Source organism: Gorilla gorilla, chromosome 1, assembly GCF_029281585.2.
Source record: "Gorilla gorilla gorilla isolate KB3781 chromosome 1, NHGRI_mGorGor1-v2.1_pri, whole genome shotgun sequence".
Lineage (NCBI taxonomy): Eukaryota > Metazoa > Chordata > Mammalia > Primates > Hominidae > Gorilla > Gorilla gorilla.
The window spans coordinates 240742458-240814546 of record NC_073224.2 but is presented as its reverse complement, the minus strand read 5'-3'; the positions used below and the strand labels follow the sequence as shown (position 1 = coordinate 240814546).

Below are 72089 nucleotides of genomic sequence, written 5' to 3'. Positions count from 1 at the left end.
CCTGACCCTAAAACAACCCTAACGCTGCGCCCTGGCCCTGACCCTAAAACAACCCTAACCCTGGGCCCTGGCCCTGACCCTAAAGCAAGCCTAACCCTGGGCCCTGGCCCTGACCCTGACCCTAAAGCAAGCCTAACCCTGGGCCCTGGCCCTGACCCTAAAACAAGGCTAACCCTGGGCACTGACCCTAAAACAACCCTAACCCTGGGCACTAACCCTAAAATAACCATAACCCTGGTCCCTGGCCCTGACCCTAAAACAACCCTAATCCTGGGCCCTGGCCCTGACACTGAAACAACCCTTACCCTGGACCCTGGCCCTAACCCTAAAACACCCCTAAACATGGGCCCTGACCCTGACCCTAAAACAAACCTAATACTGGGCCCTGGCCCTGACCTCAAACAACCCTGACCCTGGGGCCTGGCCCTGACCTTAAAAAAACCCTAACCCTGGGCCCTGGCCCTGACCCTAAAACAAGCCTAACCCTGGGCCCTGGCCCTGACCCTAAAACAAGCCTAAACCTGGACCCTGGCCCTGACCCTAAAACAAGCCTAACCCTGGGCCCTGACTCTGACCCTAAAACAACCCTAATCCTGGGCCCTGGACCTGACCCTAAAACAACCCTAACCATGGGCCCTGGACATGACTCTAAAACAACCCTAACCGTGGGCCCTGGACATGACCCTAAAACTACCCTAACCCTGAGCCCTGGCCCTGACCGTAAAAGAACCCTAACCCTGGGCCCTGGCCCTGACCCTAAAACAACCCTAAACCTGGGCCCTGACCCTGACCCTAAAACAAGCCTAACCCTGGGACCTGGCCCTGACCCTAAAACAAGCCTAACCCTGGGCCCTGGCCCTGACCCTAGAACAAGCCTAAACCTGGGCCCTGGCCCTGACCCTAAAACAAGCCTAACCCTGGGCCCTGGCCCTGACCCTAAAACAACCCTAACCCTGGGCCCTGTCCCTGACCCTAAAACAAGCCTAACCCTGGGCCCTGGCCCTGACCCTAAAACAAGCCTAACCCTGGGCCCTGGCCCTGAACCTAAAACAAGCCTAACCCTGGGCCCTGGCCCTAACCCTAAAACAACCCTAACGCTGGGCCCTGGCCCTGACCCTAAAACACCCCTAAATCTGGGCCCTGGCCCTGACCTAAAACAACCCTGACCCTGGGCCCTGGACCTGACCCTAAAACAACCCGAACCCTGGGCCCTGGCACTAAAAGAAGCCTAACCCTGGGCCCAGGTCCTGACCCTAAAACGACCCTAAACCTGGGCCCTGGCTCTGACCCTAAAACAACCCTAACGCTGCGCCCTGGCCCTGACCCTAAAACAACCCTAACCCTGGGCCCTGGCCCTGACCCTAAAGCAAGCCTAACCCTGGGCCCTGGCCCTGACCCTGACCCTAAAGCAAGCCTAACCCTGGGCCCTGGCCCTGACCCTGACCCTAAAGCAAGCCTAACCCTGGGCCCTGGCCCTGACCCTAAAACAAGCCTAACCCTGGGCCCTGGCCCTGACCCTAAAACAACCCTAACCCTGGGCCCTGTCCTTGACCCTAAAACAAGCCTAATCCTGGGCCTTGACCCTGACCCCAAAAACAAGCCTATCCGTGGGCCCTGGACCTGACCGTAATACAAGCCTAACCCTTGGCCCTGGCCCTGACCCTAAAACAACCCTAAACCTGGGCCCTGGCCCTGACACTAAAACAACCCTAACCCTGGGCCCTGGACCTGACCCTAAAACAAGCCTAACCCTGGGCACTGACCCTAAAACAACCCTAACCCTGGGCACTAACCCTAAAATAACCATAACCCTGGGCCCTGGCCCTGACCCTAAAACAACCCTAACCCTGGGCCCTGGCCCTGACACTGAAACAACCCTTACCCTGGACCCTGGCCCTAACCCTAAAACAACCCTAAACCTGGGCCCTGGCCCTGACCCTAAAACAAGCCTAACCCTGCGCCCTGGCCCTGACCCTAAAACAACCCTATCCCTGGGCCCTGGCCCTGACCCTAAAACAAGCCTAACCTTGGCCCTGGCCCTGACCCTAAAACAAGCCTAACCCTGGGCCCTGGCCCTGACCCTAAAACAAGCCTAACCCTGGGCCCTGGCCCTGACCCTAAAACAAGCCTAACCCTGGGCCCTGGCCCTGACCCTAAAACAAGCCTAACCCTGGGCCCTGGCCCTGACCCTACAACAAGCCTAACCCTGGGCCCTGGCCCTGACCCTAAAACAAGCCTAACCCTGGGCCCTGGCCCTGACCCTAAAACAACCCTAACCCTGGGCCCTGTCCCTGACCCTAAAACAAGCCTAACCCTGGGCCCTGGCCCTGAACCTAAAACAAGCCTAACCCTGGGCCCTGTCCCTGATCCTAAAACAAGCCTAACCGTGGGCCCTGGCCCTGACCCTAAAACACCCCTAAATCTGGGCCCTGGCCGTGACCTAAAACAACCCTGACCCTTGGCCCTGGACCTGACCCTAAAACAATCCGAACCCTGGGCCCTTGCACTAAAAGAAGCCTAACCCTGGGCCCAGGTCCTGAACCTAAAACAACCCTAACTCTGGGCCCTGGCTCTGACCCTAAAACAACCCTAACGCTTCGCCCTGGCCCTGACCCTGAAAGAACCCTAACCCTGGGCCCTGGCCCTGACACTGAAACAACCCTTTCCCTGGACCCTGGCCCTAACCCTAAAACACCCCTAAAGCTGGGCCCTGTCCCTGACCCTAAAACAAACCTAATGCTGGGCCCTGGCCCTGACCTAAAACAACCCTGACACTGGGGCCTGGCCCTGACCCTAAAACAACCCTAATCCTGGGCCCTGGCCCTGACCCTAAAACAACCCTAACCCTGGGCCCTGGCCCTGACCCTAAAACAACCCTAACCCTGGGCCCTGGCCCTGACCTAAAACAACCCTAACCCTGGGCCCTGGCCCTGACCCTAAAGCAACCATAACTCTGGGCCCTGGCACTAAAACAAGCCTAACACTGGGCCCAGGTCCTGACCCTAAAACAACCCTAACCCTGGGCCCTGGCCCTGACCCTAAAACAACCCTAACCCTGGGCCCTGACCCTGACCCTAAAACAACCCTAAACCTGGGCCCTGGACCTGACCCTAAAACAACCCTAACCGTGGGCCCTGGACATGACCCTAAAACAACCCTAACCGTGGGCCCTGGACATGACCCTAAAACAACCCTAACCCTGAGCCCTGGCCCTGACCGTAAAAGAACCCTAACCCTGGGCCCTGGCCCTGACCCTAAAACAAGCCTAACCCTGGGCCCTGTCCCTGACCCTAAAACAACCCTAACCCTCGGCCCTGACCCTGACCCTAAAACAACCCTAATCCTGGGCCCTGGTCCTGACCCTAAAACAACCCTAACCGTGGGCCCTGGACATGACCCTAAAACAACCCTAACCGTGGGCCCTGGACATGACCCTAAAACAACCCTAACCCTGAGCCCTGGCCCTGACCGTAAAAGAACCCTAACCCTGGGCCCTGGCCCTAACCCTGATCATAAAACAACCCTAACCCTGGGCCCTGGCTCTGACCCTGAAACAACCCTAACCCTGGGCCCTGGTACTAAAACAAGACTAACCCTGGGCCCAGGTCCTGACCCTAAAACAACCCTAACCCTGGGCCCAGGTCCTGACCCTAAAACAAGCCTAACCCTGGGCACTGGCCCTAACCCTAAAACAACCCTATCCCTGGGCCCTGGCCCTGACCCTAAAACAAGCCTAACCCTGGGCCCTGGCCCTGACCCTCAAACAACCCTAACCCTGGGCCCTGGCCCTGACCCTAAAAGAACCCTATCCCTGGGCCCTGGCCCTGACCCTAAAACAAGCCTAACCCTGGGACCTGGCCCTGAACCTAAATCAAGCCTAACCCTGGGCCCTGGCCCTGACCCTAAAACAACCCTAACGCTGGGCCCTGGCCCTGACCCTAAAACACCCCTAAACCTGGGCCCTGGCCCTGACCTAAAACAACCCTGACCCTGGGCCCTGGCCCTGAATCTAAAACAACCCGAACCCTGGGCCCTGGCACTAAAAGAAGCCTAACCCTGGGCCCAGGTCCTGACCCTAAAACAACCCTAACCCTGGACCATGGCGCTGACCCTAAAACAAACCTAACGCTGGGCCCTGGCCCTGACCATAAAACAACCCTAAACCTGGGCCCTGGCCCTGACCCTAAAACAATCCTAACCCTGGGCCCTGGCCCTGACCCTAAAACAACCATAGCTCTGGGCCCTGGCCCTGAACCTAAAACAACCCTAACCCTGGGCCCAGGCCCTGACACTAAAACAAACCTAACCCTGGGCACTGGCCCTGACCCTAAAACAAACCTAACCCTGGGCCCTGGCCCTGAACCTAAAACAACCCTAACCCTGGGCCCTGGCCCTGACTCTAAAACAAGCCTAACCCTGGGCCCTGGCCCTGACCCTAAAACAACCCTAACCCTGGGCCCTGGCCCAGACCCTAAAACAAACCTAACCCTAGGCCCTGGCCCTGACCCTAAAATAAAGCCAACCATGGGCACTCACCCTAAAACAACCCTAACCCTGGGCCCTGACCCTAAAACAACCTTAACCCTGGGCACTGACCCTAAAATAACCATAACCCTGGGCCCTGGCCCTGACCCTAAAACAACCCTAACCCTGGGACCTGGCCCTGACACTGAAACAACCCTGACCCTGGACCCTGACCCTGACCCTAAAACAACCCTAACCGTGGACCCTGGACATGACCCTAAAACAACCCGAACCCTGGGCCCTGGCACTAAAAGAAGCCTAACCCTGGTCCCAGGTCCTGACCCTAAAACGACCCTAAACCTGGGCCCTGGCTCTGACCCTAAAACAACCCTAACGCTGCGCCCTGGCCCTGACCCTAAAACAACCCTAACCCTGGGCCCTGGCCCTGACCCTAAAGCAAGCCTAACCCTGGGCCCTGGCCCTGACCCTGACCCTAAAGCAAGCCTAACCCTGGGCCCTGGCCCTGACCCTAAAACAAGCCTAACCCTGGGCCCTGGCCCTGACCCTAAAACAACCCTAACCCTGGGCCCTGTCCTTGACCCTAAAACAAGCCTAATCCTGGGCCCTGGCCCTGACCCTAAAACAAGCCTATCCGTGGGCCCTGGACCTGACCCTAATAGACGCCTAACCCTTGGCCCTGGCCCTGACCCTAAAACAACCCTAAACCTGGGCCCTGGCCCTGACCCTAAAACAACCCTAACCCTGGGCCCTGGCCCTGACCCTAAAACAAGCCTATCCCTGGGCCCTGGACCTCACCCTAAAACAAGCCTAACCCTGGGCACTGACCCTAAAACAACCCTAACCCTGGGCACTAACCCTAAAATTACCATAACCCTGGGCCCTGGCCCTGACCATGAAACAACCCTAACCCTGGGCCCTGGCCCTGACACTGAAACAACCCTTACCCTGGACCCTGGCCCTAACCCTAAAACACCCCTAAACCTGGGCCCTGACCCTGACCCTAAAACAAACCTAATGCTGGGCCCTGGCCCTGACCTAAAACAACCCTGACCCTGGGGCCTGGCCCTGACCTTAAAAAAACCCTAACCCTGGGCCCTGGCCCTGACCCTAAAACAAGCCTAACCCTGGGCCCTGGCCCTGACCCTAAAACAAGCCTAAACCTGGACCCTGGCCCTGACCCTAAAACAAGCCTAACCCTAGGCCCTGTCCCTGACCCTAAAACAACCCTAACCCTGGGCCCTGGCCCTGACCCTAAAACAACCCTAACCCTGGGCCCTGGCCCTGACCTAAAACAACCCTAACCCTGGGCCCTGGCCCTGACCCTAAAGCAACCCTAACTCTGGGCCCTGGCACTAAAACAAGCCTAACACTGGGCCCAGGTCCTGACCCTAAAACAACCCTAACCCTGGGCCCTGGCCCTGACCCTAAAACAACCCTAACCCTGGGCACTGACCCTGACCCTAAAACAACCCTAATCCTGGGCCCTGGACCTGACCCTAAAACAACCCTAACCGTGGGCGCTGGACATGACCCTAAAACAACCCTAACCGTGGGCCCTGGACATGACCCTAAAACAACCCTAACCCTGAGCCCTGGCCCTGACCGTAAAAGAACCCTAACCCTGGGCCCTGGCCCTGACCCTAAAACAACCCTAAACCTGGGCCCTGACCCTGACCCTAAAACAAGCCTAACCCTGGGACCTGGCCCTGACCTAAAACAACCCTAACCCTGGGCCCTGGCCCTGACCTAAAACAACCCTAACCCTGGGCCCTGGCCCTGACCCTAAAACAACCCTAACCCTGGGCCCTGGTACTAAAACAAGCCTAACCCTGGGCCCAGGTCCTGACCCTAAAACAACCCTAAACCTGGGCCCTGGCCCTGACCCTAAAACAAGCCTAACCCTGGGCCCTGGCCCTGACCCTAAAACAAGCCTAAACCTGGACCCTGGCCCTGACCCTAAAACAAGCCTAACCCTAGGCCCTGTCCCTGACCCTAAAACAACCCTAATCCTGGGCCCTGGCCCTGACCCTAAAACAACCCTAACCCTGGGCCCTGGCCCTGACCCTAAAACAACCCTAACCCTGGGCCCTGGCCCTGACCTAAAACAACCCTAACCCTGGGCCCTGGCCCTGACCCTAAAGCAACCCTAACTCTGGGCCCTGGCACTAAAACAAGCCTAACACTGGGCCCAGGTCCTGACCCTAAAACAACCCTAACCCTGGGCCCTGGCCCTGACCCTAAAACAACCCTAACCCTGGGCACTGACCCTGACCCTAAAACAACCCTAATCCTGGGCCCTGGACCTGACCCTAAAACAACCCTAACCGTGGGCGCTGGACATGACCCTAAAACAACCCTAACCGTGGGCCCTGGACATGACCCTAAAACAACCCTAACCCTGAGCCCTGGCCCTGACCGTAAAAGAACCCTAACCCTGGGCCCTGGCCCTGACCCTAAAACAACCCTAAACCTGGGCCCTGACCCTGACCCTAAAACAAGCCTAACCCTGGGACCTGGCCCTGACCTAAAACAACCCTAACCCTGGGCCCTGGCCCTGACCTAAAACAACCCTAACCCTGGGCCCTGGCCCTGACCCTAAAACAACCCTAACCCTGGGCCCTGGTACTAAAACAAGCCTAACCCTGAGCCCAGGTCCTGACCCTAAAACAACCCTAAACCTGGGCCCTGGCCCTGACCCTAAAACAAGCCTAACCCTGCGCCCTGGCCCTGACCCTAAAACAACCCTATCCCTGGGCCCTGGCCCTGACCATAAAACAAGCCTAACCCTGGGCCCTGGCCCTGACCCTAAAACAAGCCTAACCCTGGGCCCTGGCCCTGACCCTAAAACAAGCCTAACCCTGGGCCCTGGCCCTGACCCTAAAACAAGCCTAACCCTGGGCCCTGGCCCTGACCCTAAAACAAGCCTAACCCTGGGCCCTGGCCCTGACCCTAAAACAACCCTAACCCTGGGCCCTGTCCCTGACCCTAAAACAAGCCTAACCCTGGGCCCTGGCCCTGACCCTAAAACAACCCTAACCCTGGGCCCTGGCCCTGACACTGAAACAACCCTTACACTGGACCCTGGCCCTAACCCTAAAACAACCCTAAACCTGGGCCCTGGCCCTGACCCTAAAACAAGCCTAACCCTGCGCCCTGGCCCTGACCCTAAAACAACCCTATCCCTGGGCCCTGGCCCTGACCCTAAAACAAGCCTAACCCTGGGTCCTGGCCCTGACCCTAAAACAACCCTAACGCTGCGCCCTGGCCCTGACCCTAAAACAACCCTAACCCTGGGCCCTGGCCCTGACCCTAAAGCAAGCCTAACCCTGGGCCCTGGCCCTGACCCTGACCCTAAAGCAAGCCTAACCCTGGGCCCTGGCCCTGACCCTAAAACAAGGCTAACCCTGGGCACTGACCCTAAAACAACCCTAACCCTGGGCACTAACCCTAAAATAACCATAACCCTGGTCCCTGGCCCTGACCCTAAAACAACCCTAATCCTGGGCCCTGGCCCTGACACTGAAACAACCCTTACCCTGGACCCTGGCCCTAACCCTAAAACACCCCTAAACATGGGCCCTGACCCTGACCCTAAAACAAACCTAATACTGGGCCCTGGCCCTGACCTCAAACAACCCTGACCCTGGGGCCTGGCCCTGACCTTAAAAAAACCCTAACCCTGGGCCCTGGCCCTGACCCTAAAACAAGCCTAACCCTGGGCCCTGGCCCTGACCCTAAAACAAGCCTAAACCTGGACCCTGGCCCTGACCCTAAAACAAGCCTAACCCTGGGCCCTGACTCTGACCCTAAAACAACCCTAATCCTGGGCCCTGGACCTGACCCTAAAACAACCCTAACCATGGGCCCTGGACATGACCCTAAAACAACCCTAACCGTGGGCCCTGGACATGACCCTAAAACTACCCTAACCCTGAGCCCTGGCCCTGACCGTAAAAGAACCCTAACCCTGGGCCCTGGCCCTGACCCTAAAACAACCCTAAACCTGGGCCCTGACCCTGACCCTAAAACAAGCCTAACCCTGGGACCTGGCCCTGACCCTAAAACAAGCCTAACCCTGGGCCCTGGCCCTGACCCTAGAACAAGCCTAAACCTGGGCCCTGGCCCTGACCCTAAAACAAGCCTAACCCTGGGCCCTGGCCCTGACCCTAAAACAACCCTAACCCTGGGCCCTGTCCCTGACCCTAAAACAAGCCTAACCCTGGGCCCTGGCCCTGACCCTAAAACAAGCCTAACCCTGGGCCCTGGCCCTGAACCTAAAACAAGCCTAACCCTGGGCCCTGGCCCTAACCCTAAAACAACCCTAACGCTGGGCCCTGGCCCTGACCCTAAAACACCCCTAAATCTGGGCCCTGGCCCTGACCTAAAACAACCCTGACCCTGGGCCCTGGACCTGACCCTAAAACAACCCGAACCCTGGGCCCTGGCACTAAAAGAAGCCTAACCCTGGGCCCAGGTCCTGACCCTAAAACGACCCTAAACCTGGGCCCTGGCTCTGACCCTAAAACAACCCTAACGCTGCGCCCTGGCCCTGACCCTAAAACAACCCTAACCCTGGGCCCTGGCCCTGACCCTAAAGCAAGCCTAACCCTGGGCCCTGGCCCTGACCCTGACCCTAAAGCAAGCCTAACCCTGGGCCCTGGCCCTGACCCTGACCCTAAAGCAAGCCTAACCCTGGGCCCTGGCCCTGACCCTAAAACAAGCCTAACCCTGGGCCCTGGCCCTGACCCTAAAACAACCCTAACCCTGGGCCCTGTCCTTGACCCTAAAACAAGCCTAATCCTGGGCCTTGACCCTGACCCCAAAAACAAGCCTATCCGTGGGCCCTGGACCTGACCGTAATACAAGCCTAACCCTTGGCCCTGGCCCTGACCCTAAAACAACCCTAAACCTGGGCCCTGGCCCTGACACTAAAACAACCCTAACCCTGGGCCCTGGACCTGACCCTAAAACAAGCCTAACCCTGGTCACTGACCCTAAAACAACCCTAACCCTGGGCACTAACCCTAAAATAACCATAACCCTGGGCCCTGGCCCTGACCCTAAAACAACCCTAACCCTGGGCCCTGGCCCTGACACTGAAACAACCCTTACCCTGGACCCTGGCCCTAACCCTAAAACAACCCTAAACCTGGGCCCTGGCCCTGACCCTAAAACAAGCCTAACCCTGCGCCCTGGCCCTGACCCTAAAACAACCCTATCCCTGGGCCCTGGCCCTGACCCTAAAACAAGCCTAACCTTGGCCCTGGCCCTGACCCTAAAACAAGCCTAACCCTGGGCCCTGGCCCTGACCCTAAAACAAGCCTAACCCTGGGCCCTGGCCCTGACCCTAAAACAAGCCTAACCCTGGGCCCTGGCCCTGACCCTAAAACAAGCCTAACCCTGGGCCCTGGCCCTGACCCTACAACAAGCCTAACCCTGGGCCCTGGCCCTGACCCTAAAACAAGCCTAACCCTGGGCCCTGGCCCTGACCCTAAAACAACCCTAACCCTGGGCCCTGTCCCTGACCCTAAAACAAGCCTAACCCTGGGCCCTGGCCCTGAACCTAAAACAAGCCTAACCCTGGGCCCTGTCCCTGATCCTAAAACAAGCCTAACCGTGGGCCCTGGCCCTGACCCTAAAACACCCCTAAATCTGGGCCCTGGCCGTGACCTAAAACAACCCTGACCCTTGGCCCTGGACCTGACCCTAAAACAATCCGAACCCTGGGCCCTTGCACTAAAAGAAGCCTAACCCTGGGCCCAGGTCCTGAACCTAAAACAACCCTAACCCTGGGCCCTGGCTCTGACCCTAAAACAACCCTAACGCTTCGCCCTGGCCCTGACCCTGAAAGAACCCTAACCCTGGGCCCTGGCCCTGACACTGAAACAACCCTTTCCCTGGACCCTGGCCCTAACCCTAAAACACCCCTAAAGCTGGGCCCTGTCCCTGACCCTAAAACAAACCTAATGCTGGGCCCTGGCCCTGACCTAAAACAACCCTGACACTGGGGCCTGGCCCTGACCCTAAAAAAAACCCTAACCCTGGGCCCTGGCCCTGACCCTAAAACAACCCTAACGCTGCGCCCTGGCCCTGACCCTAAAACAACCCTAACGCTGGGCCCTGGCCCTGACCCTAAAGCAAGCCTAACCCTGGGCCCTGGCCCTGACCCTGACCCTAAAGCAAGCCTAACCCTGGGCCCTGGCCCTGACCCTAAAACAAGCCTAACCCTGGGCACTGACCCTAAAACAACCCTAACCCTGGGCACTAACCCTAAAATAACCATAACCCTGGGCCCTGGCCCTGACCCTAAAACAACCCTAAACCTGGGCCCTGGCCCTGACACTGAAACAACCCTTACCCTGGACCCTGGCCCTAACCCTAAAACACCCCTAAACCTGGGCCCTGACCCTGACCCTAAAACAAACCTAATGCTGGGCCCTGGCCCTGACCTAAAACAAGCCTAACCCTGGGGCCTGGCCCTGACCTTAAAAAAACCCTAACCCTGGGCCCTGGCCCTGACCCTAAAACAAGCCTAACCCTGGGCCCTGTCCCTGACCCTAAAACAACCCTAATCCTGGGCCCTGGCCCTGAACCTAAAACAACCCTAACCCTGGGCCCTGGCCCTGACCCTAAAACAACCCTAACCCTGGGCCCTGGCCCTGACCAAGAACAACCCTAACCCTGGGCCCTGGCCCTGACCCTAAACAACACTAACTCTGTGCCCTGGCACTAAAACAAGCCTAACACTGGGCCCAGGTCCTGACCCTAAAACTACCCTAACCCTGGGCCCTGGCCCTGACCGTAAAACAACCCTAACCCTGGGCCCTGGCCCTGAACCTAAAACAACCCTAAAACTGGACCCTGACCCTGACCCTGAAACAACCCTAACCCTGGGCCCTGGCCCTCACCGTAAAACATCCCTAACCCTGGGTCCCTGGCCCTGACCCTAAAACAACCCTAACCATGGGTCCTCGCCCTGACCCTAAAACAACCCTAACCCTGGGCACTGGCCCTGAACCTAAAACAACCCTAACCCTGGGCCCTGGCCCTGACCTAAAACAACCCTAACCCTGGGACCTGGCCCTGACCTAAAACAACCCTAACCCTGGGCCCTGGCCCTGACCTAAAACAACCCTAACCCTGGGCCCTGGCCCTGACCCTAAAACAACCCTAACCCTGGGCCCTGGTACTAAAACAAGCCTAACCCTTGGCCCAGGTCCTGACCCTAAAACAACCCTAAACCTGGGACCTGGCCCTGACCCTAAAACATGCCTAACCCTGGGCACTGGCCCTGACCCTAAAACAACCCTATCCCTGGGCCCTGGCCCTGACCCTAAAACAAGCGTAACCCTGGGCCCTGGCCCTGACCTTAAAACAAGCCTAACCCTGGGCCCTGACCCTGACCCTAAAACAACCCTTTCCCTGGGCCCTGGCCCTGACCCTAAAACAACCCTATCCCTGGGCCCTGGCCATGACCTTAAACAACCCTAACCCTGGGCCCTGGCCCTGACCCTAAAACAACCCTAACCCTGGGCCCTGGCCCTGACCGTAAAACATCCCTAACCCTGGACCCTGGCCCTGACCCTAAAACAAGCCTAACCCTGGGCCCTGGCCATGACCCTAAAACAAGCCTAACCCTGGGCCCTGGCTCTGACCCTAAAACAACCCTAACCGTGGGCCCTGGACATGACCCTAAAACAACCCTAACCGTGGGCCCTGGACGTGACCCTAAAACAACCCTAACCCTGAGCCCTGGCCCTGACCGTAAAACAACCCTAACCCTGGGCCCTGGCCCTGACCCTAAAACAAGCATATCCCTGGGCCCTGGACCTGACCCTAAAACAAGCCTAACCCTGGGCACTGACCCTAAGACAACCCTAACCCTGGGCACTAACCCTAAAACAACCCTAACCCTGGGCCCTGGCCCTGACCCTAAAACAAGCCTAACCCTGGGACCTGGCCCTGACCTAAAACAACCCTAACCCTGGGCCCTGGCCCTGACCTAAAACAACCCTAACCCTGGGCCCTGGCCCTGACCCTAAAACAACCCTAACCCTGGGCCCTGGTACTAAAACAAGCCTAACCCTGGGCCCAGGTCCTGACCCTAAAACAACCCTAAACCTGGGCCCTGGCCCTGACCCTAAAACAAGCCTAACCCTGGGCACTGGCCCTGACCCTAAAACAACCCTATCCCTGGGCTATGACCCTAAAACAACCTTAACCCTGGGCACTGACCCTAAAATAACCATAACCCTGGGCCCTGGCCCTGACCCTAAAACAACCCTAACCCTGGGACCTGGCCCTGACACTGAAACAACCCTGACCCTGGACCCTGGCCCTGACCCTAAAACAACCCTAACCGTGGGCCCTGGACATGACCCTAAAACAACCCTAATCCTGGGCCCTGGACCTGACCCTAAAACAACCCTAACCGTGGGCCCTGGACATGACCCTAAAACAACCCTAACCCTGAGCCCTGGCCCTGACCGTAAAACAACCCTAACCCTGGGCCCTGGCCCTGACCCTAAAACAACCCTAAAACTGGACCCTGACCCTGACCCTGAAACAACCCTAACCCTGGGCCCTGGCCCTCACCGTAAAACATCCCTAACCCTGGGTCCCTGGCCCTGACCCTAAAACAACCCTAACCCTGGGCCCTCGCCCTGACCCTAAAACAAGCCTAACCCTGGGCCCTGGCCCTGACCCTAAAACAACCCTATCCCTGGGCCCTGGCCCTGACCCTAAAACAACCCTATCCCTGGGCCCTGGCCATGACCTAAAACAACCCTAACCCTGGGCCCTGGCCCTGACCCTAAAACAACCATAACCCTGGGCCCTGGCCCTGACCGTAAAACATCCCTAACCCTGGGCCCTGGCCCTGACCCTAAAACAAGCCTAACCCTGGGCCCTGGCCCTGACCCTAAAACAAGCCTAACCCTGGGCCCTGGCTCTGACCCTAAAACAACCCTAACCGTGGGCCCTGGCCCTGACCCTAAAACAACCCTAACCCTGGGCCCTGGCCCTGAACCTAAAACAACCCTATCCCTGGGCCATGGCCCTGACCCTAAAACAAGCCTAACCCTGAGACCTGGCCCTGAACCTAAATCAAGCCTAATCCTGGGCCCTGGCCCTGACCCTAAAACAACCCTAACGCTGGGCCCTGGCCCTGACCCTAAAACACCCCTAAACCTGGGCCCTGGCCCTGACCTAAAACAACCCTGACCCTGGGCCCTGGCCCTGACTCTAAAACAACCCGAACCCTGGGCCCTGACCCTAAAACAAGCCTAAACCTGGGCTCTGGCCCTGACCCTAAAACAACCCTAACCCTGGGCCCTGGCCCTGACCCTAAAACAACCCTAACCCTGGGCCCTGGCCCAAATTGTAATGAGGTCTGTTGGGCAAAATTCCATATAAGCATAGTATAAATTAATAAAGCAAATCGTGATAAATTAGTACGATTGACTTTCTGGAGTTTCTGACAATAAAAGTAAGGAAAATGCAGAACACAAAGACAGAGAGTAAAAAGAGAAATTAGGAAAGCATTCTACATGTTTAATAGGAAGACACTGGCCGTGTTCGTGCAGCGGCAGCATGTCGTGACATGACATACCTTGGAGAGAAGTTAACAGATGAGGAAGTTGATAAAAATCATCAGAGAAGCAAAATACTGGTAGCGACACTCAAGGAAACCACAAAATTTCCATAACTTATGTCAGCAAAGTGGGAATATTGTACAGTGTGTGTTGAAGTTCCTATACAACATTGTTTATCTGCCGTTTGTTTGTTTGTAAGGAATGTATATACTAACAGTTCTTCTTGCTGTCAAAAGAATATGTGTGAATAAGTCATTTTAACTTATTCTTCTGTTTTTCTTTTATCTTCCTGCCATCATCCCACAGCCTTACTTTAGAAATTTTTTCTTTAGAAAATTGAACAAGTGCTCCTTGTGGTGGCACATACCTCGAGGATGGGAGGCAGGGGTGGAAGGGTCACTTGAGGCCATTAGTTTCACACCAGCCTGGCCAACAAAGTGAGACCCCATGTCTGCAAAACAATTTAAAAATTAGCCAAGTATCGTCATGTATACCTACAGTCCCAGCTACCTCAACTTACGGAGAAAGTTCAGGGCCTGGAGAGAAGGCTGGGAGGCAGGAGCTGGGTCTAAAGAGGCCATTGTAACGATGGAGCTGTGCCTGTGGAGGCTGTTGTGAGGCAGTAGGCTCATCTGCGGAGACTGCCGTGAGGTAGGGTATGGGCCTCAATAGGCCATTGTGAGTCATGAGCTTGGTCTGTAGAGGCTGACTGGAGAGAGTTCTGGGCCTGGCGAGGCTGCCGGGAGGTAGGAGCTGGGCCAAAAGATTTAAGCACATTTACGTTTATTAGGCACTTCATTTCCATTATTACACTGGAATATATAATAAAATAATTATAGAACTCACCATAATGTAGAATCAGTGGGCGTGTTAAGCTTGTTTTCCTGAAACTGGATGGTCCCACCTGAGCGTGATGGGAGAAAGTGACAGATCAATAGGTATTAGATTCTCATAAGCACAGCGCAACCTAGATCCCTCACATGCACGGTTCACAACAGGGTGCGTTCTCCTATGAGAATCTAATGCTGCTGCTCATCTGAGAAGGTGGAGCTCAGGCGGGAATGTGAGCAAAGGGGAGTGGCTGTAAATACAGACGAAGCTTCCCTCACTCCCTCACTCGACACCACTCACCTGCTGTGTGGCTCCTTACGGCTCCATGGCTCAGGGATTGGGGACCCCTGCTCAAGTGCATCCAAAGCGACCCTTCCCACACCAGTCTTCATAGTAGTCAAGGGCAGCAACCACTTAGCTCCCAAGGCATGTGCCTCAGCTGGCATTACATCACAATCAACAGTAAGTGGTAGCTTGAGTCACTGTGAGGTCACTTCCTGGAAATCACCCTAACCCTGGGCCCTGACCCTAAAACCCTAACCCTGGGCCCTGACCGTAAACACCTAACCCTGGGCCCAGGCCCTGACCCTAAAACCCTAACCCTGGGACATGGCCCTGAGCCTAAAACCCTAACCCTGGGCCCTTGCGCTGAGCCTAATACCCTAACTGTGGGCCCTGGCCCTGACTGTAAAACCCTAACCATGGGACCTGGCCCTAAAAGAACCCTAACCCTGGGACCTGGCCGTGACCCTAAAACAAGCCTAAACCTGGGCCCTAGCCCTGACCCTAAAACAACCCTAACCCTGGGCCCTGGCCCTGACCCTAAAACACTCCTAACCCTGGGCCGTGGACCTGACCCTAAAACAACCCTAACCCTGGGCACTGACCCTAAAACAACACTAACCCTGGGCACTGACCCTAAAATAACCCTAACCCTGGGCCCTGGCCCTGAACCTAAAAAAAGCCTAACCCTGGGCCCTGGCCCTGACCCTAAAACAACCCTAACCCTTGGCCCTGGCCCTGACCCTAAAACAAGCCTAACACTGGGCCCTGGCCCTGACCCTAAAACAAGCCTAACCGTGGGCGCTCGACCTGACCCTAAAACAAGCCTAACCCTAGGCCCTGGCCCTGACCCTAAAACAACCCTAAACGTGGGCCCTGGCCCTGACCCTAAAACAACCCTATCCCTGGGCCCTGGCCCTGACCTAAAACAACCCTAACCCTGGGCCCAGGCCAGACCCTAAAACAACCCTAACCCTTGGCCCTTGCACTAAATCAACCCTAAACCTGCGCCAAGGACCTGACCCTAAAACAACCCTAACCCTGGGCCCTGACCCTGAAACAACCCTAACCCAGGGCCCTGACCCTGAAACAACCCTAACCCTGGGCCCTGACCTTGAAACAACCCTAGCCCTGGTCCCTGACCCTGAAACAACCCTATCCCTGGGCCCTGACCCTAAAACAACCCTAACCCTGGGCCCTGACCCTAAAACAACCAAAACCCTGGGCCCTCACCCTGAAAAAACCCTAACCCTGGGCCCTGACCCTGAAACAACCCTAACTCAGGGCCCTGATCCTGAAACAACCCTAACACTGGGCCCTGGCCCTGACCGTACAACAACCCTAAACCTGGGCCCTGGCCCTGACCCTAAATCAACCCTAAACCTGGGCCCTGGTCCTGACCCTTAATTAACCCTAACCCTGGGCCATGGCCCTGAGCCTAAAACCCTAACCCGAGGCCCTGGCCCTGAGCCTAAAACCCCAACTCTGGGCCCTGACCCTAAAACAACCCTAACCCTGGGCCCTGGCCCTGACCCTAAAACAAACCTAACACTGGGCCCTGGCCCTGACCCTAAAACAACCCTAACCCTGGGCCCTGGTCCTGACCCTAAAACAACCCTAACCCTGGGCCCTGGCCCTGACCCTATAACAAGCCTAACCCTGGGCCCTGGCCCTGACCCTAAAACAACCCTAACCATGGGCCCTGGCCCTGAGCCTAAAACAACCCTAACCCTGGGCCCTGGCCCTGACTCTAAAACACTAACCCTGGGCCCTGACCCTGATCCTAAAACCCTAACCCTGGGCCCTAGCCCTGAGCCTAAAACCCTAACCCTGGGCCCTGGCCCTGAGCCTAAAACCCTAACACTGGGCCCTGGCCCTTACCCTAAAACCCTAACCCTGGGCCCTGACCCTGATCCTAAAAATCTAATCGTGGGTCCTGACCCTAAAACAACCCTACCCTGGGCCCTGACCCTAAAACAACCCCAACCCTGGGCCCTAACCCTAAAACAACCCTAACACTGGGCCCTGACCCTAAAACAACACTAATCCTGGGCCCTGACCCTAAAACAACACTAACCCTGGGCCCTGACCCTAAAACAACCCTAACCCTGGGCCCTGACCCTTAAACAACCCTAACCCTGGGCCCTGACCCTAAAACAACCCTAAATCTGGGCCCTGACATTAAAACAACCCTAACCCTGGGCCCTGGCCCAGACCCTAAAACAAACCTAACCCTAGGCCCTGGTCCTGACCCTAAAATAAAGCCAACCATGGGCACTCACCCTAAAACAACCCTAACCCTGGGCTATGACCCTAAAACAACCTTAACCCTGGGCACTGACCCTAAAACAACCCTAACCCTGGGCCCTGGCCCTGACCCTAAAACAAGCCTAAACCTGGGACCTGGCCCTGACCTAAAACAACCCTAACCCTGGGCCCTGGCCCTGACCTAAAACAACCCTAACCCTGGGCCCTGGTACTAAAACAAGCCTAACCCTGGGCCCAGGTCCTGACCCTAAAACAGCCCTAAACCTGGGCCCTGGCCCTGACCCTAAAACAAGCCTAACCCTGGGCACTGGCCCTGACCCTAAAACAACCCTATCCCTGGGCCCTGGCCCTGACCCTAAAACAAGCCTAACCCTGGGCCCTGGCCCTGACCCTAAAACAAGCCTAACCCTGGGCCCTGGCCCTGACCCTAAAACAACCCTATCCCTGGGCCCTGGCCCTGACCCTAAAACAACCCTATCCCTGGGCCCTGGCCATGACCTAAAACAACCCTAACCCTGGGCCCTGGCCCTGACCCTAAAACAACCCTAACCCTGGGCCCTGGCCCTGACCGTAAAACATCCCTAACCCTGGGCCCTGGCCCTGACCCTAAAACAAGCCTAACCCTGGGCCCTGGCCCTGACCCTAAAACAAGCCTAACCCTGGGCCCTGGCTCTGACCCTAAAACAACCCTAACCGTGGGCCCTGGCCCTGACCCTAAAACAACCCTAACCCTGGGCCCTGGCCCTGACCCTAAAACAACCCTAACCCTGGGCCCTGGCCCTGACCCTAAAACAAGCCTAACCCTGGGACCTGGCCCTGAACCTAAATCAAGCCTAATCCTGGGCCCTGGCCCTGACCCTAAAACAACCCTAACGCTGGGCCCTGGCCCTGACCCTAAAACACCCCTAAACCTGGGCCCTGGCCCTGACCTAAAACAACCCTGACCCTGGGCCCTGGCCCTGACTCTAAAACAACCCGAACCCTGGGCCCTGACCCTAAAACAAGCCTAAACCTGGGCTCTGGCCCTGACCCTAAAACAACCCTAACCCTGGGCCCTGGCCCTGACCCTAAAACAACCCTAACCCTGGGCCCTGGCCCAAATTGTAATGAGGTCTGTTGGGCAAAATTCCATATAAGCATAGTATAAATTAATAAAGCAAATCGTGATAAATTAGTACGATTGACTTTCTGGAGTTTCTGACAATAAAAGTAAGGAAAATGCAGAACACAAAGACAGAGAGTAAAAAGAGAAATTAGGAAAGCATTCTACATGTTTAATAGGAAGACACTGGCCGTGTTCGTGCAGCGGCAGCATGTCGTGACATGACATACCTTGGAGAGAAGTTAACAGATGAGGAAGTTGATAAAAATCATCAGAGAAGCAAAATACTGGTAGCGACACTCAAGGAAACCACGAAATTTCCATAACTTATGTCAGCAAAGTGGGAATATTGTACAGTGTGTGTTGAAGTTCCTATACAACATTGTTTATCTGCCGTTTGTTTGTTTGTAAGGAATGTATATACTAACAGTTCTTCTTGCTGTCAAAAGAATATGTGTGAATAAGTCATTTTAACTTATTCTTCTGTTTTTCTTTTATCTTCCTGCCATCATCCCACAGCCTTACTTTAGAAATTTTTTCTTTAGAAAATTGAACAAGTGCCCCTTGTGGTGGCACATACCTCGAGGATGGGAGGCAGGGGTGGAAGGGTCACTTGAGGCCATTAGTTTGACACCAGCCTGGCCAACAAAGTGAGACCCCATGTCTGCAAAACAATTTAAAAATTAGCCAAGTATCGTCATGTATACCTACAGTCCCAGCTACCTCAACTTACGGAGAAAGTTCAGGGCCTGGAGAGAAGGCTGGGAGGCAGGAGCTGGGTCTAAAGAGGCCATTGTAACGATGGAGCTGTGCCTGTGGAGGCTGTTGTGAGGCAGTAGGCTCATCTGCGGAGACTGCCGTGAGGTAGGGTATGGGCCTCAATAGGCCATTGTGAGTCATGAGCTTGGTCTGTAGAGGCTGACTGGAGAGAGTTCTGGGCCTGGCGAGGCTGCCGGGAGGTAGGAGCTGGGCCAAAAGATTTAAGCACATTTACGTTTATTAGGCACTTCATTTCCATTATTACACTGGAATATATAATAAAATAATTATAGAACTCACCATAATGTAGAATCAGTGGGCGTGTTAAGCTTGTTTTCCTGAAACTGGATGGTCCCACCTGAGCGTGATGGGAGAAAGTGACAGATCAATAGGTATTAGATTCTCATAAGCACAGCGCAACCTAGATCCCTCACATGCACGGTTCACAACAGGGTGCGTTCTCCTATGAGAATCTAATGCTGCTGCTCATCTGAGAAGGTGGAGCTCAGGCGGGAATGTGAGCAAAGGGGAGTGGCTGTAAATACAGACGAAGCTTCCCTCACTCCCTCACTCGACACCACTCACCTGCTGTGTGGCTCCTTACGGCTCCATGGCTCAGGGATTGGGGACCCCTGCTCAAGTGCATCCAAAGCGACCCTTCCCACACCAGTCTTCATAGTAGTCAAGGGCAGCAACCACTTAGCTCCCAAGGCATGTGCCTCAGCTGGCATTACATCACAATCAACAGTAAGTGGTAGCTTGAGTCACTGTGAGGTCACTTCCTGGAAATCACCCTAACCCTGGGCCCTGACCCTAAAACCCTAACCCTGGGCCCTGACCCTAAAACCCTAACCCTGGGCCCTGACCGTAAACACCTAACCCTGGGCCCAGGCCCTGACCCTAAAACCCTAACCCTGGGACATGGCCCTGAGCCTAAAACCCTAACCCTGGGCCCTTGCGCTGAGCCTAATACCCTAACTGTGGGCCCTGGCCCTGACTGTAAAACCCTAACCATGGGACCTGGCCCTAAAAGAACCCTAACCCTGGGACCTGGCCGTGACCCTAAAACAAGCCTAAACCTGGGCCCTAGCCCTGACCCTAAAACAACCCTAACCCTGGGCCCTGGCCCTGACCCTAAAACACTCCTAACCCTGGGCCGTGGACCTGACCCTAAAACAACCCTAACCCTGGGCACTGACCCTAAAACAACACTAACCCTGGGCACTGACCCTAAAATAACCCTAACCCTGGGCCCTGGCCCTGAACATAAAAAAAGCCTAACCCTGGGCCCTGGCCCTGACCCTGAAGCCCTAACCCTGGGCCCCGGGCCCTGACCCTGAAGCCCAAACCCTGGGCCCCGGGCCCTGACCCTGAAGCCCAAACCCTGGGCCCCGGCCCTGACCCTGAAGCCCTAACCCTGGGCCCCGGGTCCTGACCCTGAAGCCCTAACACTGGGCCCCGGGCCCTGACCCTGAAGCCCTAACCCTGGGCCCTGGGCCCTGACCCTAAATCCCTAACCCTGGCCCCGGGCCCTGGCGCTAAAGCCCTAACCCTGGGCCCCAGGCACTGACCCTAAAACCCTAACCCTGGGCCCTGGGCCCTGACCCTAAAACCCTAACGCTGGGCCCTGTCCCTAAAACCCTAACCCTGGGCCCTGACCCTAAAACCCTAACCCTGGGCCCTGACCCTAAAACCCTAACCCTGGGCCCTGACCCTAAAACCCTAACCCTTCGCCCTTACCCCAAAACCCTAACCCTTCGCCCTTACCCTAAAACCCTAACCCTAACCCTAGTGAGCCTAGACCACACATTGCACTCCAGCCTGGGTGACAGAGCATGACTCTGTCTCAAAAAAAAAAAAAAAGAAAAAAGACAGAGAAAAGAAAGCCAACAAGACACCATTAGGCAACCCATTGTCAGGTTATGGGAGTTTGAAAAGGAAAGTAGAGAAAGGAGAAGAAAGCTTATTTAAAGAATGGCTGAAAACTGCCTAAATCATGGGAAAGATTTAGACATCTAAATCCATGAAGCTTAAAGATTCCTGAAGAGTTTCAAACCAAATAGATACTCACCAAGTCACAATATAATCAAATAGTCAAAAGTTAAAGAAACTTTGCAGGTCAGGACAGAATCGAATAATACATTCAAAGTGCTGAAAGAAAAAAACTGCCAGCAACTAATACTATGTCTGACAAAGCTGTCCTTCAGAAAGAAAAAAGAAATAACGTGCTTCCTCGACAAACAAAGCTGAGGGCATTCAGGACCACTAGGTCTACCTTAAAAAAATGCTTAACGGAGTTTTTCAAGTAAAAATGAATGAAGTTGGGAGCAGTGGCTCATGCCCGTAATCCCATTTTGGGAGGCTGAGGTGGGTGGATCACCTGAGGTCGGGAGGTCAAGACCAGCCTGGCCAACATGGCAAAACCCCACCTCCAGTAAAAATACAAAAAATTAGCCAGGTATGAAGGCCACTGAGATCGTGCCACTGCACTCCAGCCTGGGTGACAAGAGTCAAACTACATTTCAAAAACAAAAAAACAAACAAAAAAAACAAAACTTGAGGCCTGGTCTTCTGCTCCTCTCCAACCCCCACTTCTCTGGGCCCAAGCCACCTGGGCTGAGGAGGGGGTGAGGTGTGAGCCCCTGCCAGGAACTCCCTGCCCGGACCAAGTACTCGGCCCCCAGGCCTGCATTCAGTGAGGCCTCCCGTGGCGTCAGCATGTTCGTGTGGAGGAATGTGGAAGGTCACTCTGTGGCCATGTTCCCCTGGTACTCCATCCCCTTCCTGACCCCTCCCTGCAGCCACACGAGGCCCAGCAACCTGCCAGTTACTCAGTGGCCTCCAACCAGAGAAAACAACCTGCCAAGTTGGCAGCTGTTGCTCATGAGCATCCACCATGTGGCACAGGGAGTGTTGACCCTGGGCGGCCCCCTGGAGCCACCTGCCCTGAAAGCCCAGGGCCCGCAACCCTACACACTTTGGGGGTGGTGGAACCTGTTAAAAGCTCACCTCCCACCATGGAGGAGGAGCCCTGGGCCCCTCAGGGGAGTCCCTGCTGGACAGTGAGACAGAGAATGACCATGATGATGCTTTCCTCTCCATCATGTCTCCTGACACCCAGTTGCCTCTACCACTCAGATGATGTCAGGCCCAGTCCCTCAGTGCCCTGCGCAAGGAACAGGACTCATCTTCTGAGAAGGATGGACGCAGCCCCAACAAATGGGACAAGGACCACATCGGTGGCCCATGAGTGGCGGTCATGATCTTCAGCAAGCGGCACCAGGCCCTGGCAGGGAGCACCAGGGTCACTCCAACCAGGATATCCGGACCGTCAGCCAGATGCTGACTCTGGCCCAAAGACTTCTACTCAGTATGGAGCTCCAGGCCACTTTGCAGCCCCTGGTGAGGGAGGTGTACATACCATGAATTGTGGGACCTTCAGAGCTTTTCACTTTTCGGAAAATAGCTCCTGTTGGGGCTACAAGATGGAGTGTGAAGAGGGCCTTGGGCCACAGGGAGGTGCCTGTGGACTAGGGGGAGTTCATGCACCCCTTCTTTCCCCAGAGGGGCTGGACTCAGGTGAGTATGGGGGTGGGGGCTCCTGCACTTCGACACAGGCAGCGGGAGGGTTTTCTCCCCATTCCCTCTGCACTCCCAACTTGAGCTATACTTTTTAAGAAAGTGATTCACCCTGCCTTTGCCCCCTTCCCCAGAACAGAACACGTTGATCATGGGCGATATTTTTCATTGTGCCAAACAGTTGCCATGACCGTCATTAAACCTGTTTAACACCAAATAATAAGGAAAATAAAATAAAAAATTCGAGCTTGGTGCAGAAACTCACCCCAAATAAATCACCTACCAATATATTTACATAATGGTGGAAATATTCCAAAATTCAATATTTTGGGATTTATACACAAAAGATAAACAAATTAGAGGCCAAGAGGCTGCCAGAAGGGAAAAACGGGGCCTGGGAAGGCCGTTGTGAGGAATGAGCTGGGCCTAAAGAGGCCACTGGCAGGCGGGAGCTGGGCCTGCCGAAGCGGCCGAGAGGCAGGAGCTTTGGACTCGGGAGGCCGCAATGAGGCGAGAGCTAGCTGGGCATGGAGAGTCCGCTGTGAGTCCGCTGTGAGTCCGGGCCCGTGCAGGCCTTCGAGAGGCAGGAGGCCGGGCCTGCAAAGGCCCACTGGAGGTCAAGTTCTGGGCCTGAAGAGGCCACCAAAAGTCAAAAGCGGGGCCTGGGAAGGCCGCCAAGAGCCATGAGCTGGTCTGGGCTGAAAGAGGCCACTGGGAGGCAGGAGGAGCTGGGCCTGGAGAGGCTGACTCGAGGAAGTTTTGCACCTGGAGAGGCCGCCGAGAGGACGGAGCTGGGCCCGGGGAGGCCGACTTGCTGCTCTTCCGGGCCCAATTCCAGGCCGACTTGACGACAACTTGGGCCTGCTGGGAGCTGGGCAGGAGCTGAGTCCAAAGACGTTGTTGGGAGGCCAGAGTCAGGCCTGGAGACGCAGCCGGGAGGAAGAGCTGGGCCCGGAGAGGATGCCGGGAGGCTGCAAGTTGGTCTGGAGAGGCCGATTTGAGGAGGCCCGGCCTCCGCCTCCCGCATGGCGGCCTCTGCAGGCACAGCTGTTTCTCCTGGCTGCATCTCCCGCCTCCCAGCAAACAAGCTTTTTTGGCTCAGCTCCCGCCTGCGTTTGTAGACCCCGAAGTTTCTGCAACCAAGCTCTTCAGACCCACATCCCACCTCCCAGTACCTGAACAGTCCCAGCTCCGGCTGGAGAACAGAGTCTGTAGGCCCCGCTGTTGCCTCCCAGGGGAGTCTCCAAGCCCAGCTCTCACCCCACCACGACCTCCCAGGCCCAAGTCGCTGCCTGCCTCACAGCAGCCCGCGTACAAACCTGCTCCTCCCTCACGGTGGCCTGTTGAGGCAGGGGCTCACGCTGACCTCTCTCAGCGTGGGAGGGGCCGGTGTGAGGCAAGGGGCTCACGCTGACCTCTCTCAGCGTGGGAGGGGCCGGTGTGAGGCAAGGGCTCACGCCGACCTCTCTCAGCGTGGGAGGGGCCGGTGTGAGGCAAGGGGCTCATGCCGACCTCTCTCAGCGTGGGAGGGGCCGGTGTGAGGCAAGGGGCTCATGCCGACCTCTCTCAGCGTGGGAGGGGCCGGTGTGAGGCAAGGGCTCACGCTGACCTCTCTCAGCGTGGGAGGGGCCGGTGTGAGGCAAGGGGCTCATGCCGACCTCTCAGTGTGGGAGGGGCCGGTGTGAGGCAAGGGGCTCATGCCGACCTCTCTCAGCGTGGGAGGGGCCGGTGTGAGGCAAGGGCTCACGCCGACCTCTCTCAGCGTGGGAGGGGCCGGTGTGAGGCAAGGGGCTCATGTTGACCTCTCTCAGCGTGGGAGGGGCCGGTGTGAGGCAAGGGGCTCATGTTGACCTCTCTCAGCGTGGGAGGGGCCGGTGTGAGGCAAGGGCTCACGCCGACCTCTCTCAGCGTGGGAGGGGCCGGTGTGAGGCAAGGGGCTCATGTTGACCTCTCTCAGCGTGGGAGGGGCCGGTGTGAGGCAAGGGCTCACGCCGACCTCTCTCAGCGTGGGAGGGGCCGGTGTGAGGCAAGGGGCTCATGTTGACCTCTCTCAGCGTGGGAGGGGCCGGTGTGAGGCAAGGGGCTGACGCCAACCTCTCTCAGCGTGGGAGGGGCCGGTGTGAGGCAAGGGGCTGACGCTGACCTCTCTCAGCGTGGGAGGGGCCGGTGTGAGGCAAGGGCTCACGCCGACCTCTCTCAGCGTGGGAGGGGCCGGTGTGAGGCAAGGTGCTGACGCTGACCTCTCTCACCGTGGGAGGGGCCGGTGTGAGTCAAGGGCTCACGCCGACCTCTCTCAGCATGGGAGGGGCCGGTGTGAGGCAAGGGCTCACGCCGACCTCTCTCAGCGTGGGAGGAGCCAGTGTGAGTCAAGGGGCTCACGCTGACCTCTCTCAGGATGGGAGGGGCCGGTGTGAGGCAAGGGCTCACGCTGACCTCTCTCAGCGTGGGAGGAGCCAGTGTGTGGCAGGGGCTCATGCCTCTGGGCAGGGTACCAGAGGCATGGGCATCAACAGGCCACCGTGAGGGAGGAGCTGGGCCGCATGTGGGCTGCTGGGAGGCAGGCAGGGACTTGGCCCCAGGTGGCCGCCGTGGGGGCAAGAGCTGGGCCTGGAGAGGCCCCTGGGAGGCAAGAGCGGGACCTGCAGAGGCCGTTCTCCAACCATTGCTGGGCCCGTACAGGCCACCGGGCGGCAGGAATGAGGCCCAAAGAACTTGGCTGGAGAAAGTTCGGGACCTACAAAGGCGGTTGGGAGCTGGGCAGGAGTTGAGCCAAAAGAGCTTGCTTACTTGCTGGGAGGCATGGCTGGGAGATGCCGACTTCAGGACAATTTGGGCCTGCAGAGGTCACCGGGAGGCCCAAGCTTGGCGTGGAGGAGCCCACCGACCGGAGACCATTTGGGTCCTGCAGGTGCCATTGGAGGGCAGGAGCTCATCGTGGAGGGGGCACCGTGAGGCCTGACCTGGGCCTGGGGAGCTTGGCTTGAGGAAGCTGTGGGCCGACCAAGGACGCCAGGAGATGGGTAGGCACTGAGTCCAAAGAGGTTGTTGAGAGGCAGGAGTCAGGCCTGGAGACGCAGCCAGGAAGAGGAGCTTGGCCCGGAGAGGACGCCTGGAGGGTGCAAGTGAGTCTGGAGAGGCCGACTTGAGGAGGTTCTCAGCCCGGAGAGGCCGCCGGAAGGGAAAAACTGGGACTGGAAAGGCTGTTGTGAGGAATGAGCCCCATGGGCCTGAAGAGGCCACTGGCAGGCGGGAGCTGGGTGTGTAGAAGCTGCTGAAAGGTTGGGAGCTTGGCTTGGGGGGTCCACAGTGAGGCAGATGCTGGGCCTGAAGAATCTGCTTAAAAAGATTTAAGCACATTTACATTTATTAGGCACTTTATTTCCATTATTACATATATATAAATATATATACGTATTATATATCCAATATATAATAAAATGATTATACAACTCACCATAATGTAGAATCAGTGGGCGTGTTAAGCTTGTTTTCCTGAAACTGGATGGTCCCACCTGAGTGTGATGGGAGAAAGTGACAGATCAATAGGTATTAGATACTCATAAGCACAGCGCAACCTAGATCCCTCACATGCATGGTTCACAACAGGGTGCGTTCTCCTATGAGAATCTAATGCTGCTGCTCATCTGAGAAGGTGGAGCTCAAGCGGGAATGTGAGCAAAGGGGAGTGGCTGTAAATACAGACGAAGCTTCCCTCACTCCCTCACTCGACACCACTCACCTCCTGCTGTGTGGCTCCCTACGGCTCCATGGCTCAGGGGTTGGGGACCCCTGCTCAAGTGCATCCAAAGCGACCCTTCCCACACCAGTCTTCATAGTGGTCAAGGGCAGCAACCACTTAGCTCCCAAGGCATGTGCCTCAGCTGGCATTTCGTCACAATCAACAGTAAGTGGTAGCTTGAGTCACTGTGAGGTCACTTCCTGGAAATCACCAGCATCCCATTTCCCACTGGCAAAGAACTCAGCACTGCCCACTGGGAAACCAAACCTATGCCCAAATCCCATCTGTGTGGATAAACCCTGGGACCCTTCCTAACGTATTAGTCAGAGTCCAATCAGGAAGCATAAACCACTCAAAAGTTTAAAGTGGTAAAATTTAATACGGAGAATTATTCATTATAACAGGTGAACAGCATAATGAGAGATTGGCTAGCACAAAGTAAAGAGAACTCTACAGAATACAGGACTAGCCCAGGCCAGGCATGGTGGCTCATGCCTGAAATTCCAGCAATTTGAGAAGCTAATGCAGGAGGATTGCTTAAGGCCAGGAGCTAGAGACCGGTCTGGACAACACAGTGAGAACCTGTCTCTATCCAAAAGAAGAAAAAAGTTAGCTGGGAGTGGTGGTGCACACTTGTAGTCCCAGCTACTCGGAATGCTGAAGTTTGAGCCTGGGAGGTCAAGGCTGCAGCGAGGCATGATTATGCCACTACAGTCTAGCCTGGTGACAGAGCAAGACCCTGTCTCAAAGAACAAAACAACAACAACCATTTACAGACAGAAAAGAGGTAGAGCTAATAAGCTAAGGAAAGATGTTGAAATGTGACAAGTAAAGTAATATGAGGTCTTTTATCTATTTAAAATAATCAAACAAAAAATGACTTACTAAATTATAATACCCTGTGCTGGCAAAGGTGCAGTGAAATGGGCACTTTCTTATACTATGAGGGGTGTTTAAATTGTGTATAAGCCTTCCCGGGTAAAGCTTGTCAATTTTTTAAAATAATGGAGACAGGGTCTCACCATACTGCCATACTGCCTCCTCCAACTCTTGGCCTCAAGCAATCCTCCTCTCTTAGCCTCCCAAAGTGCTAAGATTATAGCTGGGAGGCACCCAAAACCCTGTCAATTTACATCAAGGGTAATGAGAATGTCCATTCACCGTGACTCACAGTAATCTTACTTCTGGGGAGACAATTCAATCTAAACAAAAGGTCATCTGTACACACACAGTAAAAATCTGGGAGTAACTGAAGACAGAGTTGGTAAGTGAAATAAGAAACAGTTCTAAGAAATTAAACTATGGTATCAATAGGCACCTGGTATAAAAGGTCAGTTGATGTTAGCTGCTACTTTTTTGTTGTTTTGAGACAGGGTCTCACTCTGTCACCCAGGCTGGAGTGCAGAGGCCTGATCATGACTCACTGCAGTCTCAGCCTCCCTGGGCTTGAGTGATCCTCCCACCTCAGCCTCCCAAGTAGCTGGGACTACAGGAACGTGCCACCACACTAGGCTAATTCATGTATTTTTCTGTAGGGATGGTGACTCCCCCTTTGTTTCCAAGGCCTATCGCAAACTCTTGGCCTCAAGCCATCCTCCTGCCTCAGCCTCCCAAAGTGTTGCGATTACCAGTGTGAGCCACCACACCTGGCCAGCTGCTACTTTTAGCAATATTATTATTATTCTTCCACTCCATTAAAAATTATTATTTTCAAGGCTATGCAACAGTATGTATCCTACAGCGTAATTGTAAAAACATATACAGTTGCCGTCCCTCAGTATACAGAATTAGTTACAGCCCCCCATCTCTGCATATACCAAAATCCATGCTTACTCACGTTTCGCTGTCACCCCTCTGGAATCCACGTGTACGAAAATACCAAATATTAGTTGGGCGTAGTGGCAAGCACCTGTAGTCTCAGCCACGTGGGAGGTTGAGATGGGAGGATCGCTTCAGCCTGGAAGGTTGAGGCTGCAGTCAGCTGCGATAGCACTACTACCCTCCAGCCTCGGACAACAGAGGGAGACCCTGTCTCAGAAAAAAAAAAAACAAAATAAAACAGGTTAGAAATTGTAATGAGGTCTGTTGGGCAAAATTCCATATAAGCAAAGTATAAATTAATAAAGCAAATCATGATAAATTAGTACGATTGACTTTCTGGAGTTTCTGACAATAGAAGTAAGGAAAATGCAGAACACAAAGACAGAGAGTAAAAAGAGAAATTAGGAAAGCATTCTACATGTTTAATAGGAAGACACTGGCCGTGTTCGTGCAGCGGCAGCATGTCGTGACATGACATACTTTGGAGAGAAGTTAACAGATGAGGAAGTTGATAAAAATCATCAGAGAAGCAAAATACTGGTAGCGACACTCAAGGAAACCACGAAATTTCCATAACTTATGTCAGCAAAGTGGGAATATTGTACAGTGTGTGTTGAAGTTCCTATACAACATTGTTTATCTGCCGTTTGTTTGTTTGTAAGGAATGTATATACTAACAGTTCTTCTTGCTGTCAAAAGAATATGTGTGAATAAGTCATTTTAACTTATTCTTCTGTTTTTCTTTTATCTTCCTGCCATCATCCCACAGCCTTACTTTAGAAATTTTTTCTTTAGAAAATTGAACAAGTGCCCCTTGTGGTGGCACATACCTCGAGGATGGGAGGCAGGGGTGGAAGGGTCACTTGAGGCCATTAGTTTGACACCAGCCTGGCCAACAAAGTGAGACCCCATGTCTGCAAAACAATTTAAAAATTAGCCAAGTATCGTCATGTATACCTACAGTCCCAGCTACCTCAACTTACGGAGAAAGTTCAGGGCCTGGAGAGAAGGCTGGGAGGCAGGAGCTGGGTCTAAAGAGGCCATTGTAACGATGGAGCTGTGCCTGTGGAGGCTGTTGTGAGGCAGTAGGCTCATCTGCGGAGACTGCCGTGAGGTAGGGTATGGGCCTCAATAGGCCATTGTGAGTCATGAGCTTGGTCTGTAGAGGCTGACTGGAGAGAGTTCTGGGCCTGGCAAGGCTGCCGGGAGGAAGGAGCTGGGCCAAAAGATTTAAGCACATTTACGTTGATTAGGCACTTCATTTCCATTATTACACTGGAATATATAATAAAATAATTATAGAACTCACCATAATGTAGAATCAGTGGGCGTGTTAAGCTTGTTTTCCTGAAACTGGATGGTCCCACCTGAGCGTGATGGGAGAAAGTGACAGATCAATAGGTATTAGATTCTCATAAGAACAGCGCAACCTAGATCCCTCACATGCACGGTTCACAACAGGGTGCGTTCTCCTATGAGAATCTAATGCTGCTGCTCATCTGAGAAGGTGGAGCTCAAGCGGGAATGTGAGCAAAGGGGAGTGGCTGTAAATCCACACGAAGCTTCCCTCACTCCCTCACTCGACACCACTCACCTGCTGTGTAGATCCTTACGGCTCCATGGCTCAGGGGTTGGGGACCCCAGCTCAAGTGCATGCAAAGGGACCCTTCCCACACCAGTCTTCATAGTAGTCAAGGGCAGCAACCACTTAGCTCCCAAGGCATGTGCCTCAGCTGGCATTTCATCACAATCAACAGTAAGTGGTAGCTTGAGTCATTGTGAGGTCACTTCCTGGAAATCACCCTGAACCTGGGCCCTGACACTAAAACCCTAACCCTGGGCCCTGACCCTAAAACCCTAACCCTGGGCCCTGACACTAATACCCTAACACTAGGCCCTGGTCCTGAGCCTAAAACCCCAAACCTGTGTCCCGGCCCTGACCTTAAACAACCCTAAACCTGGGCCCCGGCCCTGACCCTAAAGCAACCCTAACACTGGGCCCCGGACCTGACCCTAAAACAACCCTAACCCTGGGCCCTGGCACAAAAACAACCCTAACCCTAGGCCCAGGACCTGACCCTAAAACAACCCTAACCCTGGGCCCTGGTCCTGACCCTAAAACAACCCTAACCGTGGGCCCTCTCCTGACCCTAAAACAAGACTAACCCAGGGACCTGGCCCTGAACTAAAACAACCCTGAACCTGGGCCCTGTCCCTGACCCTAAAACAAGCCTAACCGTGGGCCCTGGCCCTGACCCTAAAACAACCCTAACCCTGGGCGCTGGCCATGACCCTAAAACAACCCTAACCCTGGGCCGTGATCCTATAACAAGCCTAACCCTGGGCCCCGAACCTAAGAAAACCCTAACCCCGGGCCCTGGCACTAAAACAAGCCTAAACCTGGGCACTGGCCCTGACCCTAAAACAAGCCTAACCCTGGACCCTGGCCCAGACCCTAAAACAAGCCTAAACCTGGGACCTCGCCCTGACCCTAAAACAACCCTAACCCTGGGCCCTGGCCCTAACCCTGATCATAAAAAAACCCTAACCCTGGGCCCTGGCTCTGACCCTAAAACAAGCCTAACCCTGGGCCCTGGCCCTGACCCTAAAACAACCCTAACCCTGGGCACTGGCCCTGAACCTAAAACAACCCCAACCCTAGGCCCTGGCCCTGACCCTAAAACAAGCCTAACCCTGGGACCTGGCCCTGACCTAAAACAACCCTAACCCTGAGCCCTGGCCCTGACCTAAAACAACCCTAACCCTGGGCCCTGGCCCTGACCCTAAAACAACCCTAACCCTGGGCCCTGGTACTAAAACAAGCCTAACCCTGGGCCCAGGTCCTGACCCTAAAACAACCCTAAACCTGGGCCCTGGCCCTGACCCTAAAACAAGCCTAACCCTGCACCCTGGCCCTGACCCTAAAACAACACTATCCCTGGGCCCTGGCCCTGAACCTAAAACAAGCCTAACCCTGGGCCCTGGCCCTGACCCTAAAACAAGCCTAACCCTGGGCCCTGGCCCTGACCCTAAAACAAGCCTAACCCTGGGCCCTGGCCCTGACCCTAAAACAAGCCTAACACGGGGCCCTGGCCCTGACCCTAAAACAAGCCTAACCCTGGGCCCTGGCCCTGACCCTAAAACAAGCCTAACCCGGGGCCCTGGCCCTGACCCTAAAACAAGCCTAACCCTGGGCCCTGGCCCTGACCCTAAAACAAGCCTAAACCTGGGCCCTGTCCCTGACCCTAAAACAAGCCTAACCCTGGGCCCTGGCCCTGACCCTAAAACAAGCCTAACCCTGGGCCCTGGCCCTGAACCTAAAACAAGCCTAACCCTGGGCCCTGGCCCTGACCTAAAACAACCCTGACCCTGGGCCCTGGACCTGACCCTAAAACAACCCGAACCCTGGGCCCTGGCACTAAAAGAAGCCTAAACCTGGGCCCAGGTCCTGACCCTAAAACAACCCTAACCCTGGGCCCTGGCTCTGACCCTAAAACAACCCTAACGCTGCGCCCTGGCCCTGACCCTAAAACAACCCTAACCCTGGGCCCTGGCCCTGACCCTAAAGCAAGCCTAACCCTGGGCCCTGGCCCTGACCCTAAAGCAAGCCTAACCCTGGGCCCTGGCCCTGACCCTAAAACAAGCCTAACCCTGGGCCCTGGCCCTGACCCTAAAACAACCCTAACCCTGGGCCCTGTCCTTGACCCTAAAACAAGCCAAATCCTGGGCCCTGGCCCTGACCCTAAAACAAGCCTATCCGTGGGCCCTGGATCTGACACTAATACAAGCCTAACCCTTGGCCCTGGCCCTAAATCAACCCTAAACCTGGGCCCTGGCACTGACCATAAAACAACCCTAACCCTGGGCCCTGGCCCTGACCCTAAAACAAGCCTATCCCTGGGCCCTGGACCTGACCCTAAAACAAGCCTAACCCTGGGCACTGACCCTAAAACAACCCTAACCCTGGGCACTAACCCTAAAACAACCCTAACCCTGGGCCCTGGCCCTGACACTGAAACAAACCTTACCCTGGACCCTGGCCCTAACCCTAAAACACCCCTAAACCTGGGCCCTGTCCCTGACCCTAAAACAAACCTAATGCTGGGCCCTGGCCCTGACCTAAAACAACCCTGACCCTGGGGCCTGGCCCTGACCCTAAAAAAACCCTAACCCTGGGCCCTGGCCCTGACCCTAAAACAAGCCTAACCCTGGGCCCTGGCCCTGACCCTAAAACAAGCCTAACCCTGGGCCCTGGCCCTGACCCTAAAACAAGCCTAACCCTGGGCCCTGGCCCTGACCCTAAAACAACCCTAACCCTGGGCCCTGTCCCTGACCCTAAAACAAGCCTAACCCTGGGCCCTGGCCCTGACCCTAAAACAAGCCTAACCCTGGGCCCTGGCCCTGAACCTAAAACAAGCCTAACCCTGGGCCCTGGCCCTGACCCTAAAACACCCCTAAATCTGGGCCCTGGCCCTGACCTAATAGAACCCTGACCCTGGGCCCTGGACCTGACCCTAAAACAACCCAAACCCTGGGCCCTGGCACTAAAAGAAGCCTAACCCTGGGCCCAGGTCCTGACCCTAAAACAACCCTAACAGTGGGCCCTGTCTCTGACCCTAAAACAACCCTAACGCTGCGCCCTGGCCCTGACCCTAAAACAACCCTAACCCTGGGCCCTGGCCCTGACCCTAAAGCAAGCCTAACCCTGGGCCCTGGCCCTGACCCTGACACTAAAGCAAGCCTAACCCTGGGCCCTGGCCCTGACCCTGACCCTAAAACAAGCCTAACCCTGGGCCCTGGCCCTGACCCTAAAACAACCCTAACCCTGGGACCTGTCCTTGACCCTAAAACAAGCCTAATCCTGGGCCCTGGCCCTGACCCTAAAACAAGCCTATCCGTGGGCCCTGGACCTGACCCTAATAGACGCCTAACCCTTGGCCCTGGCCCTGACCCTAAAACAACCCTAAACCTGGGCCCTGGCCCTGACCCTAAAACAACCCTAACCCTGGGCCCTGGCCCTGACCCTAAAACAAGCCTATCCCTGGGCCCTGGACCTGACCCTAAAACAAGCCTAACCCTGGGCACTGACCCTAAAACAACCCTAACCCTGGGCACTAACCCTAAAATTACCATAACCCTGGGCCCTGGCCCTGACCATGAAACAACCCTAACCCTGGGCCCTGGCCCTGACACTGAAACAACCCTTACCCTGGACCCTGGCCCTAACCATACAACACCCCTAAACCTGGGCCCTGTCCCTGACCCTAAAACAAACCTAATGCTGGGCCCTGGCCCTGACCTAAAACAACCCTGACCCTGGGGCCTGGCCCTGACCCTAAAAAAACCCTAACCCTGGGCCCTGGCCCTGACCCTAAAACAAGCCTAACCCTGGGCCCTGGCCCTGACCCTAAAACAAGCCTAACCCTGGGCCCTGGCCCTGACCCTAAAACAAGCCTAACCCTGGGCCCTGGCCCTGACCCTAAAACAAGCCTAACCCTGGGCCCTGGCCCTGACCCTAAAACAAGCCTAACCCTGGGCCCTGGCCCTGACCCTAAAACAAGCCTAAACCTGGGCCCTGTCCCTGACCCTAAAACAAGCCTAACCCTGGGCCCTGGCCCTGACCCTAAAACAAGCCTAACCCTGGGCCCTGGCCCTGAACCTAAAACAAGCCTAACCCTGGGCCCTGTCCCTGACCCTAAAACAAGCCTAACCGTGGGCCCTGGCCCTGACCCTAAAACACCCCTAAATCTGGGCCCTGGCCCTGACCTAAAACAACCCTGACCCTGGGCCCTGGACCTGACCCTAAAACAACCCGAACCCTGGGCCCTGGCACTAAAAGAAGCCTAACCCTGGGCCCAGGTCCTGACCCTAAAACAACCCTAACCCTGGGCCCTGGCTCTGACCCTAAAACAACCCTAACACTGCGCCCTGGCCCTGACCCTAAAACAACCCTAACCCTGGGCCCTGGCCCTGACCCTAAAGCAAGCCTAACCCTGGGCCCTGCCCCTGACCCTAAAGCAAGCCTAACCCTGGGCCCTGGCCCTGACCCTAAAACAAGCCTAACCCTGGGCCCTGGCCCTGACCCTAAAACAACCCTAACCCTGGGCCCTGTCCTTGACCCTAAAACAAGCCAAATCCTGGGCCCTGGCCCTGACCCTAAAACAAGCCTATCCGTGGGCCCTGGATCTGACACTAATACAAGCCTAACCCTTGGCCCTGGCCCTAAATCAACCCTAAACCTGGGCCCTGGCACTGACCCTAAAACAACCCTAACCCTGGGCCCTGGCCCTGACCCTAAAACAAGCCTATCCCTGGGCCCTGGACCTGACCCTAAAACAAGCCTAACCCTGGGCACTGACCCTAAAACAACCCTAACCCTGGGCACTAACCCTAAAACAACCCTAACCCTGGGCCCTGGCCCTGACACTGAAACAAACCTTACCCTGGACCCTGGCCCTAACCCTAAAACACCCCTAAACCTGGGCCCTGTCCCTGACCCTAAAACAAACCTAATGCTGGGCCCTGGCCCTGACCTAAAACAACCCTGACCCTGGGGCCTGGCCCTGACCCTAAAAAAACCCTAACCCTGGGCCCTGGCCCTGACCCTAAAACAAGCCTAACCCTGGGCCCTGGCCCTGACCCTAAAACAAGCCTAACCCTGGGCCCTGGCCCTGACCCTAAAACAAGCCTAACCCTGGGCCCTGGCCCTGACCCTAAAACAACCCTAACCCTGGGCCCTGTCCCTGACCCTAAAACAACCCTAACCCTGGGCACTGGCCCTGAACCTAAAACAACCCCAACCCTAGGCCCTGGCCCTGACCCTAAAACAAGCCTAACCCTGGGACCTGGCCCTGACCTAAAACAACCCTAACCCTGAGCCCTGGCCCTGACCTAAAACAACCCTAACCCTGGGCCCTGGCCCTGACCCTAAAACAACCCTAACCCTGGGCCCTGGTACTAAAACAAGCCTAACCCTGGGCCCAGGTCCTGACCCTAAAACAACCCTAAACCTGGGCCCTGGCCCTGACCCTAAAACAAGCCTAACCCTGCACCCTGGCCCTGACCCTAAAACAACCCTATCCCTGGGCCCTGGCCCTGAACCTAAAACAAGCCTAACCCTGGGCCCTGGCCCTGACCCTAAAACAAGCCTAACCCTGGGCCCTGGCCCTGACCCTAAAACAAGCCTAACCCTGGGCCCTGGCCCTGACCCTAAAACAAGCCTAACACGGGGCCCTGGCCCTGACCCTAAAACAAGCCTAACCCTGGGCCCTGGCCCTGAACCTAAAACAAGCCTAACCCGGGGCCCTGGCCCTGACCCTAAAACAAGCCTAACCCTGGGCCCTGGCCCTGACCCTAAAACAAGCCTAAACCTGGGCCCTGTCCCTGACCCTAAAACAAGCCTAACCCTGGGCCCTGGCCCTGACCCTAAAACAAGCCTAACCCTGGGCCCTGGCCCTGAACCTAAAACAAGCCTAACCCTGGGCCCTGGCCCTGACCTAAAACAACCCTGACCCTGGGCCCTGGACCTGACCCTAAAACAACCCGAACCCTGGGCCCTGGCACTAAAAGAAGCCTAAACCTGGGCCCAGGTCCTGACCCTAAAACAACCCTAACCCTGGGCCCTGGCTCTGACCCTAAAACAACCCTAACGCTGCGCCCTGGCCCTGACCCTAAAACAACCCTAACCCTGGGCCCTGGCCCTGACCCTAAAGCAAGCCTAACCCTGGGCCCTGGCCCTGACCCTAAAGCAAGCCTAACCCTGGGCCCTGGCCCTGACCCTAAAACAAGCCTAACCCTGGGCCCTGGCCCTGACCCTAAAACAACCCTAACCCTGGGCCCTGTCCTTGACCCTAAAACAAGCCAAATCCTGGGCCCTGGCCCTGACCCTAAAACAAGCCTATCCGTGGGCCCTGGATCTGACACTAATACAAGCCTAACCCTTGGCCCTGGCCCTAAATCAACCCTAAACCTGGGCCCTGGCACTGACCCGAAAACAACCCTAACCCTGGGCCCTGGCCCTGACCCTAAAACAAGCCTATCCCTGGGCCCTGGACCTGACCCTAAAACAAGCCTAACCCTGGGCACTGACCCTAAAACAACCCTAACCCTGGGCACTAACCCTAAAACAACCCTAACCCTGGGCCCTGGCCCTGACACTGAAACAAACCTTACCCTGGACCCTGGCCCTAACCATACAACACCCCTAAACCTGGGCCCTGTCCCTGACCCTAAAACAAACCTAATGCTGGGCCCTGGCCCTGACCTAAAACAACCCTGACCCTGGGGCCTGGCCCTGACCCTAAAAAAACCCTAACCCTGGGCCCTGGCCCTGACCCTAAAACAAGCCTAACCCTGGGCCCTGGCCCTGACCCTAAAACAAGCCTAACCCTGGGCCCTGGCCCTGACCCTAAAACAAGCCTAACCCTGGGCCCTGGCCCTGACCCTAAAACAACCCTAACCCTGGGCCCTGTCCCTGACCCTAAAACAAGCCTAACCCTGGGCCCTGGCCCTGACCCTAAAACAAGCCTAACCCTGGGCCCTGGCCCTGAACCTAAAACAAGCCTAACCCTGGGCCCTGGCCCTGACCCTAAAACACCCCTAAATCTGGGCCCTGGCCCTGACCTAATAGAACCCTGACCCTGGGCCCTGGACCTGACCCTAAAACAACCCAAACCCTGGGCCCTGGCACTAAAAGAAGCCTAACCCTGGGCCCAGGTCCTGACCCTAAAACAACCCTAACCGTGGGCCCTGGCTCTGACCCTAAAACAACCCTAACGCTGCGCCCTGGCCCTGACCCTAAAACAACCCTAACCCTGGGCCCTGGCCCTGACCCTAAAGCAAGCCTAACCCTGGGCCCTGGCCCTGACCCTGACACTAAAGCAAGCCTAACCCTGGGCCCTGGCCCTGACCCTGACCCTAAAACAAGCCTAACCCTGGGCCCTGGCCCTGACCCTAAAACAACCCTAACCCTGGGACCTGTCCTTGACCCTAAAACAAGCCTAATCCTGGGCCCTGGCCCTGACCCTAAAACAAGCCTATCCGTGGGCCCTGGACCTGACCCTAATAGACGCCTAACCCTTGGCCCTGGCCCTGACCCTAAAACAACCCTAAACCTGGGCCCTGGCCCTGACCCTAAAACAACCCTAACCCTGGGCCCTGGCCCTGACCCTAAAACAAGCCTATCCCTGGGCCCTGGACCTGACCCTAAAACAAGCCTAACCCTGGGCACTGACCCTAAAACAACCCTAACCCTGGGCACTAACCCTAAAATTACCATAACCCTGGGCCCTGGCCCTGACCATGAAACAACCCTAACCCTGGGCCCTGGCCCTGACACTGAAACAACCCTTACCCTGGACCCTGGCCCTAACCATACAACACCCCTAAACCTGGGCCCTGTCCCTGACCCTAAAACAAACCTAATGCTGGGCCCTGGCCCTGACCTAAAACAACCCTGACCCTGGGGCCTGGCCCTGACCCTAAAAAAACCCTAACCCTGGGCCCTGGCCCTGACCCTAAAACAAGCCTAACCCTGGGCCCTGGCCCTGACCCTAAAACAAGCCTAACCCTGGGCCCTGGCCCTGACCCTAAAACAAGCCTAACCCTGGGCCCTGGCCCTGACCCTAAAACAAGCCTAACCCTGGGCCCTGGCCCTGACCCTAAAACAAGCCTAACCCTGGGCCCTGGCCCTGACCCTAAAACAAGCCTAAACCTGGGCCCTGTCCCTGACCCTAAAACAAGCCTAACCCTGGGCCCTGGCCCTGACCCTAAAACAAGCCTAACCCTGGGCCCTGGCCCTGAACCTAAAACAAGCCTAACCCTGGGCCCTGTCCCTGACCCTAAAACAAGCCTAACCGTGGGCCCTGGCCCTGACCCTAAAACACCCCTAAATCTGGGCCCTGGCCCTGACCTAAAACAACCCTGACCCTGGGCCCTGGACCTGACCCTAAAACAACCCGAACCCTGGGCCCTGGCACTAAAAGAAGCCTAACCCTGGGCCCAGGTCCTGACCCTAAAACAACCCTAACCCTGGGCCCTGGCTCTGACCCTAAAACAACCCTAACACTGCGCCCTGGCCCTGACCCTAAAACAACCCTAACCCTGGGCCCTGGCCCTGACCCTAAAGCAAGCCTAACCCTGGGCCCTGCCCCTGACCCTAAAGCAAGCCTAACCCTGGGCCCTGGCCCTGACCCTAAAACAAGCCTAACCCTGGGCCCTGGCCCTGACCCTAAAACAACCCTAACCCTGGGCCCTGTCCTTGACCCTAAAACAAGCCAAATCCTGGGCCCTGGCCCTGACCCTAAAACAAGCCTATCCGTGGGCCCTGGATCTGACACTAATACAAGCCTAACCCTTGGCCCTGGCCCTAAATCAACCCTAAACCTGGGCCCTGGCACTGACCCTAAAACAACCCTAACCCTGGGCCCTGGCCCTGACCCTAAAACAAGCCTATCCCTGGGCCCTGGACCTGACCCTAAAACAAGCCTAACCCTGGGCACTGACCCTAAAACAACCCTAACCCTGGGCACTAACCCTAAAACAACCCTAACCCTGGGCCCTGGCCCTGACACTGAAACAAACCTTACCCTGGACCCTGGCCCTAACCCTAAAACACCCCTAAACCTGGGCCCTGTCCCTGACCCTAAAACAAACCTAATGCTGGGCCCTGGCCCTGACCTAAAACAACCCTGACCCTGGGGCCTGGCCCTGACCCTAAAAAAACCCTAACCCTGGGCCCTGGCCCTGACCCTAAAACAAGCCTAACCCTGGGCCCTGGCCCTGACCCTAAAACAAGCCTAACCCTGGGCCCTGGCCCTGACCCTAAAACAAGCCTAACCCTGGGCCCTGGCCCTGACCCTAAAACAACCCTAACCCTGGGCCCTGTCCCTGACCCTAAAACAAGCCTAACCCTGGGCCCTGGCCCTGACCCTAAAACAAGCCTAACCCTGGGCCCTGGCCCTGAACCTAAAACAAGCCTAACCCTGGGCCCTGGCCCTAATCCTAAAACAACCCTAACGCTGGGCCCTGGCCCTGACCCTAAAACACCCCTAAATCTGGGCCCTGGCCCTGACCTAATAGAACCCTGACCCTGGGCCCTGGACCTGACCCTAAAACAACCCAAACCCTGGGCCCTGGCACTAAAAGAAGCCTAACCCTGGGCCCAGGTCCTGACCCTAAAACAACCCTAACCGTGGGCCCTGGCTCTGACCCTAAAACAACCCTAACGCTGCGCCCTGGCCCTGACCCTAAAACAACCCTAACCCTGGGCCCTGGCCCTGACCCTAAAACAAGCCTAACCCTGGGCCCTGGCCCTGACCCTAAAACAAGCCTAAACCTGGGCCCTGTCCCTGACCCTAAAACAAGCCTAACCCTGGGCCCTGGCCCTGACCCTAAAACAAGCCTAACCCTGGGCCCTGGCCCTGAACCTAAAACAAGCCTAACCCTGGGCCCTGTCCCTGACCCTAAAACAAGCCTAACCGTGGGCCCTGGCCCTGACCCTAAAACACCCCTAAATCTGGGCCCTGGCCCTGACCTAAAACAACCCTGACCCTGGGCCCTGGACCTGACCCTAAAACAACCCGAACCCTGGGCCCTGGCACTAAAAGAAGCCTAACCCTGGGCCCAGGTCCTGACCCTAAAACAACCCTAACCCTGGGCCCTGGCTCTGACCCTAAAACAACCCTAACGCTGCGCCCTGGCCCTGACCCTAAAACAACCCTAACCCTGGGCCCTGGCCCTGACCCTAAAGCAAGCCTAACCCTGGGCCCTGGCCCTGACCCTAAAGCAAGCCTAACCCTGGGCCCTGGCCCTGACCCTAAAACAAGCCTAACCCTGGGCCCTGGCCCTGACCCTAAAACAACGCTAACCCTGGGCCCTGTCCTTGACCCTAAAACAAGCCAAATCCTGGGCCCTGGCCCTGACCCTAAAACAAGCCTATCCGTGGGCCCTGGATCTGACACTAATACAAGCCTAACCCTTGGCCCTGGCCCTAAATCAACCCTAAACCTGGGCCCTGGCACTGACCCTAAAACAACCCTAACCCTGGGCCATGGCCCTGACCCTAAAACAAGCCTATCCCTGGGCCCTGGACCTGACCCTAAAACAAGCCTAACCCTGGGCACTGACCCTAAAACAACCCTAACCCTGGGCACTAACCCTAAAACAACCCTAACCCTGGGCCCTGGCCCTGACACTGAAACAAACCTTACCCTGGACCCTGGCCCTAACCCTAAAACACCCCTAAACCTGGGCCCTGTCCCTGACCCTAAAACAAACCTAATGCTGGGCCCTGGCCCTGACCTAAAACAACCCTGACCCTGGGGCCTGGCCCTGACCCTAAAAAAACCCTAACCCTGGGCCCTGGCCCTGACCCTAAAACAAGCCTAACCCTGGGCCCTGGCCCTGACCCTAAAACAAGCCTAACCCTGGGCCCTGGCCCTGACCCTAAAACAAGCCTAACCCTGGGCCCTGGCCCTGACCCTAAAACAACCCTAACCCTGGGCCCTGTCCCTGACCCTAAAACAAGCCTAACCCTGGGCCCTGGCCCTGACCCTAAAACAAGCCTAACCCTGGGCCCTGGCCCTGAACCTAAAACAAGCCTAACCCTGGGCCCTGGCCCTAATCCTAAAACAACCCTAACGCTGGGCCCTGGCCCTGACCCTAAAACACCCCTAAATCTGGGCCCTGGCCCTGACCTAATAGAACCCTGACCCTGGGCCCTGGACCTGACCCTAAAACAACCCAAACCCTGGGCCCTGGCACTAAAAGAAGCCTAACCCTGGGCCCAGGTCCTGACCCTAAAACAACCCTAACCGTGGGCCCTGGCTCTGACCCTAAAACAACCCTAACGCTGCGCCCTGGCCCTGACCCTAAAACAACCCTAACCCTGGGCCCTGGCCCTGACCCTAAAGCCAGCCTAACCCTGGGCCCTGGCCCTGACCCTGACACTAAAGCAAGCCTAACCCTGGGCCCTGGCCCTGACCCTGACCCTAAAACAAGCCTAACCCTGGGCCCTGGCCCTGACCCTAAAACAACCCTAACCCTGGGACCTGTCCTTGACCCTAAAACAAGCCTAATCCTGGGCCCTGGCCCTGACCCTAAAACAAGCCTATCCGTGGGCCCTGGACCTGACCCTAATACAAGCCTAACCCTTGGCCCTGGCCCTGACCCTAAAACAACCCTAAACCTGGGCCCTGGCCCTGACCCTAAAACAACCCTAACCCTGGGCCCTGGCCCTGACCCTAAAACAAGCCTATCCCTGGGCCCTGGACCTGACCCTAAAACAAGCCTAACCCTGGGCACTGACCCTAAAACCACCCTAACCCTGGGCACTAACCCTAAAATTACCATAACCCTGGGCCCTGGCCCTGACCATGAAACAACCCTAACCCTGGGCCCTGGCCCTGACACTGAAACAACCCTTACCCTGGACCCTGGCCCTAACCATACAACACCCCTAAACCTGGGCCCTGTCCCTGACCCTAAAACAAACCTAATGCTGGGCCCTGGCCCTGACCTAAAACAACCCTGACCCTGGGGCCTGGCCCTGACCCTAAAAAAACCCTAACCCTGGGCCCTGGCCCTGACCCTAAAACAAGCCTAACCCTGGGCCCTGGCCCTGACACTAAAACAAGCCTAACCCTAGACCCTGGCCCTGACCCTAAAACAAGCCTAACCCTGGGCCCTGTCCCTGACCCTAAAACAAGCCTAACCCTGGGCCCTGTCCCTGACCCTAAAACAACCCTAACCCTGGGCCCTGGCCCTGACCCTAAAACAACCCTAACCCTGGGCCCTGGCCCTGACCTAAAACAACCCTAACTCTGGGCCCTGGCCCTGACCCTAAAGCAACGCTAACTCTGGGCCCTGGCACTAAAACAAGCCTAACACTGGGCCCAGGTCCTGACCCTAAAAAAACCCTAACCCTGGGCCCTGGCCCTGACCCTAAAACAACCCTAAACCTGGGCCCTGACCCTGACCCTAAAACAACCCTAATCCTGGGCCCTGGACCTGACCCTAAAACAACCCTAACCGTGGGCCCTGGACATGACCCTAAAACAACCCTAACCGTGGGCCCTGGACATGACCCTAAAACAACCCTAACCCTGAGCCCTGGCCCTGACCGTAAAACAACCCTAACCCTGGGCCCTGGCCCTGACCTTAAAACAACCCTAAACCTGGGCCCTGACCCTGACCCTAAAACAAGCCTAACCCTGGGACCTGGCCCTGACCTAAAACAACCCTAACCCTGGGCCCTGGCCCTGACCTGAAACAACCCTAACGCTGGGCCCTGGCCCTGACCCTAAAACAATCCTAACCCTGGGCCCTGGTACTAAAACAAGCCTAACCCTGGGCCCAGGTCCTGACCCTAAAACAACCCTAAACCTGGGCCCTGGCCCTGACCCTAAAACAAGCCTAACCCTGCGCCCTGGCCCTGACCCTAAAACAACCCTATCCCTGGGCCCTGGCCCTGACCCTAAAACAAGCCTAACCCTGGGCCCTGGACCTGACCCTAAAACAAGCCTAACCCTGGGCCCTGGCCCTGACCCTAAAACAAGCCTAACCCTGGGCCCTGGCCCTGACCCTAAAAGAAGCCTAATCCTGGGCCCTGGCCCTGACCCTAAAACAAGCCTAACCCTGGGCCCTGGCCCTGACCCTACAACAAGCCTAACCCTGGGCCCTGGCCCTGACCCTAAAACAAGCCTAACCCTGGGCCCTGGCCCTGACCCTAAAACAACCCTAACCCTGGGCCCTGTCCCTGACCCTAAAACAAGCCTAACCCTGGGCCCTGGCCCTGACCCTAAAACAAGCCTAATCCTGGGCCCTGGCCCTGAACCTAAAACAAGCCTAACCCTGGGCCCTGTCCCTGACCCTAAAACAAACCTAACCGTGGGCCCTGGCCCTGACCCTAAAACACCCCTAAATCTGGGCCCTGGCCCTGACCTAAAACAACCCTGACCCTGGGCCCTGGACCTGACCCTAAAACAACCCGAACCCTGGGCCCTGGCACTAAAAGAAGCCTAACCCTTGGCCCAGGTCCTGAACCTAAAACAACCCTAACCCTGGGCCCTGGCTCTGACCCTAAAACAACCCTAACGCTGCGCCCTGGCCCTGACCCTAAAAGAACCCTAACCCTGGGCCCTGGCCCTGACACTGAAACAACCCTTACCCTGGACCCTGGCCCTAACCCTAAAACACCCCTAAACCTGGGCCCTGTCCCTGACCCTAAAACAAACCTAATGCTGGGCCCTGGCCCTGACCTAAAACAACCCTGACCCTGGGGCCTGGCCCTGACCCTAAAAAAACCCTAACCCTGGGCCCTGGCCCTGACCATAAAACAACCCTAACGCTGCGCCCTGGCCCTGACCCTAAAACAACCCTAACCCTGGGCCCTGGCCCTGACCCTAAAGCAAGCCTAACCCTGGGCCCTGGCCCTGACCCTGACCCTAAAGCAAGCCTAACCCTGGGCCCTGGCCCTGACCCTAAAACAAGCCTAACCCTGGGCACTGACCCTAAAACAACCCTAACCCTGGGCACTAACCCTAAAATAACCATAACCCTGGGCCCTGGCCCTCACCCTAAAACAACCCTAACCCTGGGCCCTGGCCCTGACACTGAAACAAACCTTACCCTGGACCCTGGCCCTAACCCTAAAACACCCCTAAACCTGGGCCCTGTCCCTGACCCTAAAACAAACCTAATGCTGGGCCCTGGCCCTGACCTAAAACAACCCTGACCCTGGGGCCTGGCCCTGACCCTAAAAAAACCCTAACCCTGGGCCCTGGCCCTGACCCTAAAACAACCCTAACCCTGGGCCCTGGCCCTGACCCTAAAACAAGCCTATCCCTGGGCCCTGGACCTGACCCTAAAACAAGCCTAACCCTGGGCACTGACCCTAAAACAACCCTAACCCTGGGCACTAACCCTAAAATTACCATAACCCTGGGCCCTGGCCCTGACCATGAAACAACCCTAACCCTGGGCCCTGGCCCTGACACTGAAACAACCCTTACCCTGGACCCTGGCCCTAACCATACAACACCCCTAAACCTGGGCCCTGTCCCTGACCCTAAAACAAACCTAATGCTGGGCCCTGGCCCTGACCTAAAACAACCCTGACCCTGGGGCCTGGCCCTGACCCTAAAAAAACCCTAACCCTGGGCCCTGGCCCTGACCCTAAAACAAGCCTAACCCTGGGCCCTGGCCCTGACCCTAAAACAAGCCTAACCCTGGGCCCTGGCCCTGACCCTAAAACAAGCCTAACCCTGGGCCCTGGCCCTGACCCTAAAACAAGCCTAACCCTGGGCCCTGGCCCTGACCCTAAAACAAGCCTAACCCTGGGCCCTGGCCCTGACCCTAAAACAAGCCTAAACCTGGGCCCTGTCCCTGACCCTAAAACAAGCCTAACCCTGGGCCCTGGCCCTGACCCTAAAACAAGCCTAACCCTGGGCCCTGGCCCTGAACCTAAAACAAGCCTAACCCTGGGCCCTGTCCCTGACCCTAAAACAAGCCTAACCGTGGGCCCTGGCCCTGACCCTAAAACACCCCTAAATCTGGGCCCTGGCCCTGACCTAAAACAACCCTGACCCTGGGCCCTGGACCTGACCCTAAAACAACCCGAACCCTGGGCCCTGGCACTAAAAGAAGCCTAACCCTGGGCCCAGGTCCTGACCCTAAAACAACCCTAACCCTGGGCCCTGGCTCTGACCCTAAAACAACCCTAACACTGCGCCCTGGCCCTGACCCTAAAACAACCCTAACCCTGGGCCCTGGCCCTGACCCTAAAGCAAGCCTAACCCTGGGCCCTGCCCCTGACCCTAAAGCAAGCCTAACCCTGGGCCCTGGCCCTGACCCTAAAACAAGCCTAACCCTGGGCCCTGGCCCTGACCCTAAAACAACCCTAACCCTGGGCCCTGTCCTTGACCCTAAAACAAGCCAAATCCTGGGCCCTGGCCCTGACCCTAAAACAAGCCTATCCGTGGGCCCTGGATCTGACACTAATACAAGCCTAACCCTTGGCCCTGGCCCTAAATCAACCCTAAACCTGGGCCCTGGCACTGACCCTAAAACAACCCTAACCCTGGGCCCTGGCCCTGACCCTAAAACAAGCCTATCCCTGGGCCCTGGACCTGACCCTAAAACAAGCCTAACCCTGGGCACTGACCCTAAAACAACCCTAACCCTGGGCACTAACCCTAAAACAACCCTAACCCTGGGCCCTGGCCCTGACACTGAAACAAACCTTACCCTGGACCCTGGCCCTAACCCTAAAACACCCCTAAACCTGGGCCCTGTCCCTGACCCTAAAACAAACCTAATGCTGGGCCCTGGCCCTGACCTAAAACAACCCTGACCCTGGGGCCTGGCCCTGACCCTAAAAAAACCCTAACCCTGGGCCCTGGCCCTGACCCTAAAACAAGCCTAACCCTGGGCCCTGGCCCTGACCCTAAAACAAGCCTAACCCTGGGCCCTGGCCCTGACCCTAAAACAAGCCTAACCCTGGGCCCTGGCCCTGACCCTAAAACAACCCTAACCCTGGGCCCTGTCCCTGACCCTAAAACAAGCCTAACCCTGGGCCCTGGCCCTGACCCTAAAACAAGCCTAACCCTGGGCCCTGGCCCTGAACCTAAAACAAGCCTAACCCTGGGCCCTGGCCCTAATCCTAAAACAACCCTAACGCTGGGCCCTGGCCCTGACCCTAAAACACCCCTAAATCTGGGCCCTGGCCCTGACCTAATAGAACCCTGACCCTGGGCCCTGGACCTGACCCTAAAACAACCCAAACCCTGGGCCCTGGCACTAAAAGAAGCCTAACCCTGGGCCCAGGTCCTGACCCTAAAACAACCCTAACCGTGGGCCCTGGCTCTGACCCTAAAACAACCCTAACGCTGCGCCCTGGCCCTGACCCTAAAACAACCCTAACCCTGGGCCCTGGCCCTGACCCTAAAACAAGCCTAACCCTGGGCCCTGGCCCTGACCCTAAAACAAGCCTAAACCTGGGCCCTGTCCCTGACCCTAAAACAAGCCTAACCCTGGGCCCTGGCCCTGACCCTAAAACAAGCCTAACCCTGGGCCCTGGCCCTGAACCTAAAACAAGCCTAACCCTGGGCCCTGTCCCTGACCCTAAAACAAGCCTAACCGTGGGCCCTGGCCCTGACCCTAAAACACCCCTAAATCTGGGCCCTGGCCCTGACCTAAAACAACCCTGACCCTGGGCCCTGGACCTGACCCTAAAACAACCCGAACCCTGGGCCCTGGCACTAAAAGAAGCCTAACCCTGGGCCCAGGTCCTGACCCTAAAACAACCCTAACCCTGGGCCCTGGCTCTGACCCTAAAACAACCCTAACGCTGCGCCCTGGCCCTGACCCTAAAACAACCCTAACCCTGGGCCCTGGCCCTGACCCTAAAGCAAGCCTAACCCTGGGCCCTGGCCCTGACCCTAAAGCAAGCCTAACCCTGGGCCCTGGCCCTGACCCTAAAACAAGCCTAACCCTGGGCCCTGGCCCTGACCCTAAAACAACGCTAACCCTGGGCCCTGTCCTTGACCCTAAAACAAGCCAAATCCTGGGCCCTGGCCCTGACCCTAAAACAAGCCTATCCGTGGGCCCTGGATCTGACACTAATACAAGCCTAACCCTTGGCCCTGGCCCTAAATCAACCCTAAACCTGGGCCCTGGCACTGACCCTAAAACAACCCTAACCCTGGGCCATGGCCCTGACCCTAAAACAAGCCTATCCCTGGGCCCTGGACCTGACCCTAAAACAAGCCTAACCCTGGGCACTGACCCTAAAACAACCCTAACCCTGGGCACTAACCCTAAAACAACCCTAACCCTGGGCCCTGGCCCTGACACTGAAACAAACCTTACCCTGGACCCTGGCCCTAACCCTAAAACACCCCTAAACCTGGGCCCTGTCCCTGACCCTAAAACAAACCTAATGCTGGGCCCTGGCCCTGACCTAAAACAACCCTGACCCTGGGGCCTGGCCCTGACCCTAAAAAAACCCTAACCCTGGGCCCTGGCCCTGACCCTAAAACAAGCCTAACCCTGGGCCCTGGCCCTGACCCTAAAACAAGCCTAACCCTGGGCCCTGGCCCTGACCCTAAAACAAGCCTAACCCTGGGCCCTGGCCCTGACCCTAAAACAACCCTAACCCTGGGCCCTGTCCCTGACCCTAAAACAAGCCTAACCCTGGGCCCTGGCCCTGACCCTAAAACAAGCCTAACCCTGGGCCCTGGCCCTGAACCTAAAACAAGCCTAACCCTGGGCCCTGGCCCTAATCCTAAAACAACCCTAACGCTGGGCCCTGGCCCTGACCCTAAAACACCCCTAAATCTGGGCCCTGGCCCTGACCTAATAGAACCCTGACCCTGGGCCCTGGACCTGACCCTAAAACAACCCAAACCCTGGGCCCTGGCACTAAAAGAAGCCTAACCCTGGGCCCAGGTCCTGACCCTAAAACAACCCTAACCGTGGGCCCTGGCTCTGACCCTAAAACAACCCTAACGCTGCGCCCTGGCCCTGACCCTAAAACAACCCTAACCCTGGGCCCTGGCCCTGACCCTAAAGCCAGCCTAACCCTGGGCCCTGGCCCTGACCCTGACACTAAAGCAAGCCTAACCCTGGGCCCTGGCCCTGACCCTGACCCTAAAACAAGCCTAACCCTGGGCCCTGGCCCTGACCCTAAAACAACCCTAACCCTGGGACCTGTCCTTGACCCTAAAACAAGCCTAATCCTGGGCCCTGGCCCTGACCCTAAAACAAGCCTATCCGTGGGCCCTGGACCTGACCCTAATACAAGCCTAACCCTTGGCCCTGGCCCTGACCCTAAAACAACCCTAAACCTGGGCCCTGGCCCTGACCCTAAAACAACCCTAACCCTGGGCCCTGGCCCTGACCCTAAAACAAGCCTATCCCTGGGCCCTGGACCTGACCCTAAAACAAGCCTAACCCTGGGCACTGACCCTAAAACCACCCTAACCCTGGGCACTAACCCTAAAATTACCATAACCCTGGGCCCTGGCCCTGACCATGAAACAACCCTAACCCTGGGCCCTGGCCCTGACACTGAAACAACCCTTACCCTGGACCCTGGCCCTAACCATACAACACCCCTAAACCTGGGCCCTGTCCCTGACCCTAAAACAAACCTAATGCTGGGCCCTGGCCCTGACCTAAAACAACCCTGACCCTGGGGCCTGGCCCTGACCCTAAAAAAACCCTAACCCTGGGCCCTGGCCCTGACCCTAAAACAAGCCTAACCCTGGGCCCTGGCCCTGACACTAAAACAAGCCTAACCCTAGACCCTGGCCCTGACCCTAAAACAAGCCTAACCCTGGGCCCTGTCCCTGACCCTAAAACAAGCCTAACCCTGGGCCCTGTCCCTGACCCTAAAACAACCCTAACCCTGGGCCCTGGCCCTGACCCTAAAACAACCCTAACCCTGGGCCCTGGCCCTGACCTAAAACAACCCTAACTCTGGGCCCTGGCCCTGACCCTAAAGCAACGCTAACTCTGGGCCCTGGCACTAAAACAAGCCTAACACTGGGCCCAGGTCCTGACCCTAAAAAAACCCTAACCCTGGGCCCTGGCCCTGACCCTAAAACAACCCTAAACCTGGGCCCTGACCCTGACCCTAAAACAACCCTAATCCTGGGCCCTGGACCTGACCCTAAAACAACCCTAACCGTGGGCCCTGGACATGACCCTAAAACAACCCTAACCGTGGGCCCTGGACATGACCCTAAAACAACCCTAACCCTGAGCCCTGGCCCTGACCGTAAAACAACCCTAACCCTGGGCCCTGGCCCTGACCTTAAAACAACCCTAAACCTGGGCCCTGACCCTGACCCTAAAACAAGCCTAACCCTGGGACCTGGCCCTGACCTAAAACAACCCTAACCCTGGGCCCTGGCCCTGACCTGAAACAACCCTAACGCTGGGCCCTGGCCCTGACCCTAAAACAATCCTAACCCTGGGCCCTGGTACTAAAACAAGCCTAACCCTGGGCCCAGGTCCTGACCCTAAAACAACCCTAAACCTGGGCCCTGGCCCTGACCCTAAAACAAGCCTAACCCTGCGCCCTGGCCCTGACCCTAAAACAACCCTATCCCTGGGCCCTGGCCCTGACCCTAAAACAAGCCTAACCCTGGGCCCTGGACCTGACCCTAAAACAAGCCTAACCCTGGGCCCTGGCCCTGACCCTAAAACAAGCCTAACCCTGGGCCCTGGCCCTGACCCTAAAAGAAGCCTAATCCTGGGCCCTGGCCCTGACCCTAAAACAAGCCTAACCCTGGGCCCTGGCCCTGACCCTACAACAAGCCTAACCCTGGGCCCTGGCCCTGACCCTAAAACAAGCCTAACCCTGGGCCCTGGCCCTGACCCTAAAACAACCCTAACCCTGGGCCCTGTCCCTGACCCTAAAACAAGCCTAACCCTGGGCCCTGGCCCTGACCCTAAAACAAGCCTAATCCTGGGCCCTGGCCCTGAACCTAAAACAAGCCTAACCCTGGGCCCTGTCCCTGACCCTAAAACAAACCTAACCGTGGGCCCTGGCCCTGACCCTAAAACACCCCTAAATCTGGGCCCTGGCCCTGACCTAAAACAACCCTGACCCTGGGCCCTGGACCTGACCCTAAAACAACCCGAACCCTGGGCCCTGGCACTAAAAGAAGCCTAACCCTTGGCCCAGGTCCTGAACCTAAAACAACCCTAACCCTGGGCCCTGGCTCTGACCCTAAAACAACCCTAACGCTGCGCCCTGGCCCTGACCCTAAAAGAACCCTAACCCTGGGCCCTGGCCCTGACACTGAAACAACCCTTACCCTGGACCCTGGCCCTAACCCTAAAACACCCCTAAACCTGGGCCCTGTCCCTGACCCTAAAACAAACCTAATGCTGGGCCCTGGCCCTGACCTAAAACAACCCTGACCCTGGGGCCTGGCCCTGACCCTAAAAAAACCCTAACCCTGGGCCCTGGCCCTGACCATAAAACAACCCTAACGCTGCGCCCTGGCCCTGACCCTAAAACAACCCTAACCCTGGGCCCTGGCCCTGACCCTAAAGCAAGCCTAACCCTGGGCCCTGGCCCTGACCCTGACCCTAAAGCAAGCCTAACCCTGGGCCCTGGCCCTGACCCTAAAACAAGCCTAACCCTGGGCACTGACCCTAAAACAACCCTAACCCTGGGCACTAACCCTAAAATAACCATAACCCTGGGCCCTGGCCCTCACCCTAAAACAACCCTAACCCTGGGCCCTGGCCCTGACACTGAAACAAACCTTACCCTGGACCCTGGCCCTAACCCTAAAACACCCCTAAACCTGGGCCCTGTCCCTGACCCTAAAACAAACCTAATGCTGGGCCCTGGCCCTGACCTAAAACAACCCTGACCCTGGGGCCTGGCCCTGACCTTAAAAAAACCCTAACCCTGGGCCCTGGCCCTGACCCTAAAACAAGCCTAACACTGGGCCCTGGCCCTGACCCTAAAACAAGCCTAAACGTGGACCCTGGCCCTGACCCTAAAACAAGCCTAACCCTGGGCCCTGTCCCTGACCCTAAAACAACCCTAATCCTGGGCCCTGGCCCTGAACCTAAAACAACCCTAACCCTGGGCCCTGACCCTGACCCTAAAACAACCCTAACCCTGGGCCCTGGCCCTGACCTAAAACAACCCTAACCCTGGGCCCTGGCCCTGACCCTAAAGCAACCCTAACTCTGGGCCCTGGCACTAAAACAAGCCTAACACTGGGCCCAGGTCCTGACCCTAAAACAACCCTAACCCTGGGCCCTGGCCCTGACCCTAAAACAACCCTAACCCTGGGCCCTGACCCTGACCCTAAAACAACCCTAATCCTGGGCCCTGGACCTGACCCTAAAACAACCCTAACCGTGGGCCCTAGACATGACCCTAAAACAACCCTAACCGTGGGCCCTGGACATGACCCTAAAACAACCATAACCCTGAGCCCTGGCCCTGACCGTAAAAGAACCCTAACCCTGGGCCCTGGCCCTGACCCTAAAACAAGCCTAACCCTGGGCCCTGTCCCTCACCCCAAAACAACCCTAACCCTGGGCCCTGACCCTGACCCTAAAACAACCCTAACCCTGGGCCCTGGCTCTGACCCTAAAACAACCCTAACGCTGCGCCCTGGCCCTGACCCTAAAACAACCCTAACCCTGGGCCCTGGCCCTGACCCTAAAGCAAGCCTAACCCTGGGCCCTGGCCCTGACCCTAAAGCAAGCCTAACCCTGGGCCCTGGCCCTGACCCTAAAACAAGCCTAACCCTGGGCCCTGGCCCTGACCCTAAAACAACCCTAACCCTGGGCCCTGTCCTTGACCCTAAAACAAGCCTAATCCTGGGCCCTGGCCCTGACCCTAAAACAAGCCTATCCGTGGGCCCTGGACCTGACCCTAATACAAGCCTAACCCTTGGCCCTGACCTAAAACAACCCTAAACCTGGGCCCTGGCACTGACCCTAAAACAACCCTAACCCTGGGCCCTGGCCCTGACCCTAAAACAAGCCTATCCCTGGGCCCTGGACCTGACCCTAAAACAAGCCTAACCCTGGGCACTGACCCTAAAACAACCCTAACCCTGGGCACTAACCCTAAAATAACCATAACCCTGGGCCCTGGCCCTGACCCTAAAACAACCCTAACCATGGGCCCTGGCCCTGACACTGAAACAACCCTAACCCTGGACCCTGGCCCTAACCCTAAAACACCCCTAAACCTGGGCCCTGTCCCTGACCCTAAAACAAACCTAATGCTGGGCCCTGGCCCTGACTTAAAACAACCCTGACCCTGGGGCCTGGCCCTGACCCTAAAAAAACCCTAACCCTGGGCCCTGGCCCTGACCCTAAAACAAGCCTAACCCTAGGCCCTGGCCCTGACCCTAAAACAAGCCTAACCCTGGGCCCTGGCCCTGACCCTACAACAAGCCTAACCCTGGGCCCTGGCCCTGACCCTAAAACAAGCCTAACCCTGGGCCCTGGCCCTGACCATAAAACAAGCCTAACCCTGGGCCCTGGCCCTGACCCTAAAACAACCCTAACCCTGGGACCTGTCCTTGACCCTAAAACAAGCCTAATCCTGGGCCCTGGCCCTGACCCTAAAACAAGCCTATCCGTGGGCCCTGGACCTGACCCTAATACAAGCCTAACCCTTGGCCCTGGACCTGACCCTAAAACAACCCTAAACCTGGGCCCTGGCCCTGACCCTAAAACAACCCTAACCCTGGGCCCTGGCCCTGACCCTAAAACAAGCCTATCCCTGGGCCCTGGACCTGACCCTAAAACAAGCCTAACCCTGGGCACTGACCCTAAAACAACCCTAACCCTGGGCACTAACCCTAAAATTACCATAACCCTGGGCCCTGGCCCTGACCATGAAACAACCCTAACCCTGGGCCCTGGCCCTGACACTGAAACAACCCTTACCCTGGACCCTGGCCCTAACCATACAACACCCCTAAACCTGGGCCCTGTCCCTGACCCTAAAACAAACCTAATGCTGGGCCCTGGCCCTGACCTAAAACAACCCTGACCCTGGGGCCTGGCCCTGACGCTAAAAAAACCCTAACCCTGGGCCCTGGCCCTGACCCTAAAACAAGCCTAACCCTGGGCCCTGGCCCTGACACTAAAACAAGCCTAACCCTAGACCCTGGCCCTGACCCTAAAACAAGCCTAACCCTGGGCCCTGTCCCTGACCCTAAAACAAGCCTAACCCTGGGCCCTGTCCCTGACCCTAAAACAACCCTAACCCTGGGCCCTGGCCCTGACCCTAAAACAACCCTAACCCTGGGCCCTGGCCCTGACCTAAAACAACCCTAACTCTGGGCCCTGGCCCTGACCCTAAAGCAACGCTAACTCTGGGCCCTGGCACTAAAACAAGCCTAACACTGGGCCCAGGTCCTGACCCTAAAACAACCCTAACCCTGGGCCCTGGCCCTGACCCTAAAACAACCCTAAACCTGGGCCCTGACCCTGACCCTAAAACAACCCTAACCGTGGGCCCTGGACATGACCCTAAAACAACCCTAACCGTGGGCCCTGGACATGACCCTAAAACAACCCTAACCCTGAGCCCTGGCCCTGACCGTAAAACAACCCTAACCCTGGGCCCTGGCCCTGACCTTAAAACAACCCTAAACCTGGGCCCTGACCCTGACCCTAAAACAAGCCTAACCCTGGGACCTGGCCCTGACCTAAAACAACCCTAACCCTGGGCCCTGGCCCTGACCTGAAACAACCCTAACGCTGGGCCCTGGCCCTGACCCTAAAACAATCCTAACCCTGGGCCCTGGTACTAAAACAAGCCTAACCCTGGGCCTAGGTCCTGACCCTAAAACAACCCTAATCCTGGGCCCTGGCCCAGACCCTAAAACAAGCCTAACCCTGGGCCCTGGCCCTGACCCTACAACAAGCCTAACCCTGGGCCCTGGCCCTGACCCTAAAACAACCCTAACCCTGGGCCCTGTCCCTGACCCTAAAACAAGCCTAACCCTGGGCCCTGGCCCTGACCCTAAAACAAGCCTAATCCTGGGCCCTGGCCCTGAACCTAAAACAAGCCTAACCCTGGGCCCTGTCCCTGACCCTAAAACAAACCTAACCGTGGGCCCTGGCCCTGACCCTAAAACACCCCTAAATCTGGGCCCTGGCCCTGACCTAAAACAACCCTGACCCTGGGCCCTGGACCTGACCCTAAAACAACCCGAACCCTGGGCCCTGGCACTAAAAGAAGCCTAACCCTGGGCCCAGGTCCTGAACCTAAAACAACCCTAACCCTGGGCCCTGGCTCTGACCCTAAAACAACCCTAACGCTGCGCCCTGGCCCTGACCCTAAAAGAACCCTAACCCTGGGCCCTGGCCCTGACACTGAAACAACCCTTACCCTGGACCCTGGCCCTAACCCTAAAACACTCCTAAACCTGGGCCCTGTCCCTGACCCTAAAACAAACCTAATGCTGGGCCCTGGCCCTGACCTAAAACAACCCTGACCCTGGGGCCTGGCCCTGACCCTAAAAAAACCCTAACCCTGGGCCCTGGCCCTGACCCTAAAACAACCCTAACGCTGCGCCCTGGCCCTGACCCTAAAACAACCCTAACCCTGGGCCCTGGCCCTGACCCTAAAGCAAGCCTAACCCTGGGCCCTGGCCCTGACCCTGACCCTAAAGCAAGCCTAACCCTGGGCCCTGGCCCTGACCCTAAAACAAGCCTAACCCTGGGCACTGACCCTAAAACAACCCTAACCCTGGGCACTAACCCTAAAATAACCATAACCCTGGGCCCTGGCCCTCAGCCTAAAACAACCCTAACCCTGGGCCCTGGCCCTGACACTGAAACAACCCTTACCCTGGACCCTGGCCCTAACCCTAAAACACCCCTAAACCTGGGCCCTGTCCCTGACCCTAAAACAAACCTAATGCTGGGCCCTGGCCCTGACCTAAAACAACCCTGACCCTGGGGCCTGGCCCTGACCTTAAAAAAACCCTAACCCTGGGCCCTGGCCCTGACCCTAAAACAAGCCTAACACTGGGCCCTGGCCCTGACCCTAAAACAAGCCTAAACGTGGACCCTGGCCCTGACCCTAAAACAAGCCTAACCCTGGGCCCTGTCCCTGACCCTAAAACAACCCTAATCCTGGGCCCTGGCCCTGACCCTAAAGCAACCCTAACTCTGGGCCCTGGCACTAAAACAAGCCTAACACTGGGCCCAGGTCCTGACCCTAAAACAACCCTAACCCTGGGCCCTGGCCCTGACCCTAAAACAACCCTAACCCTGGGCACTGACCCTGACCCTAAAACAACCCTAATCCTGGGCCCTGGACCTGACCCTAAAACAACCCTAACCGTGGGCGCTGGACATGACCCTAAAACAACCCTAACCGTGGGCCCTGGCCCTGAACCTAAAACAAGCCTAACCCTGGGCCCTGGCCCTAATCCTAAAACAACCCTAACGCTGGGCCCTGGCCCTGACCCTAAAACACCCCTAAATCTGGGCCCTGGCCCTGACCTAATAGAACCCTGACCCTGGGCCCTGGACCTGACCCTAAAACAACCCAAACCCTGGGCCCTGGCACTAAAAGAAGCCTAACCCTGGGCCCAGGTCCTGACCCTAAAACAACCCTAACCGTGGGCCCTGGCTCTGACCCTAAAACAACCCTAACGCTGCGCCCTGGCCCTGACCCTAAAACAACCCTAACCCTGGGCCCTGGCCCTGACCCTAAAGCCAGCCTAACCCTGGGCCCTGGCCCTGACCCTGACACTAAAGCAAGCCTAACCCTGGGCCCTGGCCCTGACCCTGACCCTAAAACAAGCCTAACCCTGGGCCCTGGCCCTGACCCTAAAACAACCCTAACCCTGGGACCTGTCCTTGACCCTAAAACAAGCCTAATCCTGGGCCCTGGCCCTGACCCTAAAACAAGCCTATCCGTGGGCCCTGGACCTGACCCTAATACAAGCCTAACCCTTGGCCCTGGCCCTGACCCTAAAACAACCCTAAACCTGGGCCCTGGCCCTGACCCTAAAACAACCCTAACCCTGGGCCCTGGCCCTGACCCTAAAACAAGCCTATCCCTGGGCCCTGGACCTGACCCTAAAACAAGCCTAACCCTGGGCACTGACCCTAAAACCACCCTAACCCTGGGCACTAACCCTAAAATTACCATAACCCTGGGCCCTGGCCCTGACCATGAAACAACCCTAACCCTGGGCCCTGGCCCTGACACTGAAACAACCCTTACCCTGGACCCTGGCCCTAACCATACAACACCCCTAAACCTGGGCCCTGTCCCTGACCCTAAAACAAACCTAATGCTGGGCCCTGGCCCTGACCTAAAACAACCCTGACCCTGGGGCCTGGCCCTGACCCTAAAAAAACCCTAACCCTGGGCCCTGGCCCTGACCCTAAAACAAGCCTAACCCTGGGCCCTGGCCCTGACACTAAAACAAGCCTAACCCTAGACCCTGGCCCTGACCCTAAAACAAGCCTAACCCTGGGCCCTGTCCCTGACCCTAAAACAAGCCTAACCCTGGGCCCTGTCCCTGACCCTAAAACAACCCTAACCCTGGGCCCTGGCCCTGACCCTAAAACAACCCTAACCCTGGGCCCTGGCCCTGACCTAAAACAACCCTAACTCTGGGCCCTGGCCCTGACCCTAAAGCAACGCTAACTCTGGGCCCTGGCACTAAAACAAGCCTAACACTGGGCCCAGGTCCTGACCCTAAAAAAACCCTAACCCTGGGCCCTGGCCCTGACCCTAAAACAACCCTAAACCTGGGCCCTGACCCTGACCCTAAAACAACCCTAATCCTGGGCCCTGGACCTGACCCTAAAACAACCCTAACCGTGGGCCCTGGACATGACCCTAAAACAACCCTAACCGTGGGCCCTGGACATGACCCTAAAACAACCCTAACCCTGAGCCCTGGCCCTGACCGTAAAACAACCCTAACCCTGGGCCCTGGCCCTGACCTTAAAACAACCCTAAACCTGGGCCCTGACCCTGACCCTAAAACAAGCCTAACCCTGGGACCTGGCCCTGACCTAAAACAACCCTAACCCTGGGCCCTGGCCCTGACCTGAAACAACCCTAACGCTGGGCCCTGGCCCTGACCCTAAAACAATCCTAACCCTGGGCCCTGGTACTAAAACAAGCCTAACCCTGGGCCCAGGTCCTGACCCTAAAACAACCCTAAACCTGGGCCCTGGCCCTGACCCTAAAACAAGCCTAACCCTGCGCCCTGGCCCTGACCCTAAAACAACCCTATCCCTGGGCCCTGGCCCTGACCCTAAAACAAGCCTAACCCTGGGCCCTGGACCTGACCCTAAAACAAGCCTAACCCTGGGCCCTGGCCCTGACCCTAAAACAAGCCTAACCCTGGGCCCTGGCCCTGACCCTAAAAGAAGCCTAATCCTGGGCCCTGGCCCTGACCCTAAAACAAGCCTAACCCTGGGCCCTGGCCCTGACCCTACAACAAGCCTAACCCTGGGCCCTGGCCCTGACCCTAAAACAAGCCTAACCCTGGGCCCTGGCCCTGACCCTAAAACAACCCTAACCCTGGGCCCTGTCCCTGACCCTAAAACAAGCCTAACCCTGGGCCCTGGCCCTGACCCTAAAACAAGCCTAATCCTGGGCCCTGGCCCTGAACCTAAAACAAGCCTAACCCTGGGCCCTGTCCCTGACCCTAAAACAAACCTAACCGTGGGCCCTGGCCCTGACCCTAAAACACCCCTAAATCTGGGCCCTGGCCCTGACCTAAAACAACCCTGACCCTGGGCCCTGGACCTGACCCTAAAACAACCCGAACCCTGGGCCCTGGCACTAAAAGAAGCCTAACCCTTGGCCCAGGTCCTGAACCTAAAACAACCCTAACCCTGGGCCCTGGCTCTGACCCTAAAACAACCCTAACGCTGCGCCCTGGCCCTGACCCTAAAAGAACCCTAACCCTGGGCCCTGGCCCTGACACTGAAACAACCCTTACCCTGGACCCTGGCCCTAACCCTAAAACACCCCTAAACCTGGGCCCTGTCCCTGACCCTAAAACAAACCTAATGCTGGGCCCTGGCCCTGACCTAAAACAACCCTGACCCTGGGGCCTGGCCCTGACCCTAAAAAAACCCTAACCCTGGGCCCTGGCCCTGACCATAAAACAACCCTAACGCTGCGCCCTGGCCCTGACCCTAAAACAACCCTAACCCTGGGCCCTGGCCCTGACCCTAAAGCAAGCCTAACCCTGGGCCCTGGCCCTGACCCTGACCCTAAAGCAAGCCTAACCCTGGGCCCTGGCCCTGACCCTAAAACAAGCCTAACCCTGGGCACTGACCCTAAAACAACCCTAACCCTGGGCACTAACCCTAAAATAACCATAACCCTGGGCCCTGGCCCTCACCCTAAAACAACCCTAACCCTGGGCCCTGGCCCTGACACTGAAACAAACCTTACCCTGGACCCTGGCCCTAACCCTAAAACACCCCTAAACCTGGGCCCTGTCCCTGACCCTAAAACAAACCTAATGCTGGGCCCTGGCCCTGACCTAAAACAACCCTGACCCTGGGGCCTGGCCCTGACCTTAAAAAAACCCTAACCCTGGGCCCTGGCCCTGACCCTAAAACAAGCCTAACACTGGGCCCTGGCCCTGACCCTAAAACAAGCCTAAACGTGGACCCTGGCCCTGACCCTAAAACAAGCCTAACCCTGGGCCCTGTCCCTGACCCTAAAACAACCCTAATCCTGGGCCCTGGCCCTGAACCTAAAACAACCCTAACCCTGGGCCCTGACCCTGACCCTAAAACAACCCTAACCCTGGGCCCTGGCCCTGACCTAAAACAACCCTAACCCTGGGCCCTGGCCCTGACCCTAAAGCAACCCTAACTCTGGGCCCTGGCACTAAAACAAGCCTAACACTGGGCCCAGGTCCTGACCCTAAAACAACCCTAACCCTGGGCCCTGGCCCTGACCCTAAAACAACCCTAACCCTGGGCCCTGACCCTGACCCTAAAACAACCCTAATCCTGGGCCCTGGACCTGACCCTAAAACAACCCTAACCGTGGGCCCTAGACATGACCCTAAAACAACCCTAACCGTGGGCCCTGGACATGACCCTAAAACAACCATAACCCTGAGCCCTGGCCCTGACCGTAAAAGAACCCTAACCCTGGGCCCTGGCCCTGACCCTAAAACAAGCCTAACCCTGGGCCCTGTCCCTCACCCCAAAACAACCCTAACCCTGGGCCCTGACCCTGACCCTAAAACAACCCTAACCCTGGGCCCTGGCTCTGACCCTAAAACAACCCTAACGCTGCGCCCTGGCCCTGACCCTAAAACAACCCTAACCCTGGGCCCTGGCCCTGACCCTAAAGCAAGCCTAACCCTGGGCCCTGGCCCTGACCCTAAAGCAAGCCTAACCCTGGGCCCTGGCCCTGACCCTAAAACAAGCCTAACCCTGGGCCCTGGCCCTGACCCTAAAACAACCCTAACCCTGGGCCCTGTCCTTGACCCTAAAACAAGCCTAATCCTGGGCCCTGGCCCTGACCCTAAAACAAGCCTATCCGTGGGCCCTGGACCTGACCCTAATACAAGCCTAACCCTTGGCCCTGACCTAAAACAACCCTAAACCTGGGCCCTGGCACTGACCCTAAAACAACCCTAACCCTGGGCCCTGGCCCTGACCCTAAAACAAGCCTATCCCTGGGCCCTGGACCTGACCCTAAAACAAGCCTAACCCTGGGCACTGACCCTAAAACAACCCTAACCCTGGGCACTAACCCTAAAATAACCATAACCCTGGGCCCTGGCCCTGACCCTAAAACAACCCTAACCATGGGCCCTGGCCCTGACACTGAAACAACCCTAACCCTGGACCCTGGCCCTAACCCTAAAACACCCCTAAACCTGGGCCCTGTCCCTGACCCTAAAACAAACCTAATGCTGGGCCCTGGCCCTGACTTAAAACAACCCTGACCCTGGGGCCTGGCCCTGACCCTAAAAAAACCCTAACCCTGGGCCCTGGCCCTGACCCTAAAACAAGCCTAACCCTAGGCCCTGGCCCTGACCCTAAAACAAGCCTAACCCTGGGCCCTGGCCCTGACCCTACAACAAGCCTAACCCTGGGCCCTGGCCCTGACCCTAAAACAAGCCTAACCCTGGGCCCTGGCCCTGACCATAAAACAAGCCTAACCCTGGGCCCTGGCCCTGACCCTAAAACAACCCTAACCCTGGGACCTGTCCTTGACCCTAAAACAAGCCTAATCCTGGGCCCTGGCCCTGACCCTAAAACAAGCCTATCCGTGGGCCCTGGACCTGACCCTAATACAAGCCTAACCCTTGGCCCTGGACCTGACCCTAAAACAACCCTAAACCTGGGCCCTGGCCCTGACCCTAAAACAACCCTAACCCTGGGCCCTGGCCCTGACCCTAAAACAAGCCTATCCCTGGGCCCTGGACCTGACCCTAAAACAAGCCTAACCCTGGGCACTGACCCTAAAACAACCCTAACCCTGGGCACTAACCCTAAAATTACCATAACCCTGGGCCCTGGCCCTGACCATGAAACAACCCTAACCCTGGGCCCTGGCCCTGACACTGAAACAACCCTTACCCTGGACCCTGGCCCTAACCATACAACACCCCTAAACCTGGGCCCTGTCCCTGACCCTAAAACAAACCTAATGCTGGGCCCTGGCCCTGACCTAAAACAACCCTGACCCTGGGGCCTGGCCCTGACGCTAAAAAAACCCTAACCCTGGGCCCTGGCCCTGACCCTAAAACAAGCCTAACCCTGGGCCCTGGCCCTGACACTAAAACAAGCCTAACCCTAGACCCTGGCCCTGACCCTAAAACAAGCCTAACCCTGGGCCCTGTCCCTGACCCTAAAACAAGCCTAACCCTGGGCCCTGTCCCTGACCCTAAAACAACCCTAACCCTGGGCCCTGGCCCTGACCCTAAAACAACCCTAACCCTGGGCCCTGGCCCTGACCTAAAACAACCCTAACTCTGGGCCCTGGCCCTGACCCTAAAGCAACGCTAACTCTGGGCCCTGGCACTAAAACAAGCCTAACACTGGGCCCAGGTCCTGACCCTAAAACAACCCTAACCCTGGGCCCTGGCCCTGACCCTAAAACAACCCTAAACCTGGGCCCTGACCCTGACCCTAAAACAACCCTAACCGTGGGCCCTGGACATGACCCTAAAACAACCCTAACCGTGGGCCCTGGACATGACCCTAAAACAACCCTAACCCTGAGCCCTGGCCCTGACCGTAAAACAACCCTAACCCTGGGCCCTGGCCCTGACCTTAAAACAACCCTAAACCTGGGCCCTGACCCTGACCCTAAAACAAGCCTAACCCTGGGACCTGGCCCTGACCTAAAACAACCCTAACCCTGGGCCCTGGCCCTGACCTGAAACAACCCTAACGCTGGGCCCTGGCCCTGACCCTAAAACAATCCTAACCCTGGGCCCTGGTACTAAAACAAGCCTAACCCTGGGCCTAGGTCCTGACCCTAAAACAACCCTAATCCTGGGCCCTGGCCCAGACCCTAAAACAAGCCTAACCCTGGGCCCTGGCCCTGACCCTACAACAAGCCTAACCCTGGGCCCTGGCCCTGACCCTAAAACAACCCTAACCCTGGGCCCTGTCCCTGACCCTAAAACAAGCCTAACCCTGGGCCCTGGCCCTGACCCTAAAACAAGCCTAATCCTGGGCCCTGGCCCTGAACCTAAAACAAGCCTAACCCTGGGCCCTGTCCCTGACCCTAAAACAAACCTAACCGTGGGCCCTGGCCCTGACCCTAAAACACCCCTAAATCTGGGCCCTGGCCCTGACCTAAAACAACCCTGACCCTGGGCCCTGGACCTGACCCTAAAACAACCCGAACCCTGGGCCCTGGCACTAAAAGAAGCCTAACCCTGGGCCCAGGTCCTGAACCTAAAACAACCCTAACCCTGGGCCCTGGCTCTGACCCTAAAACAACCCTAACGCTGCGCCCTGGCCCTGACCCTAAAAGAACCCTAACCCTGGGCCCTGGCCCTGACACTGAAACAACCCTTACCCTGGACCCTGGCCCTAACCCTAAAACACTCCTAAACCTGGGCCCTGTCCCTGACCCTAAAACAAACCTAATGCTGGGCCCTGGCCCTGACCTAAAACAACCCTGACCCTGGGGCCTGGCCCTGACCCTAAAAAAACCCTAACCCTGGGCCCTGGCCCTGACCCTAAAACAACCCTAACGCTGCGCCCTGGCCCTGACCCTAAAACAACCCTAACCCTGGGCCCTGGCCCTGACCCTAAAGCAAGCCTAACCCTGGGCCCTGGCCCTGACCCTGACCCTAAAGCAAGCCTAACCCTGGGCCCTGGCCCTGACCCTAAAACAAGCCTAACCCTGGGCACTGACCCTAAAACAACCCTAACCCTGGGCACTAACCCTAAAATAACCATAACCCTGGGCCCTGGCCCTCAGCCTAAAACAACCCTAACCCTGGGCCCTGGCCCTGACACTGAAACAACCCTTACCCTGGACCCTGGCCCTAACCCTAAAACACCCCTAAACCTGGGCCCTGTCCCTGACCCTAAAACAAACCTAATGCTGGGCCCTGGCCCTGACCTAAAACAACCCTGACCCTGGGGCCTGGCCCTGACCTTAAAAAAACCCTAACCCTGGGCCCTGGCCCTGACCCTAAAACAAGCCTAACACTGGGCCCTGGCCCTGACCCTAAAACAAGCCTAAACGTGGACCCTGGCCCTGACCCTAAAACAAGCCTAACCCTGGGCCCTGTCCCTGACCCTAAAACAACCCTAATCCTGGGCCCTGGCCCTGACCCTAAAGCAACCCTAACTCTGGGCCCTGGCACTAAAACAAGCCTAACACTGGGCCCAGGTCCTGACCCTAAAACAACCCTAACCCTGGGCCCTGGCCCTGACCCTAAAACAACCCTAACCCTGGGCCCTGACCCTGACCCTAAAACAACCCTAATCCTGGGCCCTGGACCTGACCCTAAAACAACCCTAACCGTGGGCCCTAGACATGACCCTAAAACAACCCTAACCGTGGGCCCTGGACATGACCCTAAAACAACCATAACCCTGAGCCCTGGCCCTGACCGTAAAAGAACCCTAACCCTGGGCCCTGGCCCTGACCCTAAAACAAGCCTAACCCTGGGCCCTGTCCCTCACCCCAAAACAACCCTAACCCTGGGCCCTGACCCTGACCCTAAAACAACCCTAACCCTGGGCCCTGGCTCTGACCCTAAAACAACCCTAACGCTGCGCCCTGGCCCTGACCCTAAAACAACCCTAACCCTGGGCCCTGGCCCTGACCCTAAAGCAAGCCTAACCCTGGGCCCTGGCCCTGACCCTAAAGCAAGCCTAACCCTGGGCCCTGGCCCTGACCCTAAAACAAGCCTAACCCTGGGCCCTGGCCCTGACCCTAAAACAACCCTAACCCTGGGCCCTGTCCTTGACCCTAAAACAAGCCTAGTCCTGGGCCCTGGCCCTGACCCTAAAACAAGCCTATCCGTGGGCCCTGGACCTGACCCTAATACAAGCCTAACCCTTGGCCCTGACCTAAAACAACCCTAAACCTGGGCCCTGGCACTGACCCTAAAACAACCCTAACCCTGGGCCCTGGCCCTGACCCTAAAACAAGCCTATCCCTGGGCCCTGGACCTGACCCTAAAACAAGCCTAACCCTGGGCACTGACCCTAAAACAACCCTAACCCTGGGCACTAACCCTAAAATAACCATAACCCTGGGCCCTGGCCCTGACCCTTAGACAACCCTAGCCATGGGCCCTGGCCCTGACACTGAAACAACCCTAACCCTGGACCCTGGCCCTAACCCTAAAACACCCCTAAACCTGGGCCCTGTCCCTGACCCTAAAACAAACCTAATGCTGGGCCCTGGCCCTGACTTAAAACAACCCTGACCCTGGGGCCTGGCCCTGACCCTAAAAAAACCCTAACCCTGGGCCCTGGCCCTGACCCTAAAACAAGCCTAACCCTAGGCCCTGGCCCTGACCCTAAAACAAGCCTAACCCTGGGCCCTGGCCCTGACCCTACAACAAGCCTAACCCTGGGCCCTGGCCCTGACCCTAAAACAAGCCTAACCCTGGGCCCTGGCCCTGACCATAAAACAACCCTAACCCTGGGCCCTGTCCCTGACCCTAAAACAAGCCTAACCCTGGGCCCTGGCCCTGACCCTAAAACAAGCCTAACCCTGGGCCCTGGCCCTGAACCTAAAACAAGCCTAACCCTGGGCCCTGGCCCTAATCCTAAAACAACCCTAACGCTGGGCCCTGGCCCTGACCCTAAAACACCCCTAAATCTGGGCCCTGGCCCTGACCTAAAAGAACCCTGACCCTGGGCCCTGGACCTGACCCTAAAACAACCCGAACCCTGGGCCCTGGCACTAAAAGAAGCCTAACCCTGGGCCCAGGTCCTGACCCTAAAACAACCCTAACCGTGGGCCCTGGCTCTGACCCTAAAACAACCCTAACGCTGCGCCCTGGCCCTGAACCTAAAACAACCCTAACCCTGGGCCCTGGCCCTGACCCTAAAGCAAGCCTAACCCTGGGCCCTGGCCCTGACCCTGACCCTAAAGCAAGCCTAACCCTGGGCCCTGGCCCTGACCCTAAAACAAGCCTAACCCTGGGCCCTGGCCCTGACCCTAAAACAAACCTAATGCTGGGCCCTGGCCCCGACCTATAACAACCCTGACCCTGGGCCCTGGCCCTGACCCTAAAACAACCCTAACCCTGGGCCCTGTCCCTGACCCTAAAACAAGCCTAACCCTGGGCCCTGGCCCTGACCCTAAAACAAGCCTAATCCTGGGCCCTGGCCCTGAACCTAAAACAAGCCTAACCCTGGGCCCTGTCCCTGACCCTAAAACAAACCTAACCGTGGGCCCTGGCCCTGACCCTAAAACACCCCTAAATCTGGGCCCTGGCCCTGACCTAAAACAACCCTGACCCTGGGCCCTGGACCTGACCCTAAAACAACCCGAACCCTGGGCCCTGGCACTAAAAGAAGCCTAACCCTGGGCCCAGGTCCTGAACCTAAAACAACCCTAACCCTGGGCCCTGGCTCTGACCCTAAAACAACCCTAACGCTGCGCCCTGTCCCTGACCCTAAAAGAACCCTAACCCTGGGCCCTGGCCCTGACACTGAAACAACCCTTACCCTGGACCCTGGCCCTAACCCTAAAACACACCTAAACCTGGGCCCTGTCCCTGACCCTAAAACAAACCTAATGCTGGGCCCTGGCCCTGACCTAAAACAACCCTGACCCTGGGGCCTGGCCCTGACCCTAAAAAAACCCTAACCCTGGGCCCTGGCCCTGACCCTAAAACAACCCTAACGCTGCGCCCTGGCCCTGACCCTAAAACAACCCTAACCCTGGGCCCTGGCCCTGACCCTAAAGCAAGCCTAACCCTGGGCCCTGGCCCTGACCCTGACCCTAAAGCAAGCCTAACCCTGGGCCCAGGCCCTGACCCTAAAACAAGCCTAACCCTGGGCACTGACCCTAAAACAACCCTAACCCTGGGCACTAACCCTAAAATAACCATAACCCTGGGCCCTGGCCCTCACCCTAAAACAACCCTAACCCTGGGCCCTGGCCCTGACACTGAAACAACCCTTACCCTGGACCCTGGCCCTAACCCTAAAACACCCCTAAACCTGGGCCCTGACCCTGACCCTAAAACAAACCTAATGCTGGGCCCTGGCCCTGACCTAAAACAACACTGACGCTGGGGCCTGGCCCTGACCTTAAAAAAACCCTAACCCTGGGCCCTGGCCCTGACCCTAAAACAAGCCTAACCCTGGGCCCTGGCCCTGACCCTAAAACAACCCTAACCATGGGCCCTGGCCCTGACACTGAAACAACCCTAACCCTGGACCCTGGCCATAACCCTAAAACACCCCTAAACCTGGGCCCTGTCCCTGACCCTAAAACAAACCTAATGCTGGGCCCTGGCCCTGACTTAAAACAACCCTGACCCTGGGGCCTGGCCCTGACCCTAAAAAAACCCTAACCCTGGGCCCTGGCCCTGACCCTAAGACAAGCCTAACCCTAGGCCCTGGCCCTGACCCTAAAACAAGCCTAACCCTGGGCCCTGGCCCTGACCCTACAACAAGCCTAACCCTGGGCCCTGGCCCTGACCCTAAAACAAGCCTAACCCTGGGCCCTGGCCCTGACCATAAAACAACCCTAACCCTGGGCCCTGTCCCTGACCCTAAAACAAGCCTAACCCTGGGCCCTGGCCCTGACCCTAAAACAAGCCTAACCCTGGGCCCTGGCCCTGAACCTAAAACAAGCCTAACCCTGGGCCCTGGCCCTAATCCTAAAACAACCCTAACGCTGGGCCCTGGCCCTGACCCTAAAACACCCCTAAATCTGGGCCCTGGCCCTGACCTAAAAGAACCCTGACCCTGGGCCCTGGACCTGACCCTAAAACAACCCGAACCCTGGGCCCTGGCACTAAAAGAAGCCTAACCCTGGGCCCAGGTCCTGACCCTAAAACAACCCTAACCGTGGGCCCTGGCTCTGACCCTAAAACAACCCTAACGCTGCGCCCTGGCCCTGACCCTAAAACAATCCTAACCCTGGGCCCTGGCCCTGACCCTAAAGCAAGCCTAACCCTGGGCCCTGGCCCTGACCCTGACCCTAAAGCAAGCCTAACCCTGGGCCCTGGCCCTGACCCTAAAACAAGCCTAACCCTGGGCCCTGGCCCTGACCCTAAAACAAACCTAATGCTGGGCCCTGGCCCCGACCTATAACAACCCTGACCCTGGGCCCTGGCCCTGACCCTAAAACAACCCTAACCCTGGGCCCTGTCCCTGACCCTAAAACAAGCCTAACCCTGGGACCTGGCCCTGACCTAAAACAACCCTAACCCTGGGCCCTGGCCCTGACCTGAAACAACCCTAACGCTGGGCCCTGGCCCTGACCCTAAAACAATCCTAACCCTGGGCCCTGGTACTAAAACAAGCCTAACCCTGGGCCCAGGTCCTGACCCTAAAACAACCCTAAACCTGGGCCCTGGCCCTGACCCTAAAACAAGCCTAACCCTGCGACCTGGCCCTGACCCTAAAACAACCCTATCCCTGGGCCCTGGCCCTGACCCTAAAACAAGCCTAACCCTGGGCCCTGGACCTGACCCTAAAACAAGCCTAACCCTGGGCCCTGGCCCTGACCCTAAAACAAGCCTAACCCTGGGCCCTGGCCCTGACCCTAAAAGAAGCCTAATCCTGGGCCCTGGCCCTGACCCTAAAACAAGCCTAACCCTGGGCCCTGGCCCTGACCCTACAACAAGCCTAACCCTGGGCCCTGGCCCTGACCCTAAAACAAGCCTAACCCTGGGCCCTGGCCCTGACCCTAAAACAACCCTAACCCTGGGCCCTGTCCCTGACCCTAAAACAAGCCTAACCCTGGGCCCTGGCCCTGACCCTAAAACAAGCCTAATCCTGGGCCCTGGCCCTGAACCTAAAACAAGCCTAACCCTGGGCCCTGTCCCTGACCCTAAAACAAACCTAACCGTGGGCCCTGGCCCTGACCCTAAAACACCCCTAAATCTGGGCCCTGGCCCTGACCTAAAACAACCCTGACCCTGGGCCCTGGACCTGACCCTAAAACAACCCGAACCCTGGGCCCTGGCACTAAAAGAAGCCTAACCCTGGGCCCAGGTCCTGAACCTAAAACAACCCTAACCCTGGGCCCTGGCTCTGACCCTAAAACAACCCTAACGCTGCGCCCTGGCCCTGACCCTAAAAGAACCCTAACCCTGGGCCCTGGCCCTGACACTGAAACAACCCTTACCCTGGACCCTGGCCCTAACCCTAAAACACTCCTAAACCTGGGCCCTGTCCCTGACCCTAAAACAAACCTAATGCTGGGCCCTGGCCCTGACCTAAAACAACCCTGACCCTGGGGCCTGGCCCTGACCCTAAAAAAACCCTAACCCTGGGCCCTGGCCCTGACCATAAAACAACCCTAACGCTGCGCCCTGGCCCTGACCCTAAAACAACCCTAACCCTGGGCCCTGGCCCTGACCCTAAAGCAAGCCTAACCCTGGGCCCTGGCCCTGACCCTGACCCTAAAGCAAGCCTAACCCTGGGCCCTGGCCCTGACCCTAAAACAAGCCTAACCCTGGGCACTGACCCTAAAACAACCCTAACCCTGGGCACTAACCCTAAAATAACCATAACCCTGGGCCCTGGCCCTCAGCCTAAAACAACCCTAACCCTGGGCCCTGGCCCTGACACTGAAACAACCCTTACCCTGGACCCTGGCCCTAACCCTAAAACACCCCTAAACCTGGGCCCTGTCCCTGACCCTAAAACAAACCTAATGCTGGGCCCTGGCCCTGACCTAAAACAACCCTGACCCTGGGGCCTGGCCCTGACCTTAAAAAAACCCTAACCCTGGGCCCTGGCCCTGACCCTAAAACAAGCCTAACACTGGGCCCTGGCCCTGACCCTAAAACAAGCCTAAACGTGGACCCTGGCCCTGACCCTAAAACAAGCCTAACCCTGGGCCCTGTCCCTGACCCTAAAACAACCCTAATCCTGGGCCCTGGCCCTGACCCTAAAACAACCCTAACCCTGGGCCCTGGCCCTGACCCTAAAACAACCCTAACCCTGGGCCCTGGCCCTGACCTAAAACAACCCTAACCCTGGGCCCTGGCCCTGACCCTAAAGCAACCCTAACTCTGGGCCCTGGCACTAAAACAAGCCTAACACTGGGCCCAGGTCCTGACCCTAAAACAACCCTAACCCTGGGCCCTGGCCCTGACCCTAAAACAACCCTAACCCTGGGCCCTGACCCTGACCCTAAAACAACCCTAATCCTGGGCCCTGGACCTGACCCTAAAACAACCCTAACCGTGGGCCCTAGACATGACCCTAAAACAACCCTAACCGTGGGCCCTGGACATGACCCTAAAACAACCCTAACCCTGAGCCCTGGCCCTGACCGTAAAAGAACCCTAACCCTGGGCCCTGGCCCTGACCCTAAAACAAGCCTAACCCTGGGCCCTGTCCCTCACCCCAAAACAACCCTAACCCTGGGCCCTGACCCTGACCCTAAAACAACCCTAACCCTGGGCCCTGGCTCTGACCCTAAAACAACCCTAACGCTGCGCCCTGGCCCTGACCCTAAAACAACCCTAACCCTGGGCCCTGGCCCTGACCCTAAAGCAAGCCTAACCCTGGGCCCTGGCCCTGACCCTAAAGCAAGCCTAACCCTGGGCCCTGGCCCTGACCCTAAAACAAGCCTAACCCTGGGCCCTGGCCCTGACCCTAAAACAACCCTAACCCTGGGCCCTGTCCTTGACCCTAAAACAAGCCTAATCCTGGGCCCTGGCCCTGACCCTAAAACAAGCCTATCCGTGGGCCCTGGACCTGACCCTAATACAAGCCTAACCCTTGGCCCTGACCTAAAACAACCCTAAACCTGGGCCCTGGCACTGACCCTAAAACAACCCTAACCCTGGGCCCTGGCCCTGACCCTAAAACAAGCCTATCCCTGGGCCCTGGACCTGACCCTAAAACAAGCCTAACCCTGGGCACTGACCCTAAAACAACCCTAACCCTGGGCACTAACCCTAAAATAACCATAACCCTGGGCCCTGGCCCTGACCCTTAGACAACCCTAGCCATGGGCCCTGGCCCTGACACTGAAACAACCCTAACCCTGGACCCTGGCCCTAACCCTAAAACACCCCTAAACCTGGGCCCTGTCCCTGACCCTAAAACAAACCTAATGCTGGGCCCTGGCCCTGACTTAAAACAACCCTGACCCTGGGGCCTGGCCCTGACCCTAAAAAAACCCTAACCCTGGGCCCTGGCCCTGACCCTAAAACAAGCCTAACCCTAGGCCCTGGCCCTGACCCTAAAACAAGCCTAACCCTGGGCCCTGGCCCTGACCCTACAACAAGCCTAACCCTGGGCCCTGGCCCTGACCCTAAAACAAGCCTAACCCTGGGCCCTGGCCCTGACCATAAAACAACCCTAACCCTGGGCCCTGTCCCTGACCCTAAAACAAGCCTAACCCTGGGCCCTGGCCCTGACCCTAAAACAAGCCTAACCCTGGGCCCTGGCCCTGAACCTAAAACAAGCCTAACCCTGGGCCCTGGCCCTAATCCTAAAACAACCCTAACGCTGGGCCCTGGCCCTGACCCTAAAACACCCCTAAATCTGGGCCCTGGCCCTGACCTAAAAGAACCCTGACCCTGGGCCCTGGACCTGACCCTAAAACAACCCGAACCCTGGGCCCTGGCACTAAAAGAAGCCTAACCCTGGGCCCAGGTCCTGACCCTAAAACAACCCTAACCGTGGGCCCTGGCTCTGACCCTAAAACAACCCTAACGCTGCGCCCTGGCCCTGAACCTAAAACAACCCTAACCCTGGGCCCTGGCCCTGACCCTAAAGCAAGCCTAACCCTGGGCCCTGGCCCTGACCCTGACCCTAAAGCAAGCCTAACCCTGGGCCCTGGCCCTGACCCTAAAACAAGCCTAACCCTGGGCCCTGGCCCTGACCCTAAAACAAACCTAATGCTGGGCCCTGGCCCCGACCTATAACAACCCTGACCCTGGGCCCTGGCCCTGACCCTAAAACAACCCTAACCCTGGGCCCTGTCCCTGACCCTAAAACAAGCCTAACCCTGGGCCCTGGCCCTGACCCTAAAACAAGCCTAATCCTGGGCCCTGGCCCTGAACCTAAAACAAGCCTAACCCTGGGCCCTGTCCCTGACCCTAAAACAAACCTAACCGTGGGCCCTGGCCCTGACCCTAAAACACCCCTAAATCTGGGCCCTGGCCCTGACCTAAAACAACCCTGACCCTGGGCCCTGGACCTGACCCTAAAACAACCCGAACCCTGGGCCCTGGCACTAAAAGAAGCCTAACCCTGGGCCCAGGTCCTGAACCTAAAACAACCCTAACCCTGGGCCCTGGCTCTGACCCTAAAACAACCCTAACGCTGCGCCCTGTCCCTGACCCTAAAAGAACCCTAACCCTGGGCCCTGGCCCTGACACTGAAACAACCCTTACCCTGGACCCTGGCCCTAACCCTAAAACACATCTAAACCTGGGCCCTGTCCCTGACCCTAAAACAAACCTAATGCTGGGCCCTGGCCCTGACCTAAAACAACCCTGACCCTGGGGCCTGGCCCTGACCCTAAAAAAACCCTAACCCTGGGCCCTGGCCCTGACCCTAAAACAACCCTAACGCTGCGCCCTGGCCCTGACCCTAAAACAACCCTAACCCTGGGCCCTGGCCCTGACCCTAAAGCAAGCCTAACCCTGGGCCCTGGCCCTGACCCTGACCCTAAAGCAAGCCTAACCCTGGGCCCAGGCCCTGACCCTGAAACAAGCCTAACCCTGGGCACTGACCCTAAAACAACCCTAACCCTGGGCACTAACCCTAAAATAACCATAACCCTGGGCCCTGGCCCTCACCCTAAAACAACCCTAACCCTGGGCCCTGGCCCTGACACTGAAACAACCCTTACCCTGGACCCTGGCCCTAACCCTAAAACACCCCTAAACCTGGGCCCTGACCCTGACCCTAAAACAAACCTAATGCTGGGCCCTGGCCCTGACCTAAAACAACACTGACGCTGGGGCCTGGCCCTGACCTTAAAAAAACCCTAACCCTGGGCCCTGGCCCTGACCCTAAAACAAGCCTAACCCTGGGCCCTGGCCCTGACCCTAAAACAACCCTAACCATGGGCCCTGGCCCTGACACTGAAACAACCCTAACCCTGGACCCTGGCCCTAACCCTAAAACACCCCTAAACCTGGGCCCTGTCCCTGACCCTAAAACAAACCTAATGCTGGGCCCTGGCCCTGACTTAAAACAACCCTAACCCTGGGCCCTGACCCTGACCCTAAAAAAACCCTAATCCTGGGCCCTGGACCTGACCCTGAAACAACCCTAACCGTGGGCCCTGGACATGACCCTAAAACAACCCTAACCGTGGGCCCTGGACATGACCCTAAAACAACCCTAACCCTGAGCCCTGGCCCTCACCGTAAAACAACCCTAACCCTGGGCCCTGTCCCTGACCCTAAAACAAGCCTAACCCTGGGCCCTGGCCCTGACCCTAAAACAACCCTAACCCTGGGCC

The 72089-nt window shown here is 57.2% G+C and overlaps 1 long non-coding RNA gene across 1 annotated transcript; it reads right to left on the bottom strand.

The window, feature by feature from the left end:
* Positions 1-23170: 23170 nt before the first annotated feature.
* LOC134758030 (uncharacterized) lies at positions 23171-26433 on the bottom strand. Its single transcript, XR_010132751.1, has 2 exons — positions 26354-26433; positions 23171-26232 (listed from the first exon to the last, which is right to left on the bottom strand). It is a non-coding gene; the product is annotated as an uncharacterized lncRNA (long non-coding RNA).
* Between the last annotated feature and the right edge of the window lie 45656 nt (positions 26434-72089).